Source organism: Triturus cristatus, chromosome 2_2 (assembly GCF_964204655.1).
Source record: "Triturus cristatus chromosome 2_2, aTriCri1.1, whole genome shotgun sequence".
NCBI classification, from domain to species: Eukaryota; Metazoa; Chordata; class Amphibia; order Caudata; family Salamandridae; genus Triturus; species Triturus cristatus.
Genome location: NC_140582.1, coordinates 1,157,617,376 through 1,157,689,464, shown reverse-complemented (window position 1 = coordinate 1,157,689,464; position 72,089 = coordinate 1,157,617,376).

Sequence of the window (72,089 nt, the reverse complement as noted above, 5' to 3'; positions counted from 1 at the left end):
ACTCTTTCGGACCATGCCCCGCTTGCAGTAGATCTACAAGGTCAGGCTTATGTGGCACCGATACCACAATGGCGTCTCCAGCCTCGTACCTTATATGACCAAGGAAATCAAGAACAGAGTAAAGGGATTCTTTGATGTGAATGAAGGAACTTTGTCCTCTGTCAGGGTAGTAGAGGAAGCCTTCAAGTTGACCATACAAGGGAAATGTATGACTACGTCATATGGGGTATGTAGGTCACTTGGGCACACATTTGCGGCATTGGAACGGCAGATAGGAGCTATTCATAAGTAGGCCTGCATGATGAGGCGTCCTGGGAGACTAGACACAAATAGGTGGATGACCTAGATGAGACCGAGGAAACACTGGCTAAACATGTCTACAGAATGTATACTGAAACCCAACTCGGGCAAGGGGATCAATCAGAACACCTGATAAAATAGCTAATCACTAGAAAAAAGGTGGGAGTGCTGTTGTGTCTCCTCAGCCACCACTGGAGAGTTACTGACGGCTCAAAACTAATACATCAGACTGATTTGCAAAGTTTAGGGGTAAAAATTACTATTCTAACTCCAGGGGGTGCAACAGTAGGGTAAGTGTTGGATTGCGTTGTAATGGTATGCGTTGTAAAGGTAGTATGCGATGTAATGGAATGCGTTGTAAAGGTAGTTTTTAAACATGCGTTGTAGTGTCATGCTATGTAATGGAATGCGTTGTAATGGATGTTGCGTTGTAAAAATTTCGTTGTAAGTGTAGTGCGTTGTAACAGTTGCGTTGTAAAGGTTGTTCACCGGTCCAGATATGGCATGGTTCATGCGTTTTTGAGCTCTTGAAGTTTTTCCAATGACTAGGCTTGGAGACCTGCATTGATGTTTTTGAGATGCTCCATAAAAAACACATTGCCATCACTAGGACCAGAGATATCTTGTGCAGCATTGTCATAATTAGGACCACTTCTTGGGTTCGGGGATTAAAGAGGCTTTATTTAACTTTATTGCTTTAGGGTGTGATTGCCAGTTTAAAAGAGACCAGTTCTAAGATTCCACCTAAGTTTGTAATGATTATTAATTGATTTGATTGGCTGAAAGGATTTATTGAGCACAGTAATTTCTCAATGGTTCTTGATGCTAAAAGCAGAGTCAACTTAGATGATGCATCAGAAATTTAACCAGGGTGTTTTAACGGATTGCAAAAGGATTGAAGTAGAGTGAATTCCTAAATGTAGGCCCCAAAACCCTCAAAGAATATCCCTCACATCACATTTTGAAGCGGCATGATGCTAGCCGTTATAGCAGTGCTGAACTTAGTATTCTAGTGGAGCATCGATGATAAAAAAAAATCCTTATGAAATTAAAGGCTAAAGCTAGAGTTGCACTGATTTTAGACACTCACAGAGGTGGTCCACAATTTTATTTTGCTGCTGAGTAATTATACAGATCATAAAACAAAGGATCCGATTAATGCCATAGAGGTTCTAGACTAATATTAAAAAGAATGGGAAAAGCCCTGCAGCATTCAACATGAAAATATATATATATATATATATATATATATATATATATATATATATATATATATATATATATATATATATATATATATATATATATATATATATATATATATATATACGGGTAATGACAGGTGGCAATGCTAGAGCATGGGAACTCTCAACTAAATCAAGAAGTACCCTCATACGCAGCTGACCTGAGACAACTGACCAAAATGAGGTGGTTGGCCATATTAAAAACAACTGAGTGTCCAACAAGTGTACTGTCACTGTGTGCTGAGAATCTTGAATCTTGAACCGCAGTCAGAACTGCCTCTGTTCCGGGACCAAGAAGGAAATCCACTTGCGACCATTCTAAAAAGCCAGTGACTTATTACAGCCAGCCTGCTGAAATATTCCCGCTATGTTTACAGTAGCTTAGAAGAAAAGAATATGAGGATTCCAGGTTCAACTGTTGTTATGAGGGGGTTATCAATGCCTTTCTTCAAAGGGCTTGGAACACATCCAGGCACAAAATAGGTGTTAATAATGTTGGTAATAGCTTGAACCACTGGAGGACCTAATGCATTGGTACATCCGGACCAGGATCGTAACTGAAGGCAGTACAAAGAGCTTACCAGAGACCGCTTGAGTTCAGAGGGAAAAAGGTATTTCATGACCTTACCATCAGCATATTGTCAGACATCATGGTCAGTCTAAGTCTGGGCATCCTTACAACCAGGATCATTCCTGTGCTCAATGTTTGCTGTAATCCAGAGGGGCAGGCACATGCTTGTGGAACTTCAGAATCCAGCACAGCATGCAGCATGTCACACCTGGACTTCTTCATTTTCAATGTTATGCCATTGGGTTCCTGGAAAGGGGTGGGAACTAACCTTACAAACAGCTCTTTCCAAGATGGTGGTCAGTCCATTGCATGGTGTTTGAGGTTCCCAATCCAAGAACCAGGAGAGTCTTTTGTTGATGTCAGTTCCTGTTTAAAACATACATAAATGAGGCATTACAAGAAGAACATGCATCATAACACATCACATTTCATGATTTTTAGTCACAATCTTCACTCCTTTTCTACTATTTTTTACTCTGATTTTTGCTCCCAGCAGTTTGGATCATTTCTTTTGGATTCTACTTCTGGTTTTGATTGACTGAGTTTCCTTACTGATGTCAGGAGGAGTTTAGCACCTTTCTGATAACCCCAGTTTTATGCTAATCTAAGAACTACAAGATTGTCAAAGGAGGTTGTTACCCTCTTTTTTCCTCCTAAATGGGAACCTCCTTAGGAGATGCTTGACACCTTTCAGATATATTAATCTGTGTAGGGTAGTATCGTGGCCAGTTGGAAGAGGTATTTTTCCTCCTTTGGAAATAAAGGAGGGTGCTCAACAGACATTCCCAGGACATGCAGTTCTTGACAGACCTGTAACCATGCTATAGGACAAGGGTCTTCAGGTGATCCCAGTTTAATATGTTGCAGATTACAGCTGACATTTGACTCCGATATTGTTGATAACACTTGCATCATAGGTGTAAACATCTCTTTCACAGGAGTTATATTCTTGTTTTAAGATGAGTTGAAGGAGACTTAAACAAACTTTTATGCTTTTTAACAATGTGTGTGATGAAATCCACTAGTTTGTCACATAATCCCTTGGAAGGTTGTATCCTCATGTTAGCTTGAACCAAAAAAGGATTGTCATGTCAGGGGTTAAATTAGCAGTTGAAATGCACATACAAGAAATGTTTAGCAGTAAACAAGCGAGTACTGTAGCACTTTCATTCAGCATTTGTAAAAAGAACGTTCTACTGGGAAGTTACCATTGGACACTTCCTTACAGCTTGGTGCAGGAGAAGCTTTGGTTTTATCTCAGACTTGAACCAGTGGTTGATCTTTTCTTGTATTCTTTACACAAACATGATCGATCTGAGCTGGTGTTGGTACAGTCTTGAGTAACCACAGCAAATCGAGAGTTATAAAGTCATGCAAGGGTTGATTTGCATCGCCTTGTGTGGCTTTGTAAAAACAAGTAATGTAGCACCTTCCACTGCATTACACTTCATCAGGTAGGCATTACATGGGTGATGCATGGGCATTCCCATACACCTACCCATGTATTTTGACACAAACCCAGATTTACAAAGGCAGTAAACCTGGATTTGCACCAAAATGAGTCTGGCGAGTGCGGAGAAATATCTTTAGTTCTCTTTGTTAGTTCCTCTTTGCTTGTTTGCTGTTTTCTGCAGCAGACATAGCAGATGAGTACGTCTCTAGGGATGGTTTTTCGAACCCCTTACTGCATATGACCCATCCTACCTGCAACGCAGGCTTCCTTGCACAAAAAGGCGCATCCACTGGCCCTAGGTATAACATTGATGATTATGGGAAGTTGGACAATAAGGTTGTTTGATTCTACTCACTCAAATGCAGGAAACCAGGGTAGAACTACTATATCAACAGCCCACAGCTACAGTCCTCCTGAACGGTGCACGTTCGTGTAGCTTCACTATCACCAGGTGCACTCACCAGGGGTGCCCCCCCTCTCCCATACTTTTCACGCTTGCTATAGAACCCATGGCCGCGAAGATTAGACAACATCACAAGGAACGTGCCCTGATCTACCCTTCTAGACAGCTTATCATTTCTCTTTACGCAGACAACGTCATTCTCTACATAGTCAACCCCCAAGATAATCTTAACCCAGTATTGCGGGAGGTTGTGAAGTTTGGGGCCATTTCGGGCATAAACGCCAACTGGTCCAAATCGGTGGTATTTCCGCTCACTGATGCAACGGCTCAATTCCCACTGGACTTCCCACTGACATGGCAGGCGGAGGAAATCAAATATCTCGGCATCAAAGTCACCAGACATAGGGAGGAGCTCATACGCGCTAATTACGGAGCCACCCTGGACAAAATCACTGAATCCGTTGCGAAATGGCTGTCTCTTCCCCTCTCAATGGCAGGTAGGATATCCCTTGTTAAAATTATACTATTGTCTAAACTTCTCTACTTGTTGACTAATATACCATACAACCCTGGCACACACTTTTTCACCGCACTCAGGACGCAAATAATTTGCCTGGTATGGGGAGGCAAACAAACGTGGTTAGGCCTAAGCACTCTGACTCTTCCTTTCTCCCACAGTGGGTTCAAACTACCTGACTTTTAATTATACTACCACAGTGCGCCATCTATTGGATGCACCCACCCCCTTTATGCCTCATCTGGCGGTAGAGGAGGGGTACATGGCCCCCATCCCTTTTACACAGTGGGTAGAGAAAGAGATCAGGATCCCACTACGGTAGCAAACACTATCAAGTCCTGAAGAAAGATAGCTGACAGACTGGGTGTGACAATGCTGTACTCCCCCAGGGTGCCTCTGCTGCAACATCCCTCTCTCCAAGTAACTTAATGAACGACAATGCAAGTCAATGCTAGAAACTTTGCACTTCTCCACCTGGGGCGACTTATACCTGGGGGGAACCTTCCACACCAGAGAGCAGTTCTGTGGGGCACACACACCCTCCACCATGGAGCTCTTTATGTATATCAGACTTAGGCAGAGTGTGAAAGTGGCTACCCTGGCTTTCCCTGCAGAGACACCCACGCTACCTCCTCTCCACGTTCTCCTACAGGCCAAACCCCGAGACATGTCACTTCACTTCTTTATCGTCAGGATCAGCTCTCGCCACTTTCCCACACCCTGAGAGCTCATCTAGAGTGAGATCGAGATCTTGGTCGTCAACTTACGGATGACCAGTGGGAATTCAGTTGTAAAAAGACACAAAACATCACAGCAAGCAGCCGCTTGAGGATTATTCATTACAAGTTTCTACACAGGTTATATTACACCCCGGCCAAGCTTCACAAATTCAAACTTAGCGAAGACGATAGATGTGCCAGATGTAAGAGTGAGGGGGCGGACTTCCAACACCTTGCCTGGCTGTGCCCGCTTATTCAACATTATTGGCAACAGGTCTTTGCAGGAATTTCTAACATGATCCATTTGCCACTGCAGGCATCGCCAGATGTGGCCCTACTAGGTTGCACACATGATTTTGCCCCTGCACATTGGAAGTTCGTCGCCCTGGGCTTTCTAATAGCGAAGTGTAAGTTGGTGTGCCGATGGGGTAGGGGTCGAGCCCCCAAATTCAAAGATTGGATACATAACCTTACTAAATGGCAGGAACAATCACGCAGCTATGCTGAGCTTCCCCCCCCCCCACCCCCCCCCAGTTCCAGACCCAGGGACATCTGGAGCCATTTAACTACATACTTGTTGGCTGCGGCAGCGGGTTCTCCTGATGATGTGGGCGCTCCCATTGCCAAGGATGATCATTCTGTTACCCCCCCCGATCCCCCCCGAATATCTTGATGAATACATGACGCATACCTTCTCCAAGCGCAAGACGGGTGTAATATGTGGAAGTGTATTATTTATTTATTTATTTATAGGCATAAATATATACAGTATGTGTTACTTGCATGTAACTTTAAGGAACGTAAGTTTGGAATGCTTAGTATGTCATTGTTGGAATGTTAGTGTTTAACTTGGTAGAACTGACTGGGGAACCGGAGAGGAAGGTCGTTGGTCTTTACTGGAATAAACTTCAACATTTACTTCAAGAAGATATCATCTTTATTTTTACATCGTGTATTCACATACAACATTTAATGGCGACGATCTTATGCTTAGACCCACCGACAATGAAGAAATGAAACCTCGTCATGCTTAAAATATAATTCAAATTTGAGGAAGATTTCGTGAAAGGAATTTATACCTTCCAGCCCGTTGGATCGAAAAGACTGAGGCACTCGGTAATGTACTTTTTGAATTACTGCTTAGCACACGAGTTAACCTAGCGCATTTTGTTTCTTGGAAAAGAAAAGAGAAAACATATGTGCTGACGGATTTATACTCGCCGCGAAGTTCTCTGTACTTTCTTGCGCTGTTGCTTTAACGAATGGCAGTGTGTTAAATGTCTTTGGATCCACTTACTTTAATTGGCACTGTATGAGATCGTTCATTTGATCACTTCTAACAGTTGCGCTGTTGAAGCGGAGTTGGTGGTGGCATTTCCCGAAACGACCACAGAATTCGAAGGAGCAGCATTCTCATAGTGCGCGTGAGAGCGGAGTAAACAGCTCATGAGTTCTCTTCCTAGGATGTACTGCATGACATAACGTCATCACGCTACTTGATGCTGCGTGCCTCCATTTTGAAAGTGTTGAGATCGGTTGCCTAGCAACCACCTGAAGCGTGTTTAAACGTGAAGCACAAACATCGAGGCAGCGTTGTTTTTTCTTCTTTTTTCAACTGGGAGCGATGGCATTCATTTAAAGTGAGGTTGTGGATTAAATATTAATAAGTTCATTTTTATTTTTTCTTTATTAAGTATTAGGGAATGGCTTCTCACAGTAACTCAAATGTGATGCAACCACCTCCTTTTCTTGAACTACCAGGAAAACCTGTCAAACCATGGCATAAATGGTTAAGAATATTTGAAAACTATCTTGAAGCCATAGATGGTATGAAATATTCAAAGCCATTTTATTTAATCTTTTGGGAAACTCTGGGCAGGAAGTCTTTGATAATTTACCTGTGGTTCCTGCACCTTCGCGAGATGATTCGTGAGATGTTTACAAAGAAGCACTGGCACGTATTGGAAAACAGTATGTGGATGAACCTTCAGTAATGGTGGAAAGACACAAATTTTTTAAGCGTAAACAATCTGCAGATGAATCTATTGAGGACTATTTGGCTCTATTACGTGTTTTAGCATCTAAATGTGTTTTTGATAATAATTTAGACACTGCCCTACGTGATCAATTAGTTTTTAATTGCTTTAACAAAAAGATTCAAGAACGCATTTTAACATGTAAGAATCCATCTTTAGATGAGGTCATGGATATAGCTAGAAGTATAGAACGTTCAGTGGTTTCATCGAAGATTTTAGCTGAATCTAGTATTAATGCATCTTCAGACATTTCTAAGGTTTCTGCTGTGGAAGTCACACCAGTCAATAATGAGACTAACATACATTTGGTTTCACATAAGGGTAGTGTAAAAAAGAATTTTGACAGAAGAGTGAGTGAAGCATGTTACAGATGTGGTTCGAGATTCCATTTAGGGAATATTCAACATTGCCCAGCTCAAGGCAAGAGATGTAACAATTGTAAAAAAATTGGACACTTTTACAATGTGTGTCATGCTAGCAAAACAATAGTCAAGGTCAATTAGCTTGAGGTTGAAAAAGATATATTGGCAGAAGCTATTAGCAATGTATCTGTGTCATCACTGGAAATTAGTGCGTTGGGTGAATATGAAAAACGATGTAAGGGTCCCATATGTGATGTTAAAATTGGAGTAATTGATTTAGATGTGATGGCAGAGTCAGGATCTCCAATTACAATTTTAGCGGAGAACACATTGTACAAGTATTGGTCAGGAAAAATGTTGAAATTAACAACTATTAATCCCAAAGCTTTTGGTGAGTATGACATTATCATGAGAGGATACTTTGAGGACAGTGCCTTGTTTAAAGGGAGAAACATTTTTACAAAAATGTATGTAGCCGTTAACGGACGTGACATTTTGGGTTGGCAGGACCAAGCTAAGCTGGGTATTATTTTACGACCGGGTCATGAGGAACCTGTCACACTAGGTGACATGCCCATTTTAGCAATTCAGGAAACGAACATCTGTGATAATTTAACTAAGATGTTACAAGTTAAATTTCCTCAAGTATTTTCTAATAAAATTGGAGTTATCAAGAATTTTGAACATGATATTGTACTCAAGAGCAATGCTATTCCGGTGATTTAAAAAGTAAGACCCGTGCCTTTGTCAGCCAGAAATGATCTTAAGAAATTACTTGATGATATGTGCTCTCAGGGTATTATCAAACAAGTGGAGTCATCTGAATGTGTTTCTGCAGCAGTCGTCGCACGAAAAAGTAATGGAGATATACGCCTGTGTGCTGATCTTAGAGTTCTTAATAGGAATATTCTGGTTGATTGTCATCCCCTCCCACGTATTCATGAAATGCTAGCCAGATTAGGGGGTAGTAAATATTTTTCAACAATTGATTTACGCTCTGCGTACCATCAGATTCCGTTATCTGAAAACTCACAACATTTGGCCACTTTTATGACACCTTTTGGTATATATATGTATAAGCGCATGCCATTTGGTTTGGCATCTGCTGCCAGCGTTTTTCAACGTCTGATGGATCAAATTTTTGGAGGTCTTGTGGGGGTACAAACCTTTCAAGATGATATTTTAGTTCACACTGAAAGTCTAGATGAACACATTGCACTTTTAGAAGATGTCATTAGCAAATTGGGCGCTTGGGGTTGACAGTTAATTTTGAGAAATTTAAATTTTTATCACAGCAGGTTAACTATTTAGGACATGACATTTCAGGAGATGGCATTAGATCCAAAGAATCCTTGCTAAAAGGTATAAATGAAGCAGCAATTCCAAGTGACAAAGATTCTCTTAGGGCATTTTTAGGCCTCAGTGAGTACTATGCGCGTTTTGTGCAGGGTTATGCAGTAGTTGTGCAGCCTTTAAGGAATCTTTTAAGGACAAATGAGAAGTTCATATGGTCCAAGGAGTGTCAGGAGGCATTTGAATCTGTAAAAACCTTAATCACTTCTGCTTCTGCAATTAAGCCATTTACGTATGGTGCGAAATGTATAATTACGGTAGATGCCAGTGGGAAAGGTTTAGGGGCAGTCCTTAGCCAAATTGTTGCAGGTCAGGAGTGTACCATTGCTTTTGCTTCACGTACTTTGAATGTGGCGGAGAAAAACTATAGTACAATCGAACGTGAAGCACTCGCTTGTTCTTGGGCCTCTGAAAAATGTAAGATGTATATCTGGGGTACTAAATTTGAATTACATACTGATCATAAGCCGTTAATATACATGTTGGGAGATAGTTGTTCTAATAAAGCTTCATCGAGATTGATTAGATTGCTGGCTAGGTTACAGGAATTTAACTTTGACATAAAATACATTCACGGTGGGAAAAATGTTAGAGCGGATTGTTTATCACGCTTACCGGTAGAATGTGATGGTGTTGAGGATGTCAATGAAAAAAAATGGGAAGGATTGGAGTACGTGCTGATGTCGGAATCACTGTGGCCATTAAGGGTGCCCTTTTAAGGGTCAGTGGAAGCTCACCAAAATGCATGTTTAGATGATCACAGCACCTCCATAACCCTTAGTTGATGCTGACGTCTGTTTAAGACTGGCCATCATTCTGCAATTTATTAGTACTACAATAGGCAGTGAGTTCAATGAGTCGTGGTCCATGCAAGTCTCATTGAGGTAGAACCTTTGTTTGCTTTGGTGGTCAGGCAGCTTCTCATCTCACTTGGGCAGTAGAGAGGTACATCTTCCAAACAATGCATTTAATCGGGATTTGTCCAGAACTCTAGATCTAGTCCTGGTTCTGACTGAAAGTGTAGTCTGGGGCAGATGTCATGTTTGTGCCAGGTTGCAGAGTTCCTTCAACCTGCAAAGCAAATAATATTAAAGGGAAACATGATTTGCAATGCACACGTTACAACGCGTGTCATTACAACACATTTTTTACAATGGAAGTCCATTACAACACATGTCATTACATCGCATAAACCATTACTATGCATTCCCCAAAGTAACGTTCCAGCGAAGTTAGAATAGTAATTGCGTTGTAATGGATTATGTGTTGTAATGACATACGTTGTAACAAAATGCTTTGTAGTGGATTTTGTGTTGTACAAAATGTGTTGTAATGACACGCATTGTAATGCACGTTGTAACAAAATGCTATGTAGTGGATTTTGTGTTGTACAAAATGTGTTGTAATGACACGCATTGTAATGCATGCATTGTAACGTGTCCTATTCAATATTAACAGGCTTTGAGGAGGGTGGAAGGGGTAATCTTGTATCCAATTCTTGTGGGGGGGAGCAGGTGCCTTGTGGGATGCAAGGACAGGGCCGGACTGGCTGTAGTGGGCACCGGGCATAGCTGCAAAATCGGCCCCTGTAACAAAATCGACCGAAACCGGCCCTGGCAAACAGTTCGGCTGCACCTCCCAACCCCCTAGGGAACGATCGAGCACTTTGATAGGGCCGGGTTTGGTTCCCTTTGCAAGGATCAATATAAAGTTGCTTTCTTTAACTTAAAAAATACTAATTCCAGCCTTCAGGTATATGGTACATCTTGTATACACACTGTAAAGAGAATGGGGGGACAAGGAGCGGGATAAGTAGGAGAGGGAGAAGGTCCTGTACCGGTGCTCCTGAAATCAATCCACATACAAATTAAGGTAACAGTTCCTAAAGAAATATATATGCCAGTATGGTCTACTAGGCAGGGAAGAAAAAAGGGGAGGGGAAATGACAAGTAGTCTCAGATGAGGTTCGAAAGTGGTAATGTGGTGGAGACTAGAGACTCCTGGATGGTACTAGAAGTGCCCTCACACACCCTTGCGGGTGCAAAGCATCATCATCGGGCTGTGCTCCTCGTGGGGGTGGCGCTGCAGTCCCTCACGGGCCCTAAAAGGGCTCTCTATCGGAGATCTTTTGGTGGAGTCGCCGTAGTTGTGCGTGTGGGTGTGTGGGGAGGGGGGGTGTGTAGTGGTGAAAACTAAAAAGACCTACTGGTGCCCTAACTATTTATTGGTGGGTCCAGGAGGTCTATTAAAAATTAACGGGGATTGATGTTATATAAACATACAGAGTGGGGAAGAACGGTAAATACGTCCCACTACTCTCGACCCGTAAGAGTGAGGGTTTAAAGTGAGAGAGAGGGGGTGCAGGTGGTGGTCAACATGTTTCGCGCTGTTGCCGGTCCCTAATGGATCCTAGCGCTTCGTCAGGACCGAGGTGGTGATTACAAAGTAAGGGATGGGATTCAGAAAAAAGAGGGGGAGTCTGCTGTAATCCCAGAGACACACAAAAAAAGGATAGTTGGAGGATCACGGGTTATTCGTGTCCTAGACGTCGAACCTGTGGGGGAGAGGGAGAGAATAAAACATAAAGAGTAATGTTGGGCTTCCTACGGTAGAGGGCTCAAGAAGCATGCACCAATAAGGAAAATATTCCTGCCGAAATCGTGCTAGGAATAGGTGCTCATGCCCTGTGTAACGTCAGTGGAAGTGCCCAACACTGGGGATATTAAAGAAAATGAAAAACAAGACATATGCAAACTGCAATTGAGGTTACTCAGATTGCCAGTAAAATGTCCCTACAGAGAGAACCAGCCTAAATGTGATGGTGACATATGCCAGACTCAGTTAGAACGGTGTGCGAGGTGCCTAGGTTGTGCACACACCAGTGGATGATAGACTTGCTTATACAAGTGAGGCGGAATGTACTGGGGATGAATCCCTGGCAATGATTCAGTAACGTAGCCCAGGTGTAGTGGGGTGAGCACTTATGAATAAGGCATGTGCGTGCTGTAATATCATACCAAGAATTGCAGGTGCTGGGCATGTCACAATGCAAAAAACAGGTGTGAGAGGCACGTGAAAACCATCACATTTAGGCTGGTTCTCTCTGTAGGGACATTTTACTGGCAATCTGAGTAACCTCAATTGCAGTTTGCATATGTCTTGTTTTTCATTTTCTTTAATATCCCCAGTGTTGGGCACTTCCACTGACGTTACACAGGGCATGAGCACCTATTCCTAGCACGATTTCGGCAGGAATATTTTCCTTATTGGTGCATGCTTCTTGAGCCCTCTACCGTAGGAAGCCCAACATTACTCTTTATGTTTTATTCTCTCCCTCTCCCCCACAGGTTCGACGTCTAGGACACGAATAACCCGTGATCCTCCAACTATCCTTTTTTTGTGTGTCTCTGGGATTACAGCAGACTCCCCCTCTTTTTTCTGAATCCCATCCCTTACTTTGTAATCACCACCTCGGTCCTGACGAAGCGCTAGGATCCATTAGGGACCGGCAACAGCGCGAAACATGTTGACCACCACCTGCACCCCCTCTCTCTCACTTTAAACCCTCACTCTTACGGGTCGAGAGTAGTGGGACGTATTTACCGTTCTTCCCCACTCTGTATGTTTATATAACATCAATCCCCGTTAATTTTTAATAGACCTCCTGGACCCACCAATAAATAGTTAGGGCACCAGTAGGTCTTTTTAGTTTTCACCACTACACACCCCCCCTCCCCACACACCCACACGCACAACTACGGCGACTCCACCAAAAGATCTCCGATAGAGAGCCCTTTTAGGGCCCGTGAGGGACTGCAGCGCCACCCCCACGAGGAGCACAGCCCGATGATGATGCTTTGCACCCGCAAGGGTGTGTGAGGGCACTTCTAGTACCATCCAGGAGTCTCTAGTCTCCACCACATTACCACTTTCGAACCTCATCTGAGACTACTTGTCATTTCCCCTCCCCTTTTTTCTTCCCTGCCTAGTAGACCATACTGGCATATATATTTCTTTAGGAACTGTTACCTTAATTTGTATGTGATATGGTACATCTTCACAAGAATTTCGGTACTGGAGGGAAGGAGGGCAGCACAAACTAGCCCAGCGGTTGAGTCTTAGGGAATCACAATGTAGACTCCATAACCAGTCTTTCCTTCTGGTAAGTGGTGGCAAGCACAGTGCAATGGTGTATGTCACAGTCATTGACATCCAGAGCCCAGGAAACTTTTTTGGGCTAAGCAGGGAAATAGGGACCCAGTAGGTGCTTCGGCTGGCGGTTGAACTGAAGCTAATTTTGCATTACGGTTCCCACCACCCTCCAGTTTCTAAGGAGCGCAACCTTTTTCGCTGTGATAAATCATTTGCTTTTGGGAAATCCCTGAAGGTTTGCACGTAAACCGTGAGTTACAATATTTAAGAACTGCACCAGAGGTTAGGGTAAGCCTTAGCGTGCTTATACCGCCATGGTGTCATCTGGTCCTGACGAAAGCTTCGGTAATATCATCATGGAAGCTGAAACATGTTGACCGTATTTTTTCAGGATGTATCTGGTCAACTAATTTCCAGTTAGCGACATCCATTTTCACTTTATTTTAATTGGTTCCATTCCTTACCTACCATTAACAAATTTTGGGGGAGGGATTGAGAAAAGGCCCCATTTATAAATCACCCTGTTCCTCACCTGAGGTTATAAAATACAATCTGCTCCGCTATATTAATAGCGTTGTAGCACACCAGGAATACACGTCGTATTCCTGGTGGGGACCCCATGATGAAGCATGTCACCGACTAGGTCAGTGAGTGAGGGTTCCATTCTTTCACCTTGAGTGACCGCTTCCCACCTTTGCATATGGTGACACTCTTTTGTTGTTTGACTATAAGCAGGGAAATAGCCAAACCAGTTTAGGTGTTCTTTTGTCTTAAAGCAGGTTTCAAACCTGAAGGTAGACTGCAGCTGGAGGGCAGAATAGGGTGAATCTACTAAAGAGTCATCGAGGTGTAACAGCTAATCCAAAGGATGGGAAGCTCAAATGGCTTGAACCCTCTTGTATGTGTCACACAATGCATCATTTCATGTTTCATTCATGACGGCAGGGGTCAGACTCCTGTCTCCTTCATCTATCTACCAGACGTGAGCACAGTTACTCAACACAAAGAGTAGGAAAAACACGATTTTACATATATGAAACTATTGATTTTATCCTGGTGTGAGTAGACACCTCTCCCATGAGTCCAGGTAAATGGTCATGTGATCGTACAAGCAAGAATCTCCCCATCACCCAGTGTGGGTCAGCCGTCACCTTCCTTTGGGAGTGAGGACACACTTAGGGTGTACTCCCAGTCCAGCAGAGGTGAACCCTGCTTGAACAGCATTCCAAAACATTAGTGGAGTATCCTTCAGCGGACTCGACAGAAAATTGCCAGGGCAAACCAGAACACCAAAATTGAGACAGCAGAACTTCAATCTTTTGTTCCACCATGGTGCAGTGGTGGCTCCTCCGCTAAGGCGGAGGAGCGTCCCCCCACTGGTCTTTGAGCAGTAGAAAAGAAAACTAAGATGATAATAACAAGAAGTTATTATCATATGTTTTTCTTTGCAGGACTCCAGCCGCGTTGGGTGGGGCGGGGCTGGGCTGGGCTCCCCACCATCTGAGGGAGCAGAGGGGCGGGGCTTGGCTCCCCACCATCAGAGGGAGCAGGAGTGGTTTGCACTCCCTCCCTAAGTGTGCATGTTGGTTTGGTCTGCCCTCTGGGGCTGGCCAAACAGTCATGAGCACTTGGCATGTTCTACACTGGGCTGTGTTGCACAGCCCAATGGAGAACGTGGCCAGCCTCCCAGGTACTGCCTGAGCGGCCAAACAGGCTGCCCAGACCAATCACAATGCTGCTCCTGCAGCGTTGTGATTGGCTGGGAGAATCTGGGAGCCTGCGTGCTTCCTGTGCTTGGGAGGACAGAGGAGAGGCGTGCGGCAGCAAAGAAGAAGGTATGTTTTTTTTATACCCCCGGCCCACCACCCCTGTTCCGAAGCAGCCACATACTGACTATGTATGGTATAAGAGAATTGGGTTGTGAGTAGGAATGGTTAATGAGGTATGAATGGTGTTTTGAGTAGGGGATGAGAATTATCTTTATTTTTGTGCTGTTTCTTTCTTATATTATTTTTTTAATATGGATTCTGGATTATGTTATATTTATTGAAATAATATTATATAAAGTGATTACATTTTGTATTAAATATATATAATTGTGTAACTCACACACAGTAGTCTATTTTGACAGTCCTTTTAGGTAATCAGCACTCTTTCTTGAAACCTTTTTACCAGGATGAAGACAATAGTCCTATTATTATGCATTGGTATTTCTGGCCCTTCCATCACTCTGTGGCTTTGTAGTGGCAACTTAGAAAAACAGCTGTAAAGTTTTGAGGAGGAATTAGAAGTTATGGTTGAAGGGAGAAGTGTTTACTCATACTAAAAATAATTTCGTTTGTTCTGTCTAGTCTGACATATAGACAATAAATATATTTGGAATAGGGGGCGCGGTTAAATGGACGTTTCTGGGATAACAAAGTTACAGGTTTCAGAGTTTGAGCTCCACTGTGAGCGGTTTTTCTTGGAAATGTTTTTGTGGAAGTCTCCATTGTGACAAGCCAGCCAGAATGTGGTACCACTTGGGACATGCAGTTATTTTTGGAGTTAAAATAAGGTTTACGATAAGAATGGGCCAACTCAAATAGGATCATGTTTCCGCTGAAGCAAAGACAATTTTAAATATAGGGTACTATGTGAAGCAAATTATATCTTAGTTGGCGTTGTAAATGTTTGTTTAGGGCCGCCTATCCTCAGACATATGTTGCAAGAACTGAAAGAACTTCCTTGAAAGGAAGAGGATTTCTTAGAAACAATGGTAAATGGTCTGAAAAAGTAAACGAAAATACAGATAAGTATAGCTGCATCATAATTGCATACATTGCTTTTTACAACCAAGAAAGTGTGCCTGCCAAGTTTATTTAATTCTTTTGTTCCAGCAAACATTTGAGTAAATAAAAATAGAAATAATGTGCATCTTCTCCCTTTTTATTCAATTCAATTTCAATTCAATTTTATTTTATATGATTTTGGAACTCCTTGGAGATCCACATATTACAAAATAACAGCCAAGATATAATAAAATGAGTCCACATATAATCGACTTTTTCAAGCAAAAAATGTACAGATTATCATACCGTTCATCTAATACAATTCTAAAAAACATTTGAAAAAGTTAAAAATTCTGTTACAGAAAATTTCGTTTGGGGGACTTAAGATAGCATCTATCAGAGATCTTGCGGATAAAATACCAAACTGAATACATACAGGCTTTACCCACAGACGACGGTGGGCCATTAATGCTGGACAGACTAGCAGGACATGTATAGAGTCTTGGACTGAGATATTGCAAAGGTTACATATATTAGATATACCATGCCATTTGGCCAACAACTTATTCAGTGGAAGGAGATCCTGCCTAAGAAGCAGCCAAAAACGGCGCAAACCGTGGGGTATATTCCAGGAGGCGTAAGGTTGTATTTGTTTAAACAAATAGAAATCAACAGCTTGAGTAGCCCCCTTCTTTTGTACAATCAAGTTACGATCCCTTTCGTAGCTTAGCTTCCATGTGGCTTGTTTTAATGTAGATTTTAATTGTTGCATAGAAAGGTCTAAAAGAGTGGCTTCCTCTAAGTCCAAGAGTGTAATGGCCTTCCTATAATTCTTTATAAGAATCGAATGCTCTTTTAGTGGGCCCATCAACTCTTTTGTGATTAGGGATCTTAGTGTGGCAGGCTTTCCTTTGACCAAACAGATAACCCAGCGAATGACTCCTGCCAGACCCTGTGCCCAGCTACTTCTTAGACCGAATTCTAAACGAAGGGCTGCTGCACTGCAACTATTATTAACTGAAGTTAAGCTTCTCAAGAGGGAACCCTCGATAATGTCCAAAAAACCTCATTCGACTAGGTCGATGAGTTCTATGCCGTAAAGCAAAGTTGGGGGGACTTTTGCCCGGAGAGCCTCCAGCAAATAACCAAAGTGTCTTTTACCGGTTGATTTGTATAATGCTCTTAACCCATTTCCCTGCGACTTTGCCTTGCGGGAACTATTTTCTATATGGGATTTGTTGCTCAAGTTGCTATTTACAACCTTACCCAAAAATACGTTTGATTTTACTCTTTCTAGTTTTTGGCCTCCCAGCTCCCAGCTAATGTGTTCCAACTTCAGTTTTTTTCGCCCCTCCATACACATTACCTTGCTTTTAGAAATGTTTATTTTCAGGAAATGGTTTTCGGAGAATGCGTATAATGAATGCAGACGGTTGTTAAGGCCTTTTGGAGTAAGGTCTAGGATTAATATATCGTCCGCATACATTAAACAAGAGATATATCTGTCTCCCAGACGTGGGGCAATTCCTTCGCATGCAGATATGATAAGGGGGAGATCACTAACATAAAGGGAAAACAAAAGAGGAGCTAAAAGACAGCCCTGTTTAAGGCCATTTGCCGATGGAATAAGCTGGGATAAGCCCCTTTCACCCCCCAATAGCACTCTGCACCACGTGTTATCGTGCAAATCTTGTACCAGGCATTAGAGTCTATGAGGCATTCCCAGGGCATGTAGCTTTCTCCACAGTACTTGTCGGTCGACCTTATCAAAGGCGTGGAGAAATCTATGAATGCCGCATAGACTCTCCCCTTTCTGGCTCCAATATATTTATCGGTTATTACCTGGAGGGCTGTTAAGTTGTCCATGGTACTGTGGTTTTTCCGGAAACCTGTCTGCTCGAGAGGAAGAATATTTAAATGCTCCACCCAATCATTTATTCGTTTGAGCAGACATCTTGTAAAAACTTTGCCGATTGCATCCAACAGTGCAATCTGACGGTAATTCTGAGGGGATAAACGATCTCCCTTTTTAAACAATGGTACCAGGATACTTCCCTTCCAAGAGGGTAAAACCTTACCTCTAGATAAACAAATATTGAAAATTGGACAGAGTAGCATACTCCATTTAGCCCTGTTCTGTTTTAATACATTAATGGGCAATTCATCCGGGCCCATAGCCCCGGAGTGCCGCATTTCTCCAATAGCTAAATCTATGTCCTTTTCTGTAAATGGCTCTAAAGACAAGCTCATTTCGTTTGGCCGTACTTGCGAGGTCACCGTATTATTGGTTGCATAAAGATTAGAGACAAAATCCCTCCATATTTGTTCCTCAATAGGGATGGGTAAAGGGCTTGTTCTCAGTCCGCACCCCTCACCTATAAGGGACCAAAATTGCCTCATTTCCCCGTTAATAGCAGCTTCTCTTATTTTTACCCAGATAGCATCCTCTTTTTCTTTGCGTAATGTGGTTAATAGCCTTCTCCGTTTCCTTTTTAACATTGTTATTTTTTGTGCTATAACAACAGATCTATTTAAATATTGGGCCCTTACTAATTTATTAATTTCTATGTTAAGCAGTCTCCCTTTTTACATGAACTTCCTGTGTCACAGAAGTCATTGAAGGTTCAATTGTATAAAGTTTTCCACCAGAAAGATGTACAACAGTGCAAAAAAAATAATAATAATAATTAAAAGGTGGCAAATCTATTTTGTCCCATTTTTACTACTTGCATAATATGGGATAGAGAGAAACTGTTTGCCCCATAGTAAAGCTTAGCACTAGAGCTGGCATTTGACCATAATTTCCCGTTCATTCCCATTCCCATTCATTCCGTTGACATGCCAAAGAACAGGGCAAGTCCATTATCAACATGTTTGACATGAGAAAGCTGGGGCTGTGTTTGCAACAAAATCAGTACGATTATTTTCTACTATGTGATCAGGAATATGGTGGAAGTAATAATGTTTTATGCAAAGGTCATTCAAGTAACACGGTCTTTAAAATAAAAAAACTCTCCTGCGCACCTAAAATGCTTTAAAAGCCTCAGAAGTGTCATGATTTAACATGGTTGAACATCCAGCTTCCTCCATTTCTGTCTTTTGTGCAAACTGTTTATGTTGCTAATGCTAGCAAAATCGTTCCTCTTCATTAAAAAACACTAATTTTTTGCAAATTGGATTTGCTATTTTTTTTTTACATCAGTGAACAATCTGTGATATGACCCAAGATGTGAGAGTGTGCTGGGGCAGACTTCCGGTGCACCAGGTGTAAGACTGCCATAAAACCATACTATTGAAAAGCAAAATAACACATTCACAGCCATGTTCGGAAACTAGCACTAATTGTGTTGGGGGAGACAAACCCCAATAGTATTCCGAACCCCGATGTCTTGTGCACCCCAATCTTTACCTTGTGTTTTTCAGCTCTGCTTCTTTCTCGTTGATCTCGCAGCAAGAGACTCCCCTCCTCATCGATAACATAATAATTTAGCACCAGGACCACTGAAGAACTGAGTTCTAGATCAGGATTAAGTTAAAAAGATTTAACACAGAATTAATAATTATTAACAAAACAATAGAGAAAAAAATATTTGCGTGTGATAAAGGCTCAGACACAGAATACAGAATCATAAAATCATAATAAAAACCCCAGATAAGCATTAAAATCTTTTCATGTTCTAAGTTGAAAACTCATTAGGAGAACTGACAGCATCCTAAGTGAGGAAAGAACAATCGGAGAGAGTCTCGAGGAAAATGAGAAGTCACCTCCGATCCTTCAAAACCAGTGTTTTTTATGCACGATCTATGCAAATCAATTAATGAGACTGCAAATTCAGCATCGTATGATCACGCTTAGGTCACATTGGAAAATCAAAAACAACTTTGTAAAGTTCTTAACACCAACCCATTTCTTAAGATAAGAGACATTTTCCACTTGCTGAGTCAGCAATGGCACTCTGGAGCTGTACAATATAATATGAAACATTTCCCAAACAAAGGCTTATAGAATTATTTTCTTCTGCAGGCCTGCATCCGAACTTCCAGCAGATATCCTTCAAAATGGTACATCAGGTCCACCATGGACAGTTTCCTTCACAATACATGCTTTCTAATGCATTTGGTAAATTACATTCTGTGTTCTGCGGAAACTGTGAGGAGAGAAGACTCGCAGCTGGCTGCTGATCGGGAAGGGGAAGGAGCAGGAGAAAGATGAGCAGAAAACTACTAGCTGCATCCATTTTAAATAAATGGTGTCTCGTACGAAAATGTGGCATAACTATACTTTTTTTTTTTAAACTTTATTTTGAAACTTTAGAGTGAACATGAAGCTGTAAACATAGTACGACAAAGAGTTCACATTTTCAGCAAAGTTAATACAGAGGAGGCAGTGAGGAGGAACAAACATGACATTTCAGACAGTGCAGATATAACAGTCTTATCAAGACATAGCAGCAACCCCCAAAGTTGGACATTCACAGAAGCCACTATTATGCTGTCCTCACCATGGGGGCCCTTCTCTTAGCATTTCCAGCAACAGTATTACGCCCGGCCAAGCCGAGTGGAGACCCACAGGTTCCAGTGTGTACCCAGCGGAGGACCCGTGGCCACGATCCAGGCCACCCTCCATCTGGAGCCCCGGATGGCCTACGCCCAAAGGACTTTATGCAGTTACCTAGTTGTCCGCCTCAGCCTCCCCCGCCAGGAGATAGCATCTCAGCGGAGCCCAGATGTCCCTAGGCCGGGACGTTGGCGGCATAAGCTCAGAGTATGTGCAGTTCTGTTCTTGGCAATAGGTAAGATCACGCACCCAGTCTTTGAATTTCGGGGCCCTGCCCCTGCCCCAGCGGCTCGCAACTCTCCTTTTAGCCAGCAAAAAAGCGAGCGCGATGAATTTGCGATGTGACGCCTGTATTGGCTCTACATACCCCAGCAGGGCTATAAGAGGGCAGGGCACTACCACTGTGTTGATCATTTTAGAGAGCGCTGCAAACACCTGACACCAATAACGATGCACTCCCTCGCAGGCCCAGGCCAAGTGAAGGAAATCCGCCCCAGGAGCCCGGCATCTATCGCAGCAGTCATTGTCTCGGAGCTTATAGCTGTGAAGCCTGGCAGGTGTGTGGTATAGTCTGTGAATGTATTTGTAATGTATGATTCGGAAACGGCTACTGGAGGAAATGCGCTCCGTCTGTAGTAAGCAGAATCACCATTGTTTATCCGTCAACGGGGCTTGTAGCTCCCTGTCCCATTTTTCCCTAGCTGCAAGCTGTGGCGCTGGTAATAACGAGTGTACCGATCAGTATATTTTGGAAACCAACTTAGCTGGGGCTTCGTCGGTGAGGATGCGCTGCAACGGTGCCATCTGCGGGGGCTCCTGTGGAAAGCTGGGCGTGAACGCCCGTATCCCCTGTCTAAGCCGGATGTATAAAAAAACGTCAAGGGGAGAGGGGTCCAAGCTCTCATAGAGGTGTTCCATAGAACGAAATGCGCCATTGTGGTACAGGTCCCCCGAAGTCGCCACATGGATAGTGTGAAGCAGTTTCCGGAATCCCGCCTCCTGCAGTAGGGGCATACTTGGGTGGTAAGCAAGGGACAGAAGCAGCGCATACAACAAGTCATGCCCCAGTGAGGCAGCCAATTGATTCCATGCGGACACTGTGCTAATCACCGTCGTCGGCGTTTTATCTCTCCCCAGCACCGGGATATACAATGCGCCTTCTATGGGGATCGGGTGTGCCAGCCAATGCTCGGCTGCGAGCTGGGGCATATATCTGGGCTGCCGTATCCAGAAGTAGGCGAAATGCGCCTGGGCTGCCCGATAATACAGCTCAAAATTGGGGATACCAAAACCGCCCTGATCATACGGCTTGACAAGGATTTCTCATTTGAGCCGGGGCGACTTTCCGCCCCAAACCAGCCTTATGAGCTCGGTGCGGAGTTGCTTAAAAAAAAAAAGGCACCAGGGTGGAATGGAATATTCAAAAATAGATACAGCAATTGCGGTAGTATTATCATTTTAATCAACGATGCTCTGCCAGCCATGGACAGGGGCAAGGCGATCCAGCGAGTAACGTAGTCCGCAATGCGGGTAATTGACGTGCCATAATTAGCCCTCATGAGCTCCTCCCTATTTTTTCCTATTTGTATACCCAAATATTTAAAGTCCCCCTCGCACCAGGCGAGGGGGTAGTCCAACCCAAACCGCCCAGTGGAGGCCGTTAGGGGGAACAGACACGACTTGCTCCAATTTATCTGGACCCCGGAAATCCTACCAAAGCGGATGAATTCCCTAAGAATCGGGTTGAGATTATCCTTTGGGTCGCGTATATAGAGAGTGATATCATCCGCGTACAGAGATATCAATATTTGCCTCTGGAAACATCTCAGCGCCCTCTCTTTATGATGCTGACGCAGCTTCACAGCCAGCGGCTCCATGGCTAGAGCAAACAGCAAGGGTGACAGAGGACACCCTTGCCTGGTGCCTCTGGTGATGGGGAATGAAGCGGAAAGCTGACCGTTCACCAGTACTTTTGCTGTAGGAGCGGTGTATAATAACTTGATCCACGAAATAAATATGCCTGGAAACCCCATGCGTGCCAGCCCTTGGAACAAATAGTCCCACTCTAAGGAGTCAAATGCCTTCGTGGCATCAAGGAAAACGGCGGCCATTGGCTGGTCGTCATTCACCGAATTCAGAATCGAAAAGAACGTGCGCAGGTTATGGGATGTAGCCCGTCCGGGCACAAACCCAGCCTGATCGGGTAAGATCAGGTTAGGGAGAAGCAGATTAATGCGAGTAGCTATAAGTTTAGCCAGGATTTTCACATCGCAATTCAGCAATGACAGGGGCCGGTAGGAGTCGCATTCATTCGCTGCCTTCCCTGGTTTAAGGAGGGACGTGATGAGGGCCATGCGCATCGAAGGGGGGAGGTGGCCCACCTCCAATGCCTCTTCATACACCTCTCGTAAGACCGGCGCCATAAATTCGATGTAAGTCTTATAAAATTCAATTGGTATCCCGTCCAACCCAGCGGCCTTGCCCGAACTCATGTGCATAATAGCCTCACGCACCTCGTCCAATTCGAAGGGGGAGCTCAGAAACTCTCTTTGTGCATCGCTAAGCCACCCCAGTGACACGTCCTGCAGATATTCGTGCAGTTGTACCTCCTCCGCCCTGGCCGAAGTGTACAAGTTGCGATAGTTTACAACGAACGCGTTGAGTATGTCCGCAGTGTCCCTGTATAAGGCACCGCCATCCCCCACAACCTCCATGATAGTGTTAGTCGGTCGCATCAGCCGCACCGTTGCTGCCAGAGCCTTCCCCGGCCTCTCGCCGTACCGACGGGCGGTCCAATGCTTGCCTCTAAATTTTGTCTCCCTAGAGGCTTCGTCAGTATATTCCGAGATTTTCTCTCGAATAGAAGCTAGTATTGCATCATCAGGGTTGTCAGCCAACGACGCCTCTAGCGTCTTCAGGTCAGTGTCCAGGGTGCGAAGTCGTGCGAGTATACTCTTCAGTACACTGGACCCCTTGGCGATGCAGATGCCCCGCAAGGTCACCTTGAACGCATCCCAAATAGTTTCCACATCCTTCACAGAGTCCTTATTACGCTGAAAGAAATCTAAGCAGTCTTCCCGCAGTTCCTCCTGAAAAACAGCATCTTGCAGCATCATGGGCTGTAGACGCCAGGCCGTCCGCGGGGGGGCTAAATCAGCCGCCCGCAAGCTGATGCGCACCGGCGCATGATCCGAAAAGGTTCTCGGGAGGTGGTGTGCGCGAGCCAGTGCCGCATGAAAGTGTGGGGGACGTAGTCAAGCCTTGCCCATGATTTCGCTTGTGCCGTGAAATGTGTACCTTCACGGTCCGCAGTGTGTAAGTGTCTCCACGTGTCAATCAGTTTATGCTCCTCTATGATCTCTAAAAGCGCCTTCCGGGATTGGGTATAGTGATGTGAGGCTGGGTGGGACCTGTCCATTGGAGGATTGAGGGTGGTGTTGAAGTCCCCCCCCCATATGAGGCGCTGTGTGCCTACGCCCACTATGAGGGCGCCGAGGTCTGCGAAGAAGCGTGGGTCGTCCACATTGGGGCCATAACAGCAGACCAGGGTCCTAATCTACCCCACATCAGGCAGTACCTGCCCTGGCTATCACTCTTGGTGCCTGACAAAATAAAGGGGGTCCCCTTTTTCACCAGTATTGCAACCCCGCGAGAATACGAAGAATAGGAAGAAAAGGCAGTGTATTGCGTCCATCTGCCGGCAAAGGTAGGAGCGGCCTGCGCCTTGAAGTGGGTCTCCTGGAGAAACGCTATGTGCACAGCATGGTGATCCAGATAAGAAAGAATTTGCCTATGCTTCCTAGGGTCCCCCAGGCCTCTGATGTTCCAGGTAAGTATGTTCAAATCAGTGTCTCCCATAGGCGGGCAGATCCGAACAAGAAATAGCGTGCACTGGTATAGGGGCCACCAACCGTCTCCTCCCCCTGGCCTCGCATGTCCTCAGCCCCACTCCTCCCGTGCGGAGGCAACGCATTCTGTGAACAACCTCGAAGCTCTGGGCATAATAGCATCCATCTCCAATAAGTGCGTGCATTAGAATGCGCTCGAAGGGGCCGCTACACAATCCCATGGCAAAAACCCATGTCAACTTTGCGAGTAGCACCTCTGTAATGTTGGCTGCGCCCATCATTGTAACATTATTGTCATACATCACTGTCCCCCTGCCCCTCCCCAAAGACTCACCCGCCTTGTAACTTGTATCATGTGGAATTGCAACTCTATCTAAAGGCCTAATACAACCCATACTACAGCATTCGAAAACAGAAACTCGCTCCCCCACCCAGGAAGGAGAGCCCAGGGGCCTAGTCAGTAGCCTAGTGCGCCCTCCCCCCCACAACAGAGACCAGTCATCAGTGACCTCAGCGCCGTCCTCCGGGAGATCGCAGCGAGCACTGTAAACATTAAAACCACAACACCCATAAAGGCCACGGAAAAGCCCAGAAAGGACACGAAAGTGCCTCCCCCAGCCCCCACCCACTGAAGCAGCCCCAACTTGCCAGAAGAAACTTCACACCCCCCTCCCGCAACAGCCCACACGTAGCTCAACAGGAGCAACATAGTCAGTTTGTGCAGGGGGGTACTCCCACCAGGGGACCTCCAGGGGTGCACAGATCCACCCTCTGCATCCCACTCCCTACCACAAGCACGGGAAGGGGAGAGGATGTTGCCTGGAATACATTACCAACCGCCGATCAGCAACCGACCTGGGCAGTCTTGATCAGTCTCTGCACTGTCACGCAAAGGGGCTCGTATGTCGAAACACTAGAAGAAATGACAGCAGTGCCGCCCTCGAGTGCAGGGGACAGGCCTCCTAGCACAACAAACAAACAGTTATTGTTCATCCCTCAGATCAGCATCCTCCACGTCAGGTTGCGCCGCCCTAGCCCTCCGAAGGGTCTTCAAGTAGTCCTCCACTTGTTGCGGGTTCATAAAAAAATGTTACTTTGCTTGATGAGTGACTCTCAGCTTCGCTGGATATAGCAACGCGTAGTCAATTTGGAGGGCACGGAGTTTTTTCTTGACCTCCACGAATTTACGCCGTTGTTCCTAGACGACAGGCGTAAAATCTGGGTAGACGGTGAAGTTGACACCCTCGCATGAAAGATTTTGATTCATACGTGCGGCTCGCAGTGCAGCATCACGATCACGATAGTTCAAGAGCCGGGCGATGATGGGCCTAGGCGGGGCTCCAGGACGAGGTCTTGGCCCCAGGGAACGGTGTGCTCTCTCAACAATGAACTGTTTCGAGAATGTCTCCGAGCCAATGGAGGCCAGGAGTATCTTCTCCACGTACTCTTCCATGCGGCCAGTGTTGGTGGACTCGGGCACACCTACCACACGGATGTTATTGCGCCGGCTGCGGGCCTCCAACTCCTCATTCTTGGCTGCTATAATTTTAAGCACATTGTCCATTCTTGAAAGCTGCGTGGTATGAGAGGCCGTGGTGTCATCGTTATCGGCGATCCGCCTCTCAGCTTCAGTCAGGCGGTCCTCATGGGCATCTATTTTCTGTGCAAACGCATCCATTCGTGACGAAAGGCGGTCCACCTTGTCGACTATGGTGGCAAAGCCTTGCCTCATTTCCCGCATCATCTGTTGTAGGTCCGACGGCGGAGAGGCCGTGTCCGCGTCAGGGCCCTGTGGGGTCTCCGCATCCGGTGCAGTTCGCAGCCCCATCTTAGCCGCCGGGGCAGCAAATGTGAGCTTCGGCTGCTTGTTGTCCTGTTTACCCATTATGAGCCTGCGGCGGGGGGCCACCGTCAGGTGCGAAAGAGCGAGGGCTACCCTCCTGAGGATGAACTTGGGTGACGAAACTCAGGGCCCGGCATAAGCGCAGCCGGCGCCCGCAGGAATGAGGGCCCGGGCTAGCTCTCTGGCGCAAAAGTCGGCAGTGAGGGAGCCTCCGACCCCCGCCGTCTCCGGGGCCGCGCCAGCCAGCACCTCCTATCGATCACCTGTAGCGCCTCCAGCGGGAGGGAAAGGGCCCCGAGGCAGGTCACCCCCACCACGGAACCGCCAGCAGTCTGTCCCACCAGAGGCCCTCGGGGCAGCGCCTACAATCGCCCGGCAGGAGCGGAGGGACCGGGCCCCGGAACCAACCACCGGGAGGTCACAGCACCCAGGATAACTGCTGCAGATGTTCCAAGGGCCTGCCCCGCCAAATCAGCGCCCCCGCGCCATAACCTCGGCCACAGGTGCACGTAATCCAGCAGTCGTGAAGCAGTGCCTTCCGCGCTCCACGCCACCGATCCCAGGGTGTAGCCTTTCGATCACGGAGCTCGCGATCCAGAGAAGCCGCAGCGTCAAACAGGACAGTCCATGGCACCCATCAGCAGCCCAGCAGATATGTGCACGTCCACCAGCTCCACCACAGGGGGGGGGCCGGCCAACCCCCAGCCGCCGGCCCGCAAGCTCGGTCCAAAAGGAGGGGGGGTGAGGGGGGGCCGGGTAACCCACCTCCCGTACAGCACCACTGAGCACCGCAGGCCTTGGCAGCAACCCAGCCAGTCGGGGGGCACCCTCCTCGGTCACCAGTCCTCAGCAATCCGCGGCCCCCACAAAATCAGAGCTCCACTGGGGTCCCACCAGGCATGGGACACGTCTCCCAATCGCGCAGTACCCGCCGAGCCTCGCATGGAGTCAGCCCTCCCGGATCGCGCTCACTTGGGCTCCGCTGCGGTGACGCACCCTCCGGGGCCTACCCGCCTCATGGCATGCCTCGGCGTAGCGTAGATCAGAGGTCCGGCCGTTCACTCAGGGCCAGGGTGCCGGCAACCTCACGATGCAGCTATCTCCGTCCTCCTGCATCGTACAGCTTCCAAACTTCGAGCGGAGCCGCAGGAGGGGAACAGCCACATCCACCCCCGGTCAGTGCTAGGAAGACGGTCAGGTACGAAGGATAAATGACGGATTATACATCAAGGCTGCAGGAGCCTCACAGGAGTGCGGCCATACTGCTTGTGCGCCCTCTAGCGCCCCCTCGTGGCATAACTATACTTCATTGAAAATTACATTCTAACCAAAATAATCAAATTGTTTTAAGTGAAACATAATTATTTCATCAGTCACTACCATATACATTCATAAAATTACTAATTCACACTCTTTTTCACCCAAAATTGCACATTTAAAAAACTTCTGCAACCGGTCATCGGAAAAATCGCCAAACTTAGATTTCATTCTCCTAACTGCTCTTGCCAGTGTTCACGGACTATTGTTAGGCAAAACCAAGGGGGCATATTATCAAAAACGGCGTTAAAATTATTGCAGCTTTAGCGGCAGAAAACTGCCGCTAAAGCGGCGATACTGGGCTTGATAATATGCCGCAGAAAATTCCAATAGAAGCCCATGTTGACACCAGAACATTGGCTTCTATGGGAATTCTCTGCGGCATATTATCAAGCCCATTATCACCGATTTAGCGGCAGTTTTCTGCCGCTAAAGCGGCGATAATTTTAACGCCGTTTCTTGATAATATGCCCCCAAGTTCTGCCATTTGTACCTGCAGGTTGCACTTTTTGCACATGTACTTGTCTGACCCGTCCCTCCTCACAACATGATAGGCTGCACTTTTGCCTTTCAACATCTTCCTCACTAGTCTTGCTCCATCCTATTTATATATTGGCAGAATGTTTCAAAAGTGGTGAGTTTGAAGTGCAGTGCCATGTCATTGCAGGTGGCATTACAGTGCTGGAACCAGGATATACCCTCCCAATCTATTTGTCTCCCTCAAGTCTTATTTTGCTCAAGTTAGTCTCACACGGATGAAAATTATGAACTTCCAGCTGTTAAAGGAGTGGAAAATACAGTCTTCGATACCATGTTGCAGAGCCCGATTCACAAAACTAACTTAAGACAAAATCCTAAACTTACTACCAGTTTGGTATTCACAGAAGGCACTTACTCATTTCGGTATTCACAGAAGTTAGGAGTCCTAACTTTAGGACTCCTAAATGCCTTCTGTGAATACCGAAAGTCTTAAAATTAGGATTTTTCTCAGTTTAGGAGTAGTAAAGTTAGGACTCCTAACTTTACTACTCCTAAACTGAGAAAAATCCTAACTTTACGACTTTAGGTATTCACAGAAGGCATTTAGGAGTCCTAAAGTTAGGAGTCCTAACTTTACTACTACTAAACTGAGAAAAATCCTAATTTTAAGACTATCGGTATTCACAGAAGGCATTTAGGAGTCCTAAAGTTTGGAGTCCTAACTTTTCTATTCCTAAACTGAGAAAATCCTAATTTTAAGACTTTCGGTATTCACAGAAGGCATTTAGGAGTCCAAAAGTTAGGACTCCTAACTTCTGTGAATACCGAAATGAGTAAGTGCCTTCTGTGAATATCAAAATGAGTAAGTGCCTTCTGTGAATACCAAAATGGTAGTAAGTTTAGGATTTTGTCTTAAGTTAGTTCTGTGAATCGGGCCCGAAGTCACTAGCAGAGCACACGTGGTCGTTCATGATCTTCAGGAGTACTCTTCTGAGGAGAGGAGACAGGGAAACGCATATAGAAAGCAGCCCCGGGCCAATGGAATACAATAATCACCCCCCAATGCCGGTGAAGACAGAAGGAGAGAGCAAAAGATAGGCAGGTGGGAGATCTTCAAAACCTTCCTAAAACTCTTCTGGATGGCAAGAAACAGACAGAGACATAGGGTCAACGATGAAGAAAATATTTCACTCAGTTTGTCTGCATGCCCATCTCCCTCCCCGGAAGACTGATTACTTTGCGAGGCAAACTCATTGCCTAGGAGATTTATGTAGGAGCAAGTGACTTGATTGTCTGTTTGAATCTGCAGAGTTTGAGTCTGAATCAGTGGTGCACATGACAAGAGTTCCATATACAATGCTAGCAGTTTTTACCAATTAGAGAAGGTCTCTCATCCTCCTTTGTCCAATGACCCTGAACCAAGCGTTACCCCAGAGAGGGTAACCCCTTGTTGTAGGCATCTGTTCTTATGGCCAATGCCTGAAGAAGAGTCAAAGGATTCTACATCGCAAAATGGACTGAATCAATCCAACATTGGAGCTTCTTTGAGATCTACAGAGAAACAGGTATGCATGAAACCAGCCACAGGGAGGAGCCATGCCCCACTGAACCCTCAACCAGTGTCTAGTAGGAACTTTGTGATACTGTATGAGGGCTGAGATGATTTAGTTAGTTTTGTTGTCTCTGAAGTGGAAGAAATATTGCCTCTAAGCTTGATCCATGAGGAGTACAAGCTCTGGATTTTGCTGAGACTTCTTATCGTCTTGTAAGAATCCAGGTTGTTTCCAGATTTTGTATACCAGCTAGACTGCGTCCACACCATTTGAAGGCACAAATTAACTAAATGTGAGGCTATGGGAACACCTGGAATCCTTGAGCATGCAGGTTACCTACCGTTGGAACCAGTCCCATACTAAATTCTCTTGGGATGGAGGCAACACGGAAGGAAGAAAGAAACCAAATCTGGAAGTATGCATCCTTCATACAGAACTAAAGTTTGAGTGGATGAATCACAAATGGAAAATATGCCTCTAAAATCTCCGAACATGACAAGAAAGTTCCTGGAGAGTTGCGTAAGAATGTCTACATTTTTCAGATTCAAAATCAGATGAAAGTCCCCTTAGGGTTTCTAAATTATTGAGTAACATTCCTGGCATATTTTTTCTTCTGGAAGGGACACAATGACCCTATGGGACATAAATGCTGAATGCCCTTGATGAGATTTACCCGGCATCGACAGCAAGGAGTGGGAATTCAGTCTGTAGAATCCTGGAAATTCATCCACCAACCAGATCTGGTTATTTCCAGAGTCTTTTATTGTTGCTTTCCGTATTGTAAAGACATTTTCCTTTCACCTTCTAGGAATACCCAGGATTTTTGATCTGAAGGAGCAATTTGGAAGATGATGCCCTGGAACATTGAATTGTCAGAAAATAGGGTCAACTACAGCCATGACCCCGACCTCAAAAAGACAAGCCTGTTCCTTTAGATGTTGCTACTGGAAGTCCTAAAAACGGTCAGAGCCCAAATCCTTTCCCCTAAAAGGGAGGATGAATTAGAGCTAGCAACTTCCGATCTTCAACAGATCTGTTTACCAGTTCTTCTAGCTGCAATGCAGACTTCTTGGTTCCATTGAAAGGTAGATGGCTCAACAATGTTTTTTGTAACTTATCTGCATTCCACGCCATCGACCAGAAATGTCTCTTAGTCACTACTGATGATCAAAAAGAAATGTTTAAAATCTGACCCACTCCTACATCATAGACAGGCAGGAAGTGCAATCCAATCATTGATGTTGCTTCTCTACTAGGGCTTGAAAGAGACTCACCAAGACTTTTTTGTATATTTTGCATTAACTGCCTGACTCAGTATAGGATCCTTTAGGACACCCCAATTTTCTTATCAACTGCATCAGGTGGTGTTGTGTATTCAAAAGTAATAGCACCCTGGGAAGAGATGCCGGCCATTAAAGAGCCCACCTTTACTCTTGCTGGGAACTCTTCTCTAATCCTTTTAAAGGATATCTTCTTGACACATATTCAAGAAAGCTAGGTTTTTCTAAATCTACCCTTTGCCTATACAGAACTTTCCTTGCTACCAAAATACATGCAAAAACTCTAGAAGTAATACTCTTCCTCCTGTGTTGAAGACACAGGGGACCCAAAGGATCTCTTAAATCCTGGATTACTTCAGCCAGCCACACTGCCTGTTGTTATCTTCCTCTGTGTTCGACCTCTTCCTCTGAGTTATCAATGTTCTGAGCAAGGGGGGAGTCCAGCAAATATCCTTAGGAGAAGGATGACCTTACCTTGCTTGAAAAGCCAACTCCACTGCCTTACCGATCATAACTTGTAGCATATCAGCAGTAAGTGATCCCTGTTGAGCCTCTTTAGAGTGGTGAGGAGCCTCATCTCCACAAGAGGCACATTCCATATGTCAGCACTTCCAGCAGCACTTTCGCTCTATGGCCTTGCACTCAAACTTGTCTAGGAACAGAGAACACTTCCTGCATTCTCCATTACCGAAATCTTACTTACTTACTTACCGATATCTTTCTTATTGCAGACTATTGTGGGACCTCCGCCTAACCATATCATAAGCAGGACCTCCGCCTAACCAAAGTCAAATGTGTGTTTCCTAGCACAAAGTCAGTCACACTGGTGTCAAAGTTGTTCATGTTTGGGGTGAAATTGCCAATTTATACTATGGGACTAATTGAAAGTGAGTCGGTGTATTCTGGCCCGTGCGTAAATACAGGTTTACGCACTGTCAGGAATTCTGAATTCCGAGTTGAATGTTATTTATTGCATCTATAGTCATTGGATACGTTAAATACCTCGACCTTATATAAACTTCAGCTTATCAAACCTGCCTAAACTTAACGGAGGAAAAGCATACAGCATTTACCACATCATTCTGATTTCTGTGTGTTAAACACCAAAATCTGAATTGTTTTTCCCCACAATCTCCTAATAGGTGCATTTTTCCTGCACCTGATAAACAACCTTTCGGTATCATTATATACCAGGTGCGATAAATAGCACCTACACTCGTAATCAGGCCCTTGGAAGCAGAAATGGTACCATAGGTCTACTAATGCTAAAAAGAGGGTTACTGCTGCCATACGGTTGTGGCACTAGACATGAAAAGAACGCTTCCAGTTAAAGCAGGCGCGGGCGCTTATCAAAATAAATATTCATTAATTGTAGCACCCTAATAGGTGAGTGGAGGCAGGCACAACTAATCCTGCCTTTATGGAACAAGATGAGGACACATGGGCATGCCGGGAGTAGATTGTTACAGTATTTTGTATTTAGTAAAGGTTTAAGCTGAGACATAGCTCATTCAGTAAGGCCTGGGATGAGAAAAACACATGGCTTTAGAAGCCCTGTTACCTTAAGGTAGATTCCACTTCACGTCATCACGTCATCACCTTGACCAAACAACAGCCAATAGGAGGCTGAAGAAGAGCTAAAAGTGGGACAAGAAGGCTGCTCGGGGTATCATGAAGGAAAACAGATGGATGACATTTCTTCTGCTCCCTCTGGACTTTGGTAAATCAGCACCCATGAGCTGCTGCTTCGAAAGAGGTGGTGCCCCATTTCATTAGCATGGTAAGAACATCTTAGAGTACAGCCAATATAAACTTCCAAGTAAACAGACGAAATTGACCACAGCACTAAATCAACTCACAGGTTACAGTCAAGTGAAGCACAGTCACTGTTGTACTGTGATTCTTAATCATTATTGAGGCATTTGTTGTACTGTGATTCTTAATCATTATTGAGACATTGTAATCATTCTCGCAGGCAGCTTGTGCACGCGCGTGAGTGTTCCTTTCCCTGACTCACTCACGTGCAGAGGATTCCGCTCCTGCCAGAATGTCCATGACTCTGACATTCTGTTTATCTTCAAAACTGGCATCGGCATGCATGTTGTCTTTCAAATCTCACTGAGCTTTATTGATACTGTTCAGACTCACATTTAAGCCAGTTGACTGTGGATCTTCTTGCTGCCAGACCTGCTGCTGTCGGCTCCTTGTATTTATACTTAAAAAATAAATACTTAAATACTTTAAAACCCTGGATTGCCTTTCTCATTTTTCCTGCTGAATGTGCTTTCTGTCCTGGAAATCTCATACCATATTTTGGCGACAATTTGGACTGAAAACACGCGTTTGGAGCCCACAGATATATTTCACAGCCTCTTGTAATCAACTGCATCTACGCAATGTGACGAAATAACGCTTGGAGGGAAATTCCTGCGCATGCGCAGAAGGCACTAAAATGGAGTGTTAAAGACTCGCGTGCATGGCACCTGCTTAGCTGAAGCGAAAATGAGCTATATTTCTAATGCTAATGCGGGGAAAGTATTAATAAGTAAAGGGGAATAGAGTAGAGATGGGTGGTATACAGTGAAACCATTTATTTGTGAAAGTAACTATTTGTCTTTTCTGACTTTATCACTAGTGCGCATTTGAGCCTCTCTTGTATAACTGAAGTAAGCTAAGCCATGTGAGGACTGCACATGACTACTGAAAGAGTACCCGGAAGAATGACACAGAGTTTGGATAAAAGTCAAGGACGTGGAGTGTGCCAGCCTGAGAACAGGCGGTGAAACGTTCAAATTGAATGGATCTGCATGTTAGATTTTAACAAATGTTTCAGATGAAATGTGAATGCTGGTGGGAAATAAAAGTCATGAATTAAAATTAAGGGGGTGGGATTATGAACAAAGGTCTAACTGAATAAAGCGACATGTAAGCATGGTGTGATGATCTCCCCCCCTTGCCCGACCAATTAGATTTCTTATTTTTACGATATTGAAACTTTAGTGGGTGGTACATGAAGAACGAAAGGTATAACTGAGATAGTTTTAGTTAGTTAGTCAGATGAAGATTTTCTGAATGCTGCAGAGCTCGGGATACTTTTGGGGTAGCGGGTGATGCTGATGATGGGAGAGATGCTATGGGATGCTGATGAAGAATCAAATGCAGAGCCTGAAGCAGACATTTCTATCCTAATTTAATTGTGTTAGATAAGAAGATCGCGGAAGAATCTTGAGGAGGAAGAGAGTGTCAGAGAGGGGTGCGGCGCAATCGTCAGTTCTAGAGAGGTCAACTATCCTGTCCTGAATCCTGTCCTGAAGTCTTTGTCTCCGGGACTATCCTGGTGGACCCTCACCAGCCCTTTGGCCAGGGGGTTGGTCTTCACACCATTCTTGGTAAATATAATTTTGTGTATTTACAGATGTCCTTTTCTCTCTGTCCTCCCCCTTTCCGAGCATAAGTCATTGCACGAATTCGAAGTATGTGTTTGATGATTAATTGAATTTTCTCTCCAATGAGTGATGTTATCTGTACTGTGTTTTTGAAATGGTTCACATGCATTTAATTTAGATAAAGACTTAAAACTTTCCTGAGTCTGTGGTTATTTACTTCAAAGTATAGAAAAGTTAGAGTTATGTTCATTATCGACCAGAGGGAAGAACTTTTTGATCAGTGAAAGGTTAGTTAAGAATAATGAATAACTAATCCTGATATTGTGGTCACACATATATAAACTTTGACTCCAGCGGTTTACTCAATTGTGTGTGTGTGTCTATGGGCTCAGGTGAGCATATGGTAGTAGAGTATCTGTTGTTGGTACGCCGCTGGATCACTTGCCGAAGATATTAACCCTTCTTCAGTATACTGTCTGGTTAACCCTGGAATTATTTTGGATATTTCAACTTCGTGAATTAAAAGAGCTTCATTTTCAAACTGTTGGATTACAAATCTAAACAAGAGCTCCTGCAATGTACAAGCTGCTTTGCTCTTAATGTGTAGCACCTTTACTTCTTGTCTTCAATGGTGACAGGCACACCCTGTAAGTACTTTAACTATATTACTTCTTTTAACTTTGGGGAACCCATGGCTGATGCTAATACTGCACTTAATTCATTGCCTCACTTGCCTAGGAACACTCATGCGCGTGCACCAGCTGCCTGCGAGAATGCTTACAATGCCTCAATAATGATTAAGAATCACAGTACAACATGCTCTGATGTACGTCCAAAAGCGTATGGAAACCAAGATATTGATATGCCAGGTTTCTCCAATGACAGAATCACTTGCTTGGGTAGGACCGCACATACTAAAATATATGTTGCTAAAAAGGTTAAAGTGATTGTGGGGTGGAAGGATCTCGCTAAATTAGGTATCTACCAAGTTCCTGGTGGTGATCCCCTGTCAGGATTCGTGATCTTGCTAATACATCCTTGTGCACACTTGAAGACTCTAATCTAGTGGTGTGGAAAAATAAATTTCCGCTTGTCTTTAGCGACTCACTAGGTTGTGTTAAAAAATACTTACACAACATTCTGTTAATAAAAATTCAGTCCCTGTCACTCATAAAGCACGCCCCAATCCTTTAAGTGTCAGGGATGAACTTAAAACCCTTCTTGATAAAATGTTAGCTGAAGGGGGAATCGTTAAAGCAGAAGCTTTTGAGTAAGTCAGTCCCATAGTTATTGTGTGCAAAAAAGACAAAAGCATTAGATTATGTGCAGACTTGCGCAATGTTAACAAATGTATAGTCATTCAAAGCCAGCCTTTACCCATAATTCAGGAATTGTTATCTAAAATAGGTGATGCATAACACTTTTCATTATTGGATCTCAAATCTGCATACCATCAAATTCCCCTTCATCCTAATTCTCAGAGTTTCACCACGTTTGTCACACCCTTTGGTGCTTACAAATTCACTAGTCTGCAGCCAGAGTATTCCAGAGACTAATGGACACCATTTTAGAGGGTATATCTGGCGTGCAGGCTTATCAAGATGATGTTCTGATATTTGCTGGAACCATTACTGAACATGACAACATTTTGGACCGGGTTCTTAGCAAATTCACTGAATATAGAATCACCCTCACCCTTGGACAAATTTCAATTTAATGTTAAGGAATTTGATTATTTGGGGCACCCCATTAGTGCCAAAGGTATTTTCCCTAAACTTTGTCTGGTTAGAGCAATTAAGGATGCACCTGTTCCAAGAGATAAGGATTCATTACGCTCATTTTTGGGTTTGAGTGAGTACTATTCAAGATTTGTGGAGGGATATTGAATTGTAGTACAGCCTTTGAGAAAGCTGCTTAAAAAGGGGCAGAAATGTATTTGGAATGATGAAACACAGACTACATTTGAGAATGTGAAACAATTAATTATTTTAGCGCCAGCACTTTCCCCTTTTCAACCAGATAAGGAATGCATCCTTACAGTCGACGCAAGTCAGGTTGGGTTGGGAGCAGTCCTTTCACAGACCATTCAAGTAAAGAATGCACAGTCGCAGTTGCATCTCGTTCTTTGTCTTTAGTGGAATCACAATATAGTACTATAGAGCGAGAGGCACTAGCGTATTCATGGGCTGTGGAGAAATTTAAAATGTTCACAGATCACAGGCCATTGTTACACTTATTGAATGGGAATGGGTCAGGTAAAGCTTCTTCTCGTTTAGTAAGGATTTTGTCGAAGTTACAAGAGCATAATTTTACATTCAAATATATACCAGGTGGGAAAAAAGTAAGAGCTGACTGCCTTTCCAGGGTACCTATTTTGGAGGATGTTAAGGCGGATATGAACTCTGATGAATGTACTGTTGCAATGGTTGATAAAGTCACTTCTAATTCTGCCTCTCTTTCACATGAGGATTGGTTAAAGGCTTTTGCCTTGGATCCTGCTTTAGTTATGGTGGCTGTTTTCATAAAAAAAGGATGGCTAACAATAAGAAGTGTGGAGCACTCTTTGTGACCTTTTTTACAGGTCGCTGAGGAACTAGCGATGGTGCAAGGAGTATTAGTGAGGGGAGATCGTTGTGTCCCACCTGTTTCTCTAAGAATGTCTCTTATCAAAGAAGCTCATGCTGGTCACTTAGGTATTTCAAGCGCATGTAGGGCATTGAATCAATTATTTTGGTGGCCATCTTTGGAATCTCAAGTAGAGAAGTTTGTTGAGGGTTGTCCCATTTGCTTGGTGTCAGACAAACATTGGAAACAACATGAAAAACCCCTTATGCCTGTTCCTCTGCTAGAGGAAGCATGGTGTAAAATTGCATTGGATTTTGCAGGACCGTTTGAATTATTGTCTTCAGATCAAGGCTATCTTATGGTAGTTGTAGATTATTTTAGTAAATGATTTTTCTTCAAATTTACATCACGACCCGTTACTGATTCAGTCATAAACCTTTTGAGGAATATATTTGTTATTGAAGGTGTTCCAAAGGAATTAGTTTCTGATAATGGCACACCCTTTGTGTCTAGGAAAATGTGTGCATTTTTAGATGAGCATTCCATTAGACACCTAACCACGGCTTTCTATTCTCCTTCTGTAAATGGACTCGTGGAAAGAATGAATTGCTTTCTGAAAGAAGGAGTTCAGACAGCTTTGACAATGGGGTGGGGTTTGAAAGACTTTTTAGTAAAAAAAAGTCTGGTCATATTTACTCACACCTCACAGCACAACTGGTGTGTCACCGTTTCTTTTCTTAAGGAAAAGGTTGCCAAGGTGTTCATTTTGCCCAGATTGGGTCAGAAACATGAATAAAGAAGGTTCAAGTCATTGGTTGGAAGCTGTAGCTGAAAGAGTTGAAAGAAAGCAACAGCAAAGTAAAGCAGCTTTTGATCGCAAGCATAGAGTTCATGAAAGCAAATTGAAAGTGGAAGATTTTGTTTTAGTTAAAGTTCCTAGGAAGGTAAGAAAAGGAGAGTCGAAATGGTCTCTCCCTGTGGAAATTGAAAAAATTTCTAAAGGATTGAATGGAAAAGGTTGGTGGAGTGAGAGAGATTTAGTACATGTTAATAAAGAGTAGGCATACAAAATATCTCTCATAAGAAAGAAGGACGATTCAGATTTTTTAGACTTTACAGCATCTGACTTTGGAGAACCATCTTCATGCAATTCGGATTCATCCACAAACGAGGTGAATGTCGGTTCTGGTGTGTCCACTTCAGTCTCTTCTCAGAATGACATTTCAGGAGAGGCATCCGCCCCAACTGTTTCTCAAAGGTGTGCCCGCCATATAGGTAAGCCTGCCAAATTTAAAGATTTTTATGTTGGTTAGCTATATGGTACGTAAGATACCCTATTGTTACTTCTCTTTCTTTTGTTTGTTTTATAAGGGGGAAGGTGTTGTACTGTGATTCTTAATCATTATTGAGGCATTTGTTGTACTGTGATTCTTAATCCTTATTGAGACATCGTAAGCATTCTCGCAGGCAGCTTGTGCACGCGCTTGAGTGTTCCTTTCCCTGACTCACTCACGCGCAGAGCATTCCGCTCTTTCAGAATGTCCATGACTATGACATTCTGTTTATCTTCAAAACTGGCATCAGCATGCAGACAGCTTTGTTCTGCGTGTGGATGCATGTTGTCTTTCAAATCTCACTGAGCTTTATTGATACTGTTCAGACTCACATTTAAGCCAGTTGACTGTGGATCTTCTTGCTGCCAGACCTGCTGCTGTGGGCTTTTTATACTTACACTTAAAATAAATACTTAAATACTTTTAAAACCCAGGATTGCCTTTCTCCTTTTTCTCGCTGGATGTGCCTTACCTCCTGGTAATGTCATGCCACATTCACCTTTGGTCATAAAGTCGCTCATCGCCTATGGTCTGGATGACATTGACAATTAACCCATGTGTATTGGTCTAACATATCAATCCTACTTCAAATCATATTAAAAAAAACATAATTTGCAGTTTTTACCATAGAGACAAGGCTAACATATTACACTGAAAATCTAGCCAGGATAGGTAATCATCTATAGCTCAAATCACAAGCATGCCTATTAGGAGATTTGGAAAGGAACCTCAAATAACAGAACGTGGTTTGGACAAAAACGTTGATCAGTGCAGTTTGGTAGGTCACATGCAGGCATGCCAAAAGCTTTTGTGTAGCTCAGACCACAAATGTGATGTGGGACCCTTCTCTAGTTTTACGGTGACACCGAGTGCATGCTGATGTTGCCTTCCTTTTCAAAAACAAAAGTACTCCTGGGCGAAATTCATGGAATTCTACTCTGTGGAAGTCCGCAAAGTGCTGCAAAAGCTCCACTGCGCTCCTCGAAGTCTATTAAGTCACACTGCTTGCACTGATTTTAAGCGCCTGGAGTTTGTCCCCTGCTGTAACATCAGTGCAAATGGCACCTTGCATCATACCGGAGGGCGCTGCTGCTTTCTGCCGCTCGAGTAGACATTCTAATTGAGCAGCAGCTTTCTCAACGCGAGCAGCAGATTTTTCAAAACAAGGGGTTGCGACCTCCTGCATTGAGGAATCTTGTAGGGAGGAGGTCCAGAACGCAATTGTTTCTCACAAGCACTCGCCAACTTAGCGTTGGTGAGCCGCACAAGAGAAAAAACTCTGCTCCGTGTCACTAGTAGGAAAAACTCAGCAAACTCCGCAGGCGGAGCAAATTATTCGCCCACTCCTAAACAAGAGCAGTCTAATATATTAATAGATTTTGCATTGAAGCCTTAAAAAGAATGGGTCCTAGGGCAAATAGCCCCAGCTGCTCCCCTCCTTATGTTGCCCTGGTGACAAGGGGAACTGCTGTAATTCTAGGACTTGAGCACATGCCTTCCTGCATGCACAACATGACCCCTGTTAAAAGAAGAGTCTACGATGTCCGGTATCATGCCTGGAACTATTACACATGCATCCATGTGCCCCTTACCATGCAGCCTAAAGTACATTATAGTGGGGATTATCCAGCACATGTGCTACCTGGTCACTTTTGTGGTACTGGCCTTGTGCATTCAACACCTCTGCCTGAAGCACTGGTTCAGTACAAAACCAGTCACAGGGACAGTTTTGAAGGCTCTGCCGGGATGCATACGTACCAAGGTCCATACATGAAATTAAGGAGATTAAAACTATATTTACCAATATGTATTTATCTTCAAAATATTTTTGCAGTTGATATTTACACCACAATATTTTAGAAAAATGTCATTCCGCCCATGATAGTCTGGTGGAAAGTCCATCTCTGAAGAGAAAGGTATACAACACAATCCCAGTGAAAACAAGCATTAGTAAAGCCACTAGGTCTGACCATTGCAAAAGGAACAATTGATCGACAGAATGCTGACCAATGTCAAACATTCACCCCAGTACAGAGATAGGGGCCTAAATCCATCGTTTTATGCTCCCCATGCCATTTCAGTTTAGACCCAGCCATATGCAAATCAGTCTTGACCCTGTTCCATATGAAAACAGTCCAGCCGGTACTGCCAGGCCAGGTCCTCCCTGGACTTGAAACAAGCATCCTAGGACCAGTTTTACCCCTCATTAGCCAGGCTAGATTGACTCCAGTGGCTCGGATATCAAGGGACATATGTCTGAGCATAACCGTCACTCGGGGTGACAAACGCAAAAAGAACAATTGATGGACAGAATGCTGAACAATGTCAAACATTCACCCTAGTACAGAGATCTGGGCCTAAATCCATAATTTGTTTGCTCCCTATGCCATTCCAGTTTGGGCCTAGCTATATGCAAATCAGTCTCGACTCTACTCCCTATGGGAACAGTGCAGCCGAACTGCCAGGCCAGGTTCTCCCTGGACTGGAAACAAGTATCCTGGGACTGGCTTAACCCAGATCTCTTGACTAGGGGTGAATGTTGTGATTTGTTCGATTTGTTCAGCATTCCCTCCATCATTTGTGTGTCTTTTACTAGGTCTGACCATGGTAACCTTGTTATGGCGTATTTTTCATATTTTTAGGCTACAAAATAAAAAGAAGAAAAAAGTAAATATTACACCACCTAAACATAGCAAACAGATGCTAGCCATATATTGTAAATAAAGAATACGGGCCCGATTCACAGAACTAACTTAAGACAAAATCCTAAACTTACTACCATTTTGGTATTCACAGAAGGTACTTACTCATTTTGGTATTCACAGAAGGCACTTACTCATTTCGGTATTCACAGAAGTTAGGAGTCCTAACCTTAGGACTTCTAGCAAATACAAAGACCATAGAGGTGATGTTTCCAGGTGTGATAAAAATTTCCTCTTTTCATCAAGAAAATGAGGAATTACATGTGGAATTGGTAATTTCCTTTCTGACTTCCATATGTAGCGGAATTTAATGGACACTTTTTCTGTTTGGATTTCAGTAGGTGTGACTTGATAGCCAAAATTGTCTAGGAAGCTGTGTTGACTGCAGCACACCTAATTCCCACCCCTCCACAACAAAGGGTTTGTACATGGAGTTTACTGGCCCACTTACAAACAAGGTCTAGATAGATAAATGCCGCCTCTTAAAGTGGTGTTCCTAAGTTGTGTTAACATTAAAAAACCTGAGGATTTGCCCAACTACAGGGTACTGCACTTGCAATTAATTTTGGGGACTTTCCTGGGATGCATGCCACAATTTCCACCTCCATTTGAGGGATTGGTCATAGTCTTGATCTGAACTTTGCATTAACAATAGTCATTTCCTCATTCTGTCATTTCTTCGTCTGGAGGGGTGCACTATTCTGACTCTAGACTCTAGCTTTAGATTTAAGTGATTGTGTAATTTTGAGAAATGTGTAGCACTCGCTAAGGTTCTTTACATGTGAGAGGGAGATTCCCTCTTACAGCATTAGTTGGCTTGTCGCCAAACATGCCCCATGGAGTAGTCCGGCAGAGGAATGGACCGATACTTTCGGTCAGTGTCTGCGTTGAGCCTGCAGTCGTCTCTGCGGCCTCCGTTGGAGGCCGCAGAAACGACTGGAGGCTCAATTCGGTTCCTCTGCCGGACTACTCCATGGGGCATGTTTGGCAACAAGCCAACTAATGCTCTAAGAGGGAATCCCCCTCTCACATGTAAAGCACCTTAGCGAGTGCTACCCATTTCTCAAAATTACACAATCACTTAAATGTAAGTAATTTACACCTACACACTTTGGTCCTGAGGAAAGCCAGTTTTAATCATAAAGGCCTGGCTGAAACATGTAGACCAAACTTGGATGTAGGAAACCCTAATTAACATTCCTATAACATCCAACAGCCTTTTTTAATGCTAGCAGTGACCCAGTTATTAAAATATAATTTACCCTCGGGTACTGGGATCCCTGATTAGCTTTTAAATTGTCACCTTCACGTCACTACACTGCACACTCAGATACATACCTGCTCCGCTGTATCCAGGCGTAGAAGCACACCCGGGACACACTTGGTGTCACTGGGTGGGCCCGATGATGAAGCATGCCACCAACTAGGTTGGTGGGTGAGGGCTTCATGAACAAACAAAATGGTTTGTACAATGCCTTACAGTCTTGAGTCTATGTAAATTCACAAATAGGCTAGTCCTTTTTGATCTCACATATAAACCCCGGGGATACGGACTAGCTACCTAGTCCTCTCTCTCTCCTTTGATAGTGATATACAACAAATCTTTTGCCAGGCCTAAACCTTCCTTTTTAATACTCATAAGTCATCCATAAGGTAGGTCCTACAAGGAATACAGCCTTTACAACAAGGTTTTTACCAGGTGGTGCCTTTACCATATATTTTTTGGCATGCATGTTTTTACCATGTATATGCCTTTACAACGAATGCCATTACCACACATTTAATGTAATTTGGAGGGTGTGAGGGTCTCCCTCCACAAATAAATTAGATATGTATATATATATATTCACTTAAAAAACCATAGGTTTCACAGATGTCATAGTTAGGTGGACATTTCACTCGTAAAAAACCAATGAAATTCCCCCGTTATAGTTAGTTCAGATAACTATAACTTGCGCGCCCGCAATCCACTGCTCATGACGTCACATGTTACATCACTCATGACATGGTCAGTGGCATCACTCATGACAACACTGATGACATCATCCTTGTGATAGAGTGGCGGTCGCGCGAGTTATAGTTATCTGAACTAACTATAACGGGGGAATTTCATTGGTTTATGAAATGTCCACCTAACTATAACATGTGTGAAACCAATGGTTTTTTAAGTGAATTTGTACGTTTTTTTAAATGCTAAGTTATGTATGTATTATTATATTTTTTTTTTTAAGGTTTTTCACCGTGCGCGCACCGTGCACGCACCGTGCGCGCACCCCGCGATTTAAAAAAAAATAAATGTTTTTTTCACCCTTTCGGGTCATTCAGGGACCCCCTGACAAAGGCTAGGGGGTCAGGAACTCTCTACCCTGCCCCCTTTTCACGTTCGGCACCTCTCTTTTTCAGTGTCGCACCCAAAACAAACAAAATGGCGGCCGACACTTCCTGATTTCGACCAATTCGAACGTTGACTGACATGTAACCACCAATCAGAATTACGCTCGCGCACGTAAGGGTGCGCGCACGGTACGCGCACAGTGCGCGCACGGTGCGCGCATATAGATATTTATGTACTTTTAACTGCAATTTTGTCAGGAACTACTGTACAGATTGACTCCATATATGCAAACGGCACATGCCTGACCTGAGGACTACCTCTCTGCCAAATTTCAAGTAATTCTGTTCAGCCGTTCGGGCTGTACCTTCGACTAATACATCGATGTATCATGTGACCTCTGACACCTTGTTAAAAATGCTGGCCGTTTCACGGCGCGAAATCTAAAAACATCAGATTAAGGCGCAAGCCGAAACGCGTCATGTTTTAAAGCGGTCCAAATAAAGAATACGTAAGACAACCCCTGCGAGTGCTTTCCTTAATCCGGATGGAGACAAAGGAGTGAGCGAATATATATATATATATATATATATAAATATTATCTACTGGTAGTCGCCAGTAGATAGTTATACTTAGGACCGAGTTTCCATAGGAAATCTGAAAATTCTATTTTGAATAACTTTGGCGCCGGTTGACGAATCCTCGTGAAATTTTCAAAACTAATGGGGTGCTCCGTTCAGCTCCTACCCTGAAAGTCTCGGGGTGATTCGTCAAGCGGGGGCCGAGAAAAAAGGGGGATCCCAAAACGCATTTTCCCCATGCATTTTCCCATAGGACCTTTAGTCGAAGGTACAGCCCGAACGGCTGAACAGAATTACTTGAAATTTGGCAGAGAGGCAGTCCTCAGGTCAGGGAAGTGCCTTTTGCAGGTCTGGTGTCAATCTGTTCAGTAGTTCCTGAGAAAATAGCATTTAAAAGCATATACATATCTATAAGCGCGCACCGTGCGCGCACCGTGCGAGCACCCTAACGTGCGCGAGCGTAATTCTGATTGGTGGTTATATGTTAGTCAACGTTCGAATCGGTCGAAATCAGGAAGTGTCGGCCGCCATTTTGTTTGTTTTCAGTGCGAGAGTGAAAAAGGAAGGTGGCGAACATGAAAAGGGGGCAGGGTAGAGAGTTCCTGGACCCCTAGCCTTTGTCAGGGGGTCCCTGAAGGACCCCGAAGGCAGAAAAAAAAAAAAAAAAAATGTTAAAAATCGCGGGGGTGCGCGGTGAAAACCCCGCCCCCCCCAAAAAATTTTTAATACGTAGTTTATTGTAAAATAAATATATAAAAAAATAATAATACATAAATAAATTAGCATTTAAAAAACCGTACAAATTCACTGAAAAAAACATAGGTTTCTCACACGTTATAGTTAGGAATTAGCATTTAAAAAACCTTGCAAATTCACTTAAAAAACCATAGGTTTCACACATGTTATAGTTAGGTGGATATTTCACTCGTAAAAAACCAATGAAATTCCCCCGTTATAGTTAGTTCAGATAACTATAACTCGCGCGACCGCCACTCTATCACAAGGATGATGTCATCAGTGATGTCATGAGTGATGCCACTGACCATGTCATGAGTGATGTAATATGTGACGTCATGAGCAGTGGATTGCGGGCGCGCGAGTTATAGTTATCTGAACTAACTATAACGGGGGAATTTCATTGGTTTTTTACGAGTGAAATATCCACCTAACTATAACATGTGTGAAACCTATGGTTTTTTAGGTGAATTTGCAAGGTTTTTTAAATGCTAATTCCTAACTATAACGTGTGTGAAACCTATGGTTTTTTCAGTGAATATATATATATATATATTCAATGAAAAAACCAAAGGTTTCACACATGTTATAGTTAGCTGGACATTTCACTCGTAAAAAACCAATGAAATTCCCCCGTTATAGTTAGTTCAGCTAACTATAACTCGCGCGCCCGCAATGCACTACTGATGACGTCACATATTACATCACTCATGACATGGTCAGTGACATCACTCATGACATCACTGATGACATCTCAAATGACATCACTGATGACATCATCCAGTGAATGTGTGTTTTTCTGAAAATTAAAAAAGTTTAATATATGTATATCTCAAGGTCGATGGAAGAATAAATGAGTATATAAGTGTCTAAATTGATGATTTGTTTTTTAAAAATTGATTGTGTAACTGACTGATTAAGTGTATCTTTATGAATACATGGCTAAGTGAGTAATGTTTAAATTTGTAAATACCTGTATCAGTCTCTCACTTTGTATATAAGTGGCTGCATGGGTTGGTGAGTAGCTACATGAGTGTCTATATAGGTTATTAGTTGGTTTTTTGAGTATCAGTATGAGTGTGTGAGTGTCTTCATGGTTCGGTGGGGGTTATTATGTAGTGCATAGGTGCATGAATGAGTGACTCACTGTTTGTATGTGTTGAAGACAGCATGTGTGTAGGACCGTATGGGTGGATGAGTGTGTGTATGGGTGTGTTAGTGAGTGAATGACTGTCTCAATAGTGTCTTTATGAGTAACTACATATTTTTTAAACTAGTATATATGACTATTGGTGTATATAAGTAAGTATATGTGCGAGTGAGAGATTGGAAGATTGCCTGTATGAATAAGTATGTGTTTCTATAAGTGATTATTTAAAAGACTAAGTATGTGTAAGTTTCTGTAAAAGTAAGTGTGGTGGTGTGTGTATAACTGTATGTGCAGGTAAATGGATGTTTGATTCTTTATTAGCATGAGTGACTATGTGTGAGTAACTCTATGAATGAGTGGCATTGTGTTACAGGATGTTTAGGTGTATGAGTACATATGATGTGTGAGTACATGTATGAGTGACTGTATAGGATTGTTGGTGGATGAGTGGATGTGTATGTGGATCTTAGAATTACTGAATAGGTTGTTGTAACTGTTATTTGTATGTCCATTTTTTTGAAAATTTCAGTCTCTATTTTTAAATGTTTGTATCAAAGGTTATATTAGGGTGAGAGGAGGTCTACCACTCTATCACAAGGATGATGTCATCAGTGATGTCATTTGAGATGTCATCAGTGATGTCATGAGTGATGTCACTGACCATGTCATGAGTGATGTAATATGTGACGTCATCAGTAGTGCATTGCGGGCGCGCGAGTTATAGTTAGCTGAACTAACTATAACGGGGGAATTTCATTGGTTTTTTACGAGTGAAATGTCCAGCTAACTATAACATGTGTGAAACCTTTGGTTTTTTCATTGAATTTCTAAGGTTTTTTAAATGCTAATTCCTAACTATAACGTGTGTGAAACCCATGGTTTTTTCAGTGAATTTCAAAGGTTTTTTAAATGCTAATTCCTAACTATAACGTGTGTGAAACCCATGGTTTTTTCAGTGAATTTGCAAGGTTTCTTCTTTTTTTTTTTACATATTTTTATTTTAATTTTCTATCCTTTTTTAAAGACTATGGTTAAATTTTTAAAATTCTACAATATGTTTTTATTTTACATTTTTTATAAAATAAACAGGTAAAATTTATTAGCAATACATTTTTTCCTTATTTTAAATTTTTTTTTAGTGCGCGTACGGTAAGCTTACGGTAAGCGTACGGTTTACGCAATGTCCGTAATTTATCTACGCTGTTTGCGTATAGTTACGCAATTTGCGTAGCCGCGCGTACTCCGCGTGGAGCGCGTACGCGTGTACGCTACACGCGCACGTTACGCGGAAGTGTTGGGGAGTGACTGTTATGCGCATGCGCGCGAGCGCGTGTCTTTTTTACGCGCATGCGTACTTTTGCCGTAAGCGCACCGTAAGCGTACGGTGGGTCATGTGATCATGAAACACAACTTTTGATTGGTTGAAACTACTTTCAGTTCTAGAACTCTCCTACACCACACCCATTCCCCTCATTTCTGCTTGTGATCCCTTAGGAGAAGGAGCTGGGTTGTCTTTGTGATACGATGGCAGAACAGCAGAGCTCTTCTGAGAGTGAGGCTAGCAGCACTACCTTGAGGCAGAGAGCGAGGAAACAAAATACCTCTTACGTATGGGAGTATTTTACTTTTCCAGAAGGCCAGCAAAAGGTAAATGCACCCTTAGTGACTTGTAAGCTGTGTAAGCGTGTACTTTCAAGAGGGAATCCTGACAGGAAGTATTCCTTTGGGAATCACACCATGATGAGACACCTTAAGGATGTACACAGAAGGACACATGCTCAACTTACTGAAGGTAACCCTTCAGTAAATCAACCAAGCACATCCACAGCAGCTCAGCCTGGACCATCATCTGCAGGGCCGAGTCCTTCTTCTGCAGGTCAGGTGAGCCCTTCATCTGTGGTGGGAGCATCTCCTTTTTCTGGTCCTCTGGAAACTAACCCTCGGTTTCTGAGGGTTGATATACGGTGCGCCACTTGTCATGATCTAATTTGTCATAGGGAGACCAGTATTTCCCTAGTGAACAATAAAATAGATCAGCACATTTGTCGTAGAGACTAATATTCCCACTCTTTCTTTCCTCTGTCCCTACATGAACACAATGGCTCTTTTAAGAGCCAACCTTACCTTTCATCTATTTTTTATATATTTTTTTTTAAACTTTTTTTTTTTTTTTTTTACCGTACGCGTACGGTACGCGTGATTTTTTTTTTTTTTTTTTTAAAAACACTAAAAATCAATTATCACATTACAAGGTCCTTGAGAGACTACAATTAAAAACTGAAAATGTGATTGTAGAGAAGTGGAAAAAAGGGACCATTACATTATTGACTTACCATACCCACTCAAAAAAAGATTTATTCATTTAATTTTTTTTTTAATTGCTTTAAAAATGGTTCTAGTTTTCGAAAATTTTCTATCTCAATCTGAAAAAAAAGAAAAAAGTATTAATATTTAATAAAACATTTTATAATACAGTACACATATTTACATATTTTTCAAAAAATATTTTTGCCTTTTTTTTGCTGTTTTCAGAAAATATTGCATTTCACTATAAATTGTGAAAGCAATTGCATTCATCATTTAACAGCAGGCAAAAAAAAAATTAACAATCTCAAAGATTGAGGAGGAGCCTAGAGCGCAACCAAGATGGCCGCGTAGGTGCGAGGCTCCCGAGGACCTCCGCGACCTCCTGCATAAATCCTGACCATATCCTGTCCTAGACGAGGGGACTGTGTTCGTGAGACCGAGCTGAGGTGCCACCCGTTTTCCGTTTCCAAATCGGACCTCGGACACCGGCGGGAGCATCGATTGAGGTTTGCGGCCTTCTCCACGCCGGCCCCCCGGATTGGAGTTGTGGGGCGATCCGGAGACAAAGTGAACAACAGCGGCGGGCGAGGCTGGGCGATTCGCGTACCCCGCACTTTCACTTTCGCTTTCGCGCCCTCCTTGCTGTCAAGCGAGGTAGGGTCGCGAGGCGGCGTGCGGTGGTGTGGCTTCATCGGGGTGCCCTGCCGGCCCGCCAGCTGTGATCCGCCCTTCGGAGCTGCGGTCGCCCTCCCCCGGAGCCCGTGAACTGGTCTGTCAGCCCCTTTCAAGGAGATTGGCACGATTTGGGGACTGGAGCCATGTCCACGAAACAAGATGGCGACCGGGCAAAGGTGAAATCGACCCGCCGTGGCGCAGCCCCTCAGTCTAACAGCATGGACCGCTACACCCTCCAGAAGGGATCTCCAGAGGCGCCGCGTAGGTCCCCTGTTGGCCCGACTGATGCTCCTGCTCTGCCCGCGGATCTGACCCTCCGGGACGTCATGTGCGCCATCGCCGAGATGAAGGCCTCAGTGGACCAGCGCTTTGACACTCTGGCGCAAAAGATTGACTCGGTCCTCGTGGATGTGGGCCTGGTGAGGGCCGATCTGTCCAAGACGAATGACCGGGTCGACTCTTTGGCCCACACCACCTCGGGCCTCACAACGGACGTGGCGGCCCTCCAAAAGGAGGTGCGTCGACTGGGCCAGACGAGCGCCCTGATGGATCGTCGACTGGAAGATTCCGAGGGTCGGGCCCGGAGGAACAATGTTCGCATTGTCGGGGTGCCGGAGGGACGTGAGGAGGAGGCGGCGGATCTGTTTGTGGAGGACCTGATCCTCACCCGTCTCCAGCCCCGGGGGCTGAGTAAACTCTTCGCAGTGGAACGTACCCACAGGGTCCCCGGAGGGAGACCTAAGATCGGAGCCCCTCCGAGGCCTCTCATTGCCCGGATCTTCAACTTTCGGGACAGGGACGCTATCCTGCAGACTTCTAGGCAACAAGGACCGGTCAGACTCGACAATATGGACGTAAACTTCTATCCTGATTTTACTCCGGCGGTCCAGAAGCAGAGACTGAGTTTTCTCGGAGTCAAACGTCGCATACGGGACCTGAACCTCAAGTATGCGATGCTTTTTCCAGCGAAGTTGAGGGTAGAGGTGGATGGCCGCACGCACTTTTTTGATCGTCCCGAGGCGGCCGGGGACTGGTTGGACACTTTGCCCGGGGATCGGGGCCGGGGGGGTGGGGGGGGCGCGGTTGGTGGGGAGGGCTTGCCGGATCAGGACTGAGGGACTAATAGTAGGCCTTGCTCTGGACAACATTATTGTCATCATTGACTGATTGTGTAAGTTCCCCTCCTGTGGAGGTCGTACGGGGTCTCTTTGGGGCTTTCCCTCCTCCTCTGGGGGACTAGTTAGTGTTTTCATCTATGGGGCGACAGGCACACTGCACTTTGGGGGGGCTGTTTGGGCTCATGCAGGGGTGCAGGGAGGGGGGAGTTCTGTTGGGACGGGTGGGTTGGGGTGGGGTGTTGTTCGTTTTTACCGCAAGGCAAACCCTATACTGTATTGGTGTTTTTGAGGTGCTCTCGGGGGGACGAATGATGGCTTCTGTATGTGATGGGGGGTAGGGACTTGACTTTGTTGTCTTGGAACGTTAATGGACTGGGGGATAGGATTAAGCGAGGTGTGGTCCTGCAGTATTTGAAACGAATTTCGCCAGATGTGGTCTTTCTGCAGGAGACACACCTTATTGGTAATTCCTTCTGTGCCATGAATCGGCGTGGCTATCGTTTGGTGGCCCACTCGGGCTTCACGTCTGGCTCGCGGGGGGTGGGCATCATGGTTAAGAACTCGCTCCCGCTGGAAATAGATGAGGTGCGCCATGATGAGAGGGGACGCTACACTGCCTTGGTGGGGAGAATGGAGGGCAAAGTGGTTGTCTTTGTTTCGGTGTATGGCCCACCGGGGCTACAGTCTACCACTTTTGCGGACCTGGGGCGCCTCCTCCTTGACCTTCCGGGGGGGCTTCTGGTGGTTGGGGGGGATTTCAATGCGGTGGTTTCTGGGACTATGGATCGTCACCCCCCTAGGGACCTCCCCCGGGCGCAGGCGTGGCTGTCTGGCCTCTTAGATACATTGGGATTGGTGGACTGCTGGCGCTTAAAACATCCCACGCAGCTGCAATACACCTTCCATTCGGGTGCCCATGGTAGCCTCTCGCGGCTTGATCACATCCTTGTCCCTGCGGCCTATGCTGGGAGGGTGGGAGAGGTGCGCCATCTGGCGCGGGGTATTTCAGATCACTCCCCGCTCCTGTTGCACTTTGGTGTCCTCCCGAGGGGGGAGGGCAGGGTAGCTCCAATCAATGCCTGGTACCTGCGCGACCCCACTATTCGTTCTGACCTGATTAAATCCTTGCAGCGGTATTTCGAGGAGAATGTGGGGTCTGTCCCTTCGGCTATCTCCCTTTGGGAGGCCTTCAAGACAGTTATTAGGGGGGAGGCCCTCTCCTTCATATCCCATGCCCGGAGGCGCGAGCAGGAGGAGGTGACCCGAGTGGAGGCCGAAATTACTGAACTAGAGGGTGATTTGGGGAGTGGGGTGACGGATGCTGCACTGCATGTTCTACACCTTAAGCAAGCGGCCTATAGGGCCCTCGTCACGGAGGCAGCCAGGGGCCTCAGTAGAGAGCAACAGGGGCGACTGTATGATGTGGGTGATAAGGCTGGTAAATTGATTGCGTGGTTGGATAAAAAGGAGAGAGCGAGTCGTGTGGTTCCGCTGATTGAGAGGATGGATGGTGTACGTGTCACCGAGCCGGAAGACATTGTCTCTTGCTTCGCGGATTATTTCCGCGAGGTGTATTCCCCGGTCTCTCCCTGCTCGGAGGCGGATTCTCATGCCCTGCTTCGAGATATCGCGCTGCCCTCCCTTTCGGTGGAGGACAGGGAGTCGTTGGATGCTGCTCCTACCTCGGACGAAATTGCCCTCGCTATACGCTCGGTCGCATCTGACAAGGCCATGGGCCCGAACGGCATCCCTATTGAGTTGTATAAGCTGCGACCGGACGTACTGGCACCCCACCTCCGCGCGATGTTCCTGGCGGCCCACTCGCGGGGCTCCCTCCCGCCGGACCAACGTCTGGCTATAATCGTGGTGATCCACAAGGAGGGGAAGCCCCGAGACCGGGTTACCTCCTATCGGCCTATCTCGCTCTTGAATGCGGAGCCCAAAATCCTTGCCAAGGTGCTTGCCAACCGGCTGGTCGGTGTGGTGGGCGATTTGGTCCACCAAGACCAGTCTGGCTTTATCCCCCATCGCAACACGGCCCTCAATCTGCGGCGCTTGCACGGGGTGCTCGCGCGTGTTCCGTTTGTGCGGGAGCCGGCCATCTTGGCGTCCTTAGATGCCACCATGGCGTTTGACACGCTCGAATGGCCATACATTTGGGCGATGGTGGCGAAATTTGGATTTGGACCGGGATTCATCAGCTGGGTCAAATTGTTGTACTCGGGCCCGTTAGCGCAGGTGGTAGTGAATGGGCGAGTCTCGGCCCCGTTCGCGCTGGGACGGGGCACGCGACAGGGTTGCCCCTTGTCACCGCTCCTGTTTGCATTGGCCTTGGAACCCCTGGCGGAGTGGCTGCGGTGGCACCCTTCCATCCGTGGTCTCCGTTGGACCCCCGAGTATGAGGACCGCGTGTCCCTCTACGCTGACGATATCCTTTTGTACCTAGCCTCCCGCGCAAATCACTGATTGTCCTGGTTGATGTCCTGCGCTCCTTCGGCCGTAACTCAGGCCTTGTCATCAACTGGGCTAAATCATGTGTCTATGTGCTTTCCGGGGAGGCTCCCGTCCTCCCGCGGGGATGTCCGATCCAGATTGCCTCGCAGGGGTTTCGGTACCTGGGTGTCTATATCACGCTGGACCCGGAGGCCCGCTACGAGCGAAACTTGCTTCCCCCCCTCCAGCGCTTGAAGGAGGATGTCGCGCGCTGGCGGCGCCTGCCGCTTTCGCCGCTCGGCCGGGCGGCATTGTTTAAGATGATGTCGTTGCCGCGCTTCCTGTACGCTCTCCAGAACACTATGGACCTAGTCCCGGCGCGCTACTTCCGTGAGGTGGAGAGTCTACAGCGCCGCCTGTTCTGGGACGGGAGGCCGCGTATAGCCCTGGCGAAGTTGACGCTCCCGTGGTATGACGGGGGGATTGCCCTCCCGGACATTAAGCGGTATTACTGGGCCTCCCAGCTAGCTGCAATTAATCACGGCCTCTATGGGCCCGCCTTGAACCCGGCATTTGAAATGGACAAGATGCTCCTGCCCGGTGGCGACTACAATCGAGCGCTCTACTCTGGCGCGCCGGATCCCCGCTTGACGGGGCCTACGCGTGTCATGGTGCGGGTGTGGCACGTGGCCAATGCAGCTATGGGGTGGAAGGACTGTTTGACCCGGGCGTCGCCGTTGTATGCGCCTCAGCGGTTGGGCTCCCTGTGGACCTCGAAGGGCTTCGAGAAATGGGACACGATTGGCATCAGTAAAGTGGGGGACCTCTGGACGAGAGGGGGATTTAAAACATTCGAGACGCTGCAGACGGAGTTTCAGCTGCAGGGTAGTGAATACTTTCGGTACTTGCAGGTCCGTCATGCGCTGGGCTCCGTCTTCCCAGACGTCGCCTCCATCCCGGAGTCTTCCCCCCTGGAGGATAGAGTGCTGGATGGCCACGTTCCGGATAGCACGATCTCCCTCATTTACAAAAAATTGATTAATGACCGCTCGGGCCTGCTGACCGGCCTCCGTGAGGCTTGGGTTGCCGACGGGCTGGAGTTGGACGACGAAGACTGGATTTCCGCGGTGGCCTCTCCGAAGGAGGTGGCCATACCGGCTCGCCTTCGCTTCGTCCAGCTTAAGATACTCCACCGGGTTTACATGACGGGGCCAAGGCTTCTGCGTATGGGTTATGCTGAGGATGGGTTGTGTAAGCGTGGGTGTGGTGCTTTGGCGACTTTTTTGCATATTTTGTGGGAATGCCCGAGGGTGGAGCGATTCTGGCGTGGTGTGCATGAGGTCCTGCGTCTGGTTACGCATGTCGCACTGTTGCCTGAAGCGAGGAGATGCTTGCTGAATGTGTGGGAACCAACTGATTACTCGGTTCCGCAGACGCGATGGGTGACTCTGGGATATATGATAGCCAAGCGTGACATTGCTCAACTGTGGGGATCCCAGCGGCCCCCGGCGGTGTCGGCCTGGAAAGAACATATGGATTGGTGCATGTTCCAAGAAAAGGTGGTGTATGTGGCGAGGGGCAAGCCTGGGGCGTGGGTGAAAATATGGGGCCCCTGGAACGCCTACCGCGGGGGTATCTGCGAGCCACCACTGCTGCCTGCTGCCTCACCGGCTCCGTCCCCCTAGTTGACCCCCTCCCCCAGCCCCGGGCACAGAGTTCCCCCAGTCCTGGACTTGTTTCCCTTCCCCCTCTCCAGATTCCTGTGGATGGTCGGGGTCCCTCATTTGAGGAGCACGTGTGGTTACCTTCGATTGCGGGTTGCCTTGCGGGTGTGGTTTTTCTATGTTGTTGTGTGTGTATAAAATGAAACCGTATTGTGGGCGTAGAGTCATGTGGCCCACGTCGTTGATGCCTCCTGATTTACTTCTCTGCAACGCCAAGTGCCCTTTTGTAAGTTTGTCAGGTGCTCCTGTCACTCTAGCGGCCGGCCGGAAGGTTGTAGGCCCATACTTGTATATACTTGAGATTGTAATAAACGGTTTCAAAAAAAAAAAAAAAAAAAAAAAACAATCTCAAAGATTGTTTTAAAAAAGCCCACAATCTCTTTTTGCATAAACATAACTTTATAGAAATGCATAATATTCTTAAAAAATATCATCTAATATCAATACTTATTTCTTTAAAATACCGTCTGATTTTTTTGTTTCAGAAGTATAATCACAATAATATATCTCAAATAACTCCACAATACATCTGGTTCCATTTCCTTTAGGCCAAATAGTAATTTTAAAATTCTTTTTTTGTTTAATTTCCAATGGTAATCCAATAAAAATCAAAAGTTTAAATTGTACAGATGTCACCGATTCTCTGTAACATTTTGGTTTCCGAAAGATTAATTAATAATTAAATAAGTCCACAATAGAATTGTTTACTTTTCCGCATGGCCAAATAGTATTTTTAAAAATCTTTTTTGAAAACATTTCCAATGGCAATCCAATAACATTCCAAAATTTAAATTGTGCAGATGTTACCGATTTTTTCTAAATTTTTGGTTTTCCAAAGTTTCCTTAAAAAATTGAAAAATTCCACATTACAATTGGTTACCTTTCCATTAGGCCAAATGATAATTTGTTAAATCTTTTTATTTGTAAATTCCAAATGGTAATCCAATAAAATGGTAAAATTGTTTTGTCCAGATGTTGCCAAATCTCTCTAAAATTTAGGTTTCAGGAAGATTAGATAGGAATTTGCTAAATCAAAAGGCAAACGTTGCTTAAAAATCAATTGGGAATCATTACACAGTGTCCAGCCTTTTTCACATGTAAGATAAACTGTGTAATGACCAGAAGTTACAGTAGGTCCATCATGGAAAATTATTGCAACTGTTACAAAAGTTTTTCCTGAAATTGATAATTGCTGTCCTGTAAACTTCTTTATTAAAGTATCCAATTTTGAACCATCAGCTCTACATCGTTGCATCATTAAAATTACATACTGTCTGTATTCCTTTAAAATTAATGTTGAAAACATGTCAGATTTACACTCACCGCATTGCATGCTATGATTAGCATCTTTAACTAATTTAGCAAAAGTGACTGTTTTACTCTCTGGCAATGTTAAATAAATAAACCTTTCAGAATCAACATTAGAGCCACATATATTATAACAGTTTTCACAACTATGTTCCCATTTATAAGAGAGACCAAATACATTTTCAATGGGAACCCCTTCTTCTTCCAGTACCTGAAGAAAATAAATCAAGAATTCCTGTGCGTCTTGCTGTACATTTTGAGAAAACTGTGTTCGTCCTGAACATACATCTAAAACTTTTCTAATTTCAGTAGCACTTTCTATTTGAGTTTTATCATTACTCAGCTTTTCAAAAAGGAGACTCAGCACAGAACAGAATCTTTTTCCCTGATTTACTATTATCTGCTCTTGCAAACTTTCCAGATAAAATGCAACATTCAGCACTACATTAGCGTAGCAGTTGACACCAGAGCTATTTTCAAAATAACATCCTACAACCTGTTCTTCATTTTCCTTATTCTTTTTGCTTGCAATTACATCACTCCTCTTTTTTTTCCTCCTCTCTACATCTTCATTACAGATATTCTCATTTCTCCTTTTACGAGAAACTACACGTTTCTCCAACACAGGATACTGACCTAAATGAGGAGCATAGCTTCTTCTTAATCTATTATACTCCTTTACACAATTTGTATCAGCACTAACTTTTGAATCATCAAAGTCTATCATGAATAAACCTGATAATGTTTTCACTCGTGACAAAGCAACATATGCCATACCTTCTTTGAACACAGTTGAACCAATGTTCACAAATGCACAATCTACAGTCAATCCTTGAGACTTGTGAATAGTTACAGCATATGCTAGCGAAAACGGAAACTGCTTCCTACGTACATATAAGTCTTTCACAAGCATGAAACGAACTGAACAACGACAAATGTCTTTAACTTCTTCTATCTGATCAAATTTTATTTTTAAACATTCAATTCCATCTTTTTTCTGATAATTAATAAAACCCACAACTCTTCCCATAGCTCCATTAACTAAACCTTTTTCAACATCCAAATTTCTCTTAAAAATACTCTACAGTTCATGCAAACATATAGATTTTTTTCTAATCCAGCTGTTTTGGAAATGTTCTTCTCTAGTGAATCCAATTTATTTTTCAGTGTGCCTGTTAATGTGACAGTAATTCTTCCATCCTCAATTTTGTCCACTGCTTCCAATTTCCTGATATCTTCCTTTTCCAATTTCAAAAGCTCCTCATTGAATATTGAGCATTCACGTAGAGTTGGCATTAAGCAGATGACACTTTTGTTTTCTGCAATGTTCTTGTATATCTTCTCTGCAACTATTTCTTCCTTTGGAAATAAATTATGTAGCAGCCGACTCTGTAATGCTTTTTTGCCAGCTTCTGTGAGTAGTCCAATCCTGATATCTTTCAGAATACTTCCATATTCTTCATCGTTTGCTTGCCTCATATTAGTTGTAAGTTCCTTGTACTCAAAGAAGGACCAAATGACTTCTTCGTGTCTTCATGTGTCACAGTATTAAACACTGGTTGTCCTTTAACTGGAGTAAGTTGCAAAAGATCTCCAAAAACTATGACGTGTTTTCCTCCAAATAACACGTCATAGTCTGTCTTCAGAATTTGCTGCATTCTTAAATGCACAAAGGCAAGCATTAACCCCTTCGACGCTTGTGACGGAACGGTTCCGTCATGCACGTCGGTTGGGCTGTGCTTTCCGTCATGGCCCCGCCCGCGCTCAGATCCTTCAGCACTGCGCGGGAATCCGCGCAGCGCTGAAGGGGTTAAGTTTGATACCATGCTCACCTCATCAATAATGAGAACTTGCATCTTCTTCAATACTCTTGAAACTTCCAAGCATGCTTCTCCAGTTAGCTTGTTGTATTGTATTTTGTTCTCATGCTCCACTGGTAACATTAGCAAACGATGTAAAGTGATTCCTTTTATGTTATATGCTGCTAACCCAGTTGGAGCAGAAACCACACAAGACAAAGTAGAATCCATTTTTTGCTGTAGGTAGCTTCTGATGACTTTTATTAGGAAACTTTTTCCAGTTCCAGCTTGTCCGCTTACATACATCCTGATTGGATGAAATGATGTGCATGAGCACTCTTTTTTTTCATGTAGAAATCCGTGATCAATTTTTTTTCTGATCTCTTCATAAATTTGTTGCTGCTCTTCGTTCAGTTGTCTTTCCAAATTTTGTAAGTCTATAAATTCTCCTTGAGCTTGATTCATAGCCGTTTCCACTTCATTCATGGCTATTGATGCTTCATTTTCAACGATTGGTTGTCCTAGGGGATCTTGACTGAGTGTTCCTGAACTTTGGCTGTCCTGAGAACTGTCTCTAGCTATTTCTGCTGCAATTGTAGTTTCCTGTTCAATTTCTTCATTTAACATTTGCAGATAAGTTGTGAATGTATTGCATTGTATGCTGTCTTTGCAAGCATTAAAAGAATCTTCATAGCTTTGAAATTCTCCCAGTAGTTCATCCTCTGTACGCCATGGTTTAAACAGCTGTAAAAGAGCCAAGTAGTAAAATTCCTTTTTGTCAGTAGTGTCGCAACTCAGCTTCCGGTGATTTATCAAACTTCCTTTTGTTTGCTTCACCAAACATCCTTCCTCACCAATGACTTTATATTTTCCATTGTTGATGTCTTCTGCGGCTTTCCGTGAATAAATGTAGTTCTGCAGCACTTCATAGAGACACATGTTCTCCAGATGATGACTTCTCTTGGGATAATATGTGTCCAACATGTTTGATTTCAAAATATCTGTACTTTCTGGGTCATTCTCGGCCAAATATTCAATTTCTCCAACAGATTTCAGTACCCGATTTCTCATTGCTGCAAGGCCTAAACTTGCCCAAATTATTCTTCTTGATTTCGAGTAGAGACTTGCAGAAGATAACCTATCTGAACATTCGTAGGATCCAATTTCTCGATGCGATAACATCTTCAAACTGAAACTGTACAGCTTCTTACTGACAGTTTTCTCGTGAGAAATCTCTTCCCACATTTCCTTCAATTCTGTTTTTTCTGATTTCGTAATGTAAGACGTTACATATCGAGCAACAGCAATGGAATTGTCAGCTACATACTGTATATCCATGTTAGCGTTCCACATGGATAAAATCACTGGGTTGTAGTCATTTATATTTTTTGATTCTTCTTTTCTTTTAAGGTTGTAGGTATTCTTAGGTGATTTTCTTGTGATAGTATGTCTCACAGATGACATAAAACTGTTAACTCTTCCATTTGAAAGAACAGGTCTAGGAAATCCAAATCGACATTTAGTGTAGTATTTATCTTTGCTCTTGTATTTCCGTCGACAGTATTTTCCACACCGATGACTTTGGAAACGTAAAACTTGCTCCTTTAACTTTTTCTCTTCTGTGCTTTTTGGTATAGCACATGTTGCATATTCTTCAATGTAAGATAACACTGCTTCATCAGTATCTGTTCCAAACTTTGGGGCATCCTTGATCCACAACAGCATATGAATATGAGGAGCACCTCTTGCCTGGTACTCTTTTCTCCAAAAGAAATCCACTACTTCTCCTAGAGGTGGATTTTTTTTATTGCAGATGAAGGACATCATAGCCTCAAATCTATGATTGAAATATCTGCAAACATTAACCGGATCCAATGAGCACAGTTCTCCTGCTGTCTTGTATTCGATGTTTTTAATGTTTGAATTTGCCTCTCGTAGAAAATCCAGTAAATCATCCCAAGCGTACTCCGCACAGCTTAGGGTAACGAACCATGTTGGTGTTCCTAAATTCCGTAACATGCATTTTAATTCACCATGGCGTCGGTACCAATATTCATTTGTCCCACGCTGACAAGCCATCAGATTGATCAGTTGTGTTTCCAAATGATCATCTCGGTGCTGCACTTTCTCCATAAAATCCTTAGCAGACACATTTTGCAAATGTACTCCACTTTTTAAAATGTGATTTACTGCATAAGACAATGCAGACAAGTCGCTTTCAAATAAAAGATGGAACAAATAAGGAATACTTTGTCGAAATCTGGGATCTTCAGCATATAGTCTTGTAGTCCGATACTCAGAAGCTGGAATCTGTTCCGGACGTTCATCGTATCGTCCTCCTTTTCCTTTAGGAAACAGCTGGGGAAAACATCGAGCTTCCAAGCTCTCCTCCCATACACTCACGGGAGTTCCTTTTGCTTTCTTCATCTGAAATAGATCAATATTGTCTCCCATAACTTCTTTTGAATGAAGAGGATGTATGCTAAAATGTTCATAAATTTCTTCTTCCTTTGACTTGTCCACTTTTTCAATTTGTCCAGTTGGTGTTTCTGTGTCTTCTTGTAAATCTTCTTCTTCTTCTTCTTCTATATAAATTGATTCATACCATTTGTTATTCCTTTTCAAATACAAATGTGCTCTTTGTACTTTCCGTACATCTACCAGCTCCTGCCAAATCTTCTTATTCTTTGTAGGTACACCATTAAACAGAATAATTAATGGTTCAGTTTCCAAAGTATCCGCATCAATAGTTTCCATATTCTTTTTCAAATCCAAGGGCAAATACACCACTCTACCTTTTAAACCTCTCAGTAAATCTGAAGGAGGTAATTTACCAGTTTTGGGCTCCATACGTACTATGGTCTGGAACGGATGAACACATTGAATGAGTATAGACTCATATGTATTTAATTCAGACAGTTCAGCAGGAATAGCATCCAATTCTAAATTATTATGTACAGCTCTGGTCGGCATTCTATTTTCCTCTAACTTGTTGTAACAGTATTTACAAATACGCTGAACTTCACCCAATTCAAAACAATTTTCAAGAAATATATATGTGGCAAAATCCTTCCACTTATAATTATCTTCATTTTCACTCTTTCTGTAGAGATCAACATACCTGGTTTGTTTTCTATAATGAGTTCTGCGGCAACAAATACAAGTAATATTTGGTCTTTCATTAGAGATTATTGCAAATTTTGTTATGTGATCATTAAATGTCTTACTTACAGAGGGTTCTACATTCTCTTCCACTTCTTCCTCATTTACTGTGTCCTTCTCTGCACTGTTTTGTTCAGGACCAAAGTAACAAAACTGAATTTCATCAACAACCTTCTCTACATCTGATACCGTTCCACGGAACAGAGCCCTATTCAATTCATCTAACTTTATTGCTGGACTTTTAGCAAAATACAACCGTCTCACAAACTTTCTCATTTCAGTATGATGAACAGCCAGCATCCTAAAATGATGGAAAACACTATTACACACTTTTCTAGATAGACAAGCCAGAGAATGACCCTGCAAACCAGTATTCTCTCTCACTCTGCATGGATCCAAACTTTGAAGCACCTTAATCTTCTGTTTTACACTTTTTTTACTATATTCTCTTAGAAACTCATGAAATTTATCAATAGATTCCTGACGCACAGTGCAAATACTACTACAATTCCAAGTGTACACTGGGGCTTTAGGACGTCTCCCCATAGCCTCATCCGCCATCACTTGTACCTCATCTTTTGGAACCATTATCTCCTTCTCCATTATGCAACCATTTTTCACTTCATAAGCACGACCTCTGGTGTCAACTGCATGCAGCAAACTATTACTTTGAAAATAACTCTCTTCATTAAAAAAAGGTTCACTACTTGAACTATGCATCCATTTTCCTAAAAACACTTTAGAAAAGTTTGTTCTGTTCACTACTCTTTTCCTTTTGCTATGTGATTTCAGTACATTAACCATTTTGTCTAATGTACGCATCCTATTCAAAATTAAAATGAATAGTTTCCTTTTTAATTCTAATGCCTTTGCTGCAATGGCTTCAATTTCTTTTTTTCTCTTATAAAACTTAGCCTTTTGCTTATATTTCTTCACATCCTTTATCAAATTGGACATAACTCTTCTCTGAAACATTTTTCTACGTATCTCTTTAAACGCTGTTTTTCTGTTTAAGTTAATCTTTTTAGTTGCAGAAGGTATATTTGCATTAACTAAATTCTCAATTTTTTCCTGTCGTTTTCGATTGAAATCATTCTTTCCAGTACAGACATTTTGTACATTTTTCCTTTTTTTGAATATGTTTTTTAGAAAAATTTTTGTCTGTTTACCAGAAGATTTTTTCTTTTTCCCAACATGAGCATCTTCAACTAACTTAGGACCTCCAGTTGTCTTCAAATATAGGTTTTTTTGTGGTCTTTTTTTACTCTGGATTTTGTAGGCATCTTAAATTTTGTTCACTGCTCTTCAGCAATACCTGAAAAAAACTTAAAAAAAATTCCTTTATTTTATTTAAATATATTACTACATTTGTTTTCACATTAGTCACAAAACGAAATTTCTTTGCCAATTTGAAAGCACACTTACTGCTCTTTTTTTTGGCAAGTGATAATCACTTTCACAGACTGACACATTATGAATCCACTTTTCAGATTTTTTAAAAAGCACATGTCCAAACTGCTTTTTCAGACCATCACCATTTGTAACCTGGGTGACTGCCTACACTCCAGCAAGGGCAACCAGCCTTAGTGATGCTGAATGTATTTGCATTACTGACTGAAACCTCAAACCCCACTCGCTTGTGAATACTGTGCATGATTCCACATGGTAAGCAGCTGGCTGTGTGCTAAGAGTCTGCTTCTGCACCAAAAAATGGCTCCCCCTTTCCTTCTAATGCAACTGTGAAATCACCAGAGCAATACGCAATAAATCTCTGCCTGTAATTCCTATTTGCACACAGAGTCATGTTTTCACATTAGTCACAAAACAAAATTTCTTTGCCAATTTGAAAGCACACTTACTGCTCTTTTTTTTGGCAAGTGATAAACACTTTTACAGACTGACACATTATGAATCCACTTTTCAGATTTTTTAAAAAGCACATGTCCAAACTGCTTTTTCAGACCAGCACCATTTGTAACCTGGGTGACTGCCTACACTCCAGCAAGGGCAAACAGCCTTAGTGATGCTGAATGTCTTTGCATTACTGACTGAAACCTCAAACCCCACTCGCTTGTGAATACTGTCCATGATTCCACATGGTAAGCAGCTGGGTGTGTGCTAAGAGTCTGCTTCTGCACCAAAAAATGGCTCCCCCTTTCCATCTAATGCAACTGTGAAATCACCAGAGCAATACGCAATAAATCTCTGCCTGTAATTCCTATTTGCACACAGAGTCATGTTTTCACATTAGGCCCTTAAACGAAATTTCTTTGCCAATTTAAAAGCACACTTACTGCTCTTTTTTTTGGCAAGTGATAAACACTTTTACAGACTGACACATTATGAATCCACTTTTCAGATTTTTTAAAAAGCACATGTCCAAACTGCTTTTTCAGACCAGCACCATTTGTAACCTGGGTGACTGCCTACACTCCAGCAAGGGCAAACAGCCTTAGTGATGCTGAATGTATTTGCATTACTGACTGAAACCTCAAACCCCACTCGCTTGTGAATACTGTCCATGATTCCACATGGTAAGCAGCTGGGTGTGTGCTAAGAGTCTGCTTCTGCACCAAAAAATGGCTCCCCCTTTCCATCTAATGCAACTGTGAAATCACCAGAGCAATACGCAATAAATCTCTGTCTGTAATTCCTATTTGCACACAGAGTCATGTTTTCACATTAGGCCCTTAAACGAAATTTCTTTGCCAATTTGAAAGCACACTTACTGCTCTTTTTTTTGGCAAGTGATAATCACTTTCACAGACTGACACATTATGAATCCACTTTTCAGATTTTTTAAAAAGCACATGTCCAAACTGCTTTTTCAGACCATCACCATTTGTAACCTGGGTGACTGCCTACACTCCAGCAAGGGCAACCAGCCTTAGTGATGCTGAATGTATTTGCATTACTGACTGAAACCTCAAACCCCACTCACTTGTGAATACTGTGCATGATTCCACATGGTAAGCAGCTGGCTGTGTGCTAAGAGTCTGCTTCTGCACCAAAAAATGGCTCCCCCTTTCCTTCTAATGCAACTGTGAAATCACCAGAGCAATACGCAATAAATCTCTGCCTGTAATTCCTATTTGCACACAGAGTCATGTTTTCACATTAGTCACAAAACAAAATTTCTTTGCCAATTTGAAAGCACACTTACTGCTCTTTTTTTTGGCAAGTGATAAACACTTTTACAGACTGACACATTATGAATCCACTTTTCAGATTTTTTAAAAAGCACATGTCCAAACTGCTTTTTCAGACCAGCACCATTTGTAACCTGGGTGACTGCCTACACTCCAGCAAGGGCAAACAGCCTTAGTGATGCTGAATGTCTTTGCATTACTGACTGAAACCTCAAACCCCACTCGCTTGTGAATACTGTCCATGATTCCACATGGTAAGCAGCTGGGTGTGTGCTAAGAGTCTGCTTCTGCACCAAAAAATGGCTCCCCCTTTCCATCTAATGCAACTGTGAAATCACCAGAGCAATACGCAATAAATCTCTGCCTGTAATTCCTATTTGCACACAGAGTCATGTTTTCACATTAGGCCCTTAAACGAAATTTCTTTGCCAATTTAAAAGCACACTTACTGCTCTTTTTTTTTGGCAAGTGATAAACACTTTTACAGACTGACACATTATGAATCCACTTTTCAGATTTTTTAAAAAGCACATGTCCAAACTGCTTTTTCAGACCATCACCATTTGTAACCTGGGTGACTGCCTACACTCCAGCAAGGGCAACCAGCCTTAGTGATGCTGAATGTATTTGCATTACTGACTGAAACCTCAAACCCCACTCGCTTGTGAATACTGTGCATGATTCCACATGGTAAGCAGCTGGCTGTGTGCTAAGAGTCTACTTCTGCACCAAAAAATGGCTCCCCCTTTCCTTCTAATGCAACTGTGAAATCACCAGAGCAATACGCAATAAATCTCTGCCTGTAATTCCTATTTGCACACAGAGTCATGTTTTCACATTAGTCACAAAACAAAATTTCTTTGCCAATTTGAAAGCACACTTACTGCTCTTTTTTTTGGCAAGTGATAAACACTTTTACAGACTGACACATTATGAATCCACTTTTCAGATTTTTTAAAAAGCACATGTCCAAACTGCTTTTTCAGACCAGCACCATTTGTAACCTGGGTGACTGCCTACACTCCAGCAAGGGCAAACAGCCTTAGTGATGCTGAATGTATTTGCATTACTGACTGAAACCTCAAACCCCACTCGCTTGTGAATACTGTCCATGATTCCACATGGTAAGCAGCTGGGTGTGTGCTAAGAGTCTGCTTCTGCACCAAAAAATGGCTCCCCCTTTCCATCTAATGCAACTGTGAAATCACCAGAGCAATACGCAATAAATCTCTGCCTGTAATTCCTATTTGCACACAGAGTCATGTTTTCACATTAGGCCCTTAAACGAAATTTCTTTGCCAATTTGAAAGCACACTTACTGCTCTTTTTTTTGGCAAGTGATAAACACTTTTACAGACTGACACATTATGAATCCACTTTTCAGATTTTTTAAAAAGCACATGTCCAAACTGCTTTTTTAGACCAGCACCATTTGTAACCTGGGTGACTGCCTACACTCCAGCAAGGGCAAACAGCCTTAGTGATGCTGAATGTATTTGCATTACTGACTGAAACCTCAAACCCCACTCGCTTGTGAATACTGTCCATGATTCCACATGGTAAGCAGCTGGGTGTGTGCTAAGAGTCTGCTTCTGCACCAAAAAATGGCTCCCCCTTTCCATCTAATGCAACTGTGAAATCACCAGAGCAATACGCAATAAATCTCTGTCTGTAATTCCTATTTGCACACAGAGTCATGTTTTCACATTAGGCCCTTAAACGAAATTTCTTTGCCAATTTGAAAGCACACTTACTGCTCTTTTTTTTGGCAAGTGATAAACACTTTTACAGACTGACACATTATGAATCCACTTTTTAGATTTTTAAAAAAGCACATGTCCAAACTGCTTTTTCAGACCAGCACCATTTGTAACCTGGGTGACTGCCTACACTCCAGCAAAGGCAACCAGCCTTAGTGATGCTGAATGTATTTGCATTACTGATAGGCCTGGGCGAAGCACTACGCTACGCTCGCGTAGTTTGCGAAGTTCGCGCTACTTCGCGCTACGCGAACTGCACGTAGCACAGTGCGAACACGCGTAGCGTAGTGTTGCATAGTGCTGCGGTCATTTTTTGCTTGCTCGCGGTCCTCAACGTCAAGTTGGCGACCGCGAGCAAGCAAAATGACATCCTGGCGAGACTTTTTCCTTGTTCGCGATCGCGAGCATGGAAAATAAACCTCCCGGCGAGATTCCCAACGCGAGAAGGTCAGGTTTCTCATTGCGAGGGGTCGCGTATGCTCGCGACCGCTCGCGATGAGAAACTACCAGTTCGCGTTGAGAAAGCTGCAGCTCGAGTAAAAATCTACTCGAACAGCAGAAAACTACAGCTCGCACTGTGCAAGATGCCATTTTCAATGATTGCACAGTGCCGGTTGCTTGTCCGCACTGTGCAATCATTGAAAACAACATCTTGCACAGTGCGAACATGTTACTTCGCAGTTCGCGAAGTGCTACGCGTAGCTCGCGTAGTGCGAACTTCACTTTGCGTAGCTTCGCGAAGTGCTACTTCGCGAACTACGCCCACCCTTAATTACTGACTGAAACCTCAAGCCCCACTCGCTTGTGAATACTGTGCATGATTCCACATAGTAAGCAGCTGGGTGTGTGCTAAGAGTCTGCTTCTGCACCAAAAAATGGCTCCCCCTTTCCATCTAATGCAACTGTGAAATCACCGGAGCAATACGCAATAAATCTCTGCCTATAATTCCTCTTTGCACACAGAGTCATGTTTTCACATTAGTCACAAAACGAAATTTCTTTGCCAATTTGAAAGCACACTTACTGCTCTTTTTTTTGGCAAGTGATAAACACTTTTACAGACTGACACATTATGAATCCACTTTTCAGATTTTTTAAAAAGCACATGTCCAAACTGCTTTTTCAGACCAGCACCATTTGTAACCTGGGTGACTGCCTACACTCCAGCAAGGGCAAACAGCCTTAGTGATGCTGAATGTATTTGCATTACTGAGTCCAACCTCAAACCCTTAAACTATTCTTTTTTTATACCAGTACACCTTAATTTATTGTGAAAACATAGTCCATATTATTTTACTTGTTCCTCACATTTAAATTTCTCCCAAAACAGAAAATAATAAACACAACTTCAACAAAAAGAATTGCATTTCTATTATTCATTTCTTAATTTACCATATACATCCCCTCTCAAACTCTAAACTCACCTTTAAAATTAGTTAGTTGTGAAAGAAATGTGGCACTCAAACAGCAGATTATCAGAGCCAGGATCTCTGTTCTTTACACCTCTCTCCTCTCAGCAGAACCAGATAATGGCAAACTTTCCCTCTCTTTTTCCACATATATACATGTTAATTTCAAATCTCAGTGCTTCCCCCTTTTTTTCAAATGTAATCACACATTTCTATTGGTTGAAAACCAACCCTTTTCCAAAAGTACCCTTCCCCCAACTTGACTTCTGCCTAGTACCCTTCCCCCAACTTGACTTCTGCCTGCTACCATAGCAACAGCTCATGGAACACTGCTGTGTGGAGTTAGGTCAGAAGTTCGCCAAACAATGTTTCAATTCCACAGAGCAAGAGTGCTTGACTTTTCAAACCTAACAGCAAATCCATAGTACTGTTCTTTGGTAACACATTTTTCTGTACCAATACAAAACATGCTTCTATTAATTTACATATACAGCCTAATTTTTGTTCTAGAATGGTATGAAACAGCCAATCAGTTCTTTTTTTTAATGAAAAAAATATGTATGCCTCCATTTCCAAACTGTCTTTCATTTCTTTTTACCATTCTACTGAATTACACCTCCTGAGTGCATCCAGTTCTCCTTTGAAGATGTTCACAGTGTGGATTGTAGGGCACAGCTATGTCTTCTGGAGTGAAAAGTTTGCAGAGAAAACAGGTATGGTGAGAGACCTTGCTTTGCCAAATGTAGACATTAAATGGATTGGTCAGAGAGGGTTAAAGTGGCACCAATTGATGCCATTGGTGAAATCCTTCATGCAAAACCAACACCCTAACCTCATAATAGTGCACTGTGGTGGCAATGACCTAGGCACTTTGACTGGGGTAGGTCTGGAAATGCTTATGAAGGACACCTTTGCACAACTGTTTTCACTTTTCCCTAAAACTGCCTTTGTGTTTTCTAACATATGCCAAAGGCAAAAATGGAACTGGTCCAATCATTTCTGTCCGCAGATTGACAAAGCAAGAAAGCACGTCAACAAACCTGTTTCTGCTTTCCTCCGTGACTATGGTATGGGTTCCATTTACCACAACAACTTGCGTTACGACATGCAAGACATTTATAGAGGAGATGGTGTGCACTTCAATGATGAAGGGAACAGAGTCTTCCTCTTGAACCTTAGACTCTGCATCGGTACTTACTTGTAGGTACCACTTAAAAATCACTTCATAAACACAACGGCTCTTTTTAGAGCCCCCTAATATCTAAACACTTAAATCTGCATTTCATTTCTTTTTTTTTTTTTTTTTTACCGTACGCTTACCGTACGCGTACCCCGTGATTTTTTTTAAAATCAATAAATGTTTTCTTTGTACTTTTCTGTCCTTATTTGACCCTCTTACAAATTTTAGGGGGTCTGTAACTCTCTCCCTTGCCCCCTTTTCTTGTTATCACTCTTTTTTTTCTGAGTGAAACACACGAAATGGCGGCCGCCGCTTCCTGGTTTCGACCGATTCGAATGTTTACTAAGATCTAAGAGCCAATCAGAATCGCGCTCGCGCACGCCACCGTACGCGTACGGTAAGCGCACCGTAAGCGCACCGTAAGCTGGCTCAGATATATATATTGATTTAAAGGCTATTTTCTCAGAATCTACTGAACAGATTTACACCAAACCTACAAAAGGCACTTCCTTGACCTGAGGACTACCTCTCTGCCAAATTTCTAGTAATTCTGTTCAGACGTTCGGGCTGTAGCCCTGTCTAAAGGTCCTATGGAAAAATGCATGGGAAAAACGTGTTTTGGGACCCCCTTTTATCTCAGCCCCCGCTTGACGAATCCCCCCGAGACTTTCAGGGAAGGAGCGGAGCGTAGCGCCCCACCTATTTTGAAAAATTCGCGAGGATTCGTCGACCGGCGCCAAAGTTATTCAAAATAGAATGTTGCGGATTTCCTATGGAAACGTGGTCCTAACTATAACTACCTACTGGCGACCGCCAGTAGGTAATATAGATATATATATATATATGTAGATATCTATATGTGTGTGTGTGTGTGGTAAATGCATGCATTGTAAAAACATATGCAAAAATGTGGGGTAAAAAGAGCATTGTAAAGGCCTGCGTTGTTACATCATACAACCACTCTTCAAGGCCCCTAGAGCAGGATGCTGTGTATTTAAAAGGTAGGACATGTGGGTTTAAGTTTTGCATGCCTTGGTAGTGAAAAAATCCTGAAGCCGTTTTTCACTGCTGCAAGGCCTATCTCTCCCATTGACTAATACTGAGTTACAGTATTACATTTAATAAGTGATTACTTTTGGCTTGGGAGCAGGAAGAGATGTCATGTTTACACCAAAATGAATTGTAATTTCAAATCCTCTTTAATGGTAAAGTTGGATTTTTAGTCACAATTCTGAAAATGCCACTTTTAGAAAGTTGGCATTTTCGTGTCCTAAAAATGTGTGCCTTCTGCCAGTGCCCTGGGTCACATGACTGTGAATTATTCTGCTGTTGGGATTTGTGTATTCCTGCCAGACAGGGAGACAAAGGGGACTGTGTATTGGCAGGAAGAATCATCCAACCATGATAACTGGGGCAAAGCTGTGGCCTGCCCCACTTGCACTTTAAAGGGCTTGCATTCAGCACACACCAACATCAAAGACACCATCCTATTGTCACCTAGGCAGTGTGGAGCCTTGGCAGGGGAAGGGAAGAAATTATCAGAACCAGATGTTGGGGTAAGACAGGGTTTCTCACCCCACACACAAAAGGCTTGCACCCGGTATAAATAATGGACCGCCTCTTGAGCTACCCTTCAATACACTTCTAGACCTGTGGAGGACTTCAGAAGGACTGCCTGGACACCTAAAGAACTGCCCTGTTGCCTGAGGCCTGCCTTGATCACTAGAGGACTGTCCTGCTGCTTGAGGTCTGCCTTGCTGCTTAATCCCAGTACCACCAAAGTGACTCCAGGGCATTTTAGCTGACCTCCTGTGTGAGCTGCAGGGACATAAGAAGACCCTATGAAGTGGTGTTAGAGGTGCTAAAACATGGTGCCTTGAAAAAAGTGCTAGAAGAACCGACATATGACTGGGATCTACATGCCAGCTGATCCGCTTAAGGTACATTGTCGACTGGCCTGACTGTGGTAGTTCCTGCTACGTTCTTCTCTGCAGCAGAAATTACTGTTCAGCGGGACCTCTGAGTGATGGTGTCCGGCCTCGTGGAGCCCTCTACAGCTAAAAGTTAGAGATTTGTCCCACTAGAGGTTTTCACTTCCAATAAGTTGTCTAAATTTGAAGATAACAAATCTCTTCACCGGCTCGACAGCAACAGGCCCCCCCATCAACAATGACAATCTCTTCGGGCTGAGCATCCTGATTCTCCAGCTCTTAGCTTTATTATCTCCATCGTCAAGGGCATCACTGAGACTTTGTCCAACGCCCTTCAGCAATGACAAGTGTTCCTCAGCCACAGCCTTCTGCCTTTCCCCATTGAACTCTGCCTTCCCTTGGACTTTTCTTCAAAATTTCTTCCGAAGTTGAGACCCGGCCAATTCCACCTCATAGATGCGACCCACACTTCATTGCGGTCGGCCTTAACTTTTAACTTTGCCCCAAATACCCGTAATTGCCTCTTTAATCTTTAATGCACTAGATTCGACTAAAAAATTTTAAAATTCTAACTTCGGTTCAAATGATTGAATTTAGTTCATTTTGGTGTCATTTGTATTTATCCAAATGTATCCTATTTTTCTAAATTGATTTGGGATTTTTTTTGTGCTGTGTTTTCACTTTATTACTGTTTGTGGGCTGCATAAATACTTTGCACATTGCCTCTAAGGTGAGCCTGACTGCGTTTGTGCTAAGCTGCCAGAGGGTTAAGCACAGGTTCATTTAGTGGATTGTGGTTGTTGCTTGAGCAGGATTTTCACACCCTCAAACAATTACCCAATTTCTTACACCTCCCTTTGGCCGCAGCTCGATCTTCATTTCTATACCTTACCCATTTCATGTTCTCCACACTGTCACTCTCAACAGAGAAAGTATTTTCCTTCTCTCTCATGACTACATTCATCACTGGATGCACATTCCGCACGTTCATTGTCCTCTCTCTCAATACAGCTATTGATATCTCCTCAACTCCCCGCTTCACCTTAGCACCATGACTTCTTTTCTCCAGCTCTTCTCCCTGCACATCTTTCCTAACCAACTTCCTCCAGGCACACACTTTTATATCAAATGCATCCAACCAAGCAGGGTATGTATTGGTTACAGCAGAACTGCCACTCAGTAAACTAAATGGAGACATCTTTATTTGATAATGGGAAATCCTTCTGAATTTTTATAATTTATCCCTCAATTCACTCTATCATTTTGCACCATTTTCCTGGCCTTACTACACACACTCATGCAATATCCTGCTAAACGGCTCCACCAAATCTCTTATCTTGGATTGTTGACGCATCACTTTGTTTGATGCCTTAATGTCCCCACCTTTCCCAATATTAATCAAGCATCCTTATTTGTGACAATGATTTCAGGGGCCTTCTTCCCTCCTGAACACTTCCAAAAGGAAATTATAACATTCAGCTCACTGACCTTGTCTGCAAAGTCAACTGCAGGTCATTTACTCTGGCTGTTCCTCAACACAGCTGCAAACATCACACTTTAGCTAAAACATGAGAATTGCCAAACCACCCTCCCTCCACTTTCTTCCATGGTTTCTGGGACACCTCTCATGCCTCTCTTGCACCTCACCAGTACACCTCAATGCTAGCCCTTGAAGGTTTCCACGTAGGGTTAGAACTTTGATCTCAGTTCCGTTCACACAGTGAGTATGCTCAAGACACTTTAGAAGGTGCACACAAATATGTTACCTAACGCGGACAATCTCAGGGGATTATGCCCCCTGACTGAAACATGCATGGAAAACCCAGTAGACATGGCTCTTTGTAAAGCATGGCAATAATATATTGATTAAGCTTGGCTAGTGCTTACTTTGCCGGTGAATCTGTGTCAGGTGCACAAAGTTTGCACTTCCCTACCCTTGTAAACATCCTGGTGAGAGAATTTATCCCACCCACACTACCGTAAGATTTACCCAGGTGATGGGTTAAAAACTCAGCCGGATCAGGAGAGGAGGAACCCTTTGCATTCGAACATTTAAGAAGGTGGAATAGTGATCAATAATTAAGAGCTGGCATTCATATCTATCTAACAAAATTCTTTACTGTGGAGAACATGGTTCTCAAACATGGCAACCATTATTATTTGTTTAGGTCCATATTTGTCTCTTAGACCTCATGTGCACAGCATTCTATCTAGGTATGATAGACAAAGGAGTCCACCACCATGTCATGTTCTCCTATAAGAATGTAGAGGAATCATGAAATTATAACACATCCACTCATCATACCTGCGTCGTGTTTACTTTCTGTACTCACGGTACACCCATCCTTAGGCCTGTCTCTTGAAAATCCCTGTCACAACTTGTAGCATTTAAAGCATGGCTTTTTAGGTCGAGCCTGGGCAGCGCATGTGCTGCTCTGCCAGGCATGCTGTATTCAGGTAGGGCATTGAAGCTCCACCCATTCTCCGCCGATATTGTTCATTGGGTTTTGTCATTATCCACTGTAAACTGTGGCTGTTCATTGGTCAATATGCTTAGTAGTCCCTCCTTAGTACCGCCTAGTCTCATTT